The 65,615-nt window shown below is 47.3% G+C and overlaps 2 protein-coding genes across 2 annotated transcripts in view; both read right to left on the bottom strand.

The window, feature by feature from the left end:
• Positions 1-5,814: 5,814 nt before the first annotated feature.
• On the bottom strand, positions 5,815-39,491 carry CD81 (CD81 molecule). The gene is made up of 8 exons (XM_017809516.1): positions 39,358-39,491; positions 29,230-29,344; positions 17,158-17,255; positions 14,207-14,281; positions 11,413-11,520; positions 10,365-10,460; positions 9,948-10,037; positions 5,815-9,262 (listed from the first exon to the last, which is right to left on the bottom strand). The coding sequence occupies exons 1-8, from the start codon at positions 39,421-39,423 to the stop codon at positions 9,200-9,202; spliced, it is 711 nt and encodes a 236-aa protein (XP_017665005.1). The 5' UTR covers positions 39,424-39,491; the 3' UTR covers positions 5,815-9,199.
• A 9,902-nt stretch (positions 39,492-49,393) lies between these two features.
• Positions 49,394-65,615, bottom strand: part of TSPAN32 (tetraspanin 32) — a 29,174-nt gene continuing 12,952 nt past the window's right edge. Inside the window, exons 5-8 of the mRNA XM_017806612.1 lie at positions 55,538-55,624; positions 53,983-54,075; positions 51,776-51,859; positions 49,394-49,551 (exon numbers count right to left, since the gene is read on the bottom strand). Of these exons, the coding sequence (XP_017662101.1) occupies positions 49,456-49,551; positions 51,776-51,859; positions 53,983-54,075; positions 55,538-55,624 (360 nt within the window). The 3' untranslated portion in view covers positions 49,394-49,455. The remainder of the gene's footprint in view (positions 49,552-51,775; positions 51,860-53,982; positions 54,076-55,537; positions 55,625-65,615) is intronic.

Genomic DNA, 65,615 nt, shown 5'->3' with positions numbered 1-65,615 from the left:
TACCTTCTTACGTGTTTATTTTCAAAACAGAAAACCCCAAGTCACTCGAGGCATAAAACCATTATCCGTAACAAAAAAAAAAAGTTTCCACTGCCTGTCCCAGAAGAACATTTTTTGCGCGTGTGTCAAGAAGCAGAGCTCTGTCTGAAAATGTTTTATTGGTGTTGGCCAAAGAGGCTTGACCTTTTTTTTCCCCTTATTTCAGCAAACAGTTTAAATTTTCAGCACAAATACATTTCCCCTGTGGCTTCAGTATTCAGCTTGTTTTCCCTATGTTTAGGAAAAAGTATTTGGTGTGCCAGGGGGCTTTGCCAGGCAAGGTTGTGGCTGTGGAGGCTTCACTGGCTCCTTTCAAGCTGGGCCTCACTGTGAGTCACCCATAATATAAACTGCAGCCACTTCAAATGCATCCTCAGTTTTTAAATACATACTTTTGCCTGCTGGAGTGTTGCTAATTACAATAATTTATGAGACGAGGGCTGTGTTTGGAATGCATTTGGCAGCAATGATGGGATTAGTGCAAAATGTCTTCCATCTAGCTGGAGTCATGCTGTAGTTTTAAACCAACAGTTTTAGAGGTGTTTCCCCATTTAGTGATCCCATTTTTTTATGTATACACATTTGGCAGTACGGGCACAAGAATTCAAATGGGTTCTCGGAAGGAAGAAAGGAAAACATGAGTCTTCAAGTAGGTGAGCAGAAATGGAAAGGAGGAGGGCAGTAAACAGGCAAAGGCAGCAAAGACTAAACCCCGGGTAAAGGCTACCAGTGCTGTGTAACACTGTCTAGTACGCCAGGGACAGAGCAGGAGTGAGTACTTGAGTGTAGTAAGGAGCAGGCAAGAAAAGGATGTGGAGTAAACAGTGGCATGCCCCGTTTCTGTAAGGCTAGAGACAAGCAGGGTACATCATAGACTGGTGCAAACAATGGCACTGTTTCTTGTTTTGAACACTGGTTCTGTGTTAGATCAGGGGCTCAGAGGGGCAGAAGAGGGCAACACTACCTCGCTGTATCGCATGGGGATGTGTGTGCTTTCAGGGACAGGCCATATTTCTCCATTTCCAGAGGCTACAAGTTCTCATTTTTTGCCTGGATGCTGTGAATATTGATAACCAAGGTCACCTTTGGAAGCTGAATGTATGCTTTTCCTCCTTCCTGTTTTTTTATTCAGAAGATTTAGTATTGCACACTGCAGGGAACTGGGGAAGAGCTGCTCATTCTCTGGTGGCTGAGGACAAGACAGCTTGCAGCAGTGGATATACTGGTGTGTTGGGATTTTCGCTATTGCTTGGCGACAGCTAAAATAAAAATAATGAGTCAGAGTCTGAAGACGAACAGATGGTAAAGTGTTTTCCCCTTCCTGGCCTGAACTGAGGTGGCTTGAAGAGGGTTGGGGGCTGGAAGGTGGATCTGAGCTGCAGCACAGGACATCATCCAAATGAGCGGGTTGTATCCAGTGAGTGGGCTCCAAGGGGCCACTCAGTCACGGAGATGGTCCCATGTGTCTGCAGGAAGCCAGCCCGTCCCTGCGTGTGGGGGTGGCATGTACAAATGCACACCAGCCTCGGCCCCAGTACCGGCGCCTCCCGCTCCTGTCTTGCAAATAAATCTGTTGTTTGGCCCCCATCCGGTGACTGTTTCCGCTGCTCTCTGGCAGTCTCCTACTGCTGCTCCTGTGCTCAGAGCCTGGGGTAGGCGCCTGGCAGGGACTGCTGGCCCCTCTCCTTGCGACTGTAGGAAAGTGGCAGGCGATTCCCCAGCAGCCACACAGATCCTACAAGCCAGACAGAGCAATAAGATGCATTTTCACCATCTCTTGCATCTGGAAGGAGTATGGAGGTTAGTCAGATGTGGCCACATGCAGCTCATGCTGGAGGTCCTAAGGGGAGGTGGGGAGGGAAAGGATTATTTTACTGCAGGCAAAAAGGAAAAGCAGAGTCATGACCACCACATCCTTCTCTGCAGGGAGAAGGCAGTCACATAAGCCAGACTGGTACAGGCTGAAGGAAATAATAGATTTGCCCTCTCCCATTTGCCAGAAGGAAATCCTACAAATGGCCTTGAAATCCCCTGTGGGGCATTTCCAGAATTCAGTGCTTCACAGCACCTCTCTTCTACAACAAGCTCCGCTTACCTGTTTTACTTTGCATGTTCATTTGGTCCTGGCTCACCTGAAAGCACGTTTGATTTATTCCAGTGCTGTTTACCCATGTTGGTGCTATTTCCCCTTAAGGTAACTACATAAAATTAGTTCCTGTGGAGTGAGTTTTAATGCAAGCGGGCTATGAAGGTCTTTATCAACTTGATTCTTCACAATAATAGTAGTATTGTCAGCCTATAGAGGACCTGCAGGGAGACCCTGCAACCCCTTTTTTGTTAGAGACATTGCATGTGTGGGAGGGAACTGAAGTCCTTTACGAGCAAAATTAATACTCTCTGCAATTACTCGAATTTTTAAAAGGAAACAAACAGTTGGGGGTGTCTGTTCATTTTGATTTAGCTAAAGAATATTTGTACTAAAAAAAATCCTTCTGCTAATCTGGCTCCTTTTTTCTTTTTCCTGTCATTGCCCCAGCATGCCTGATACCAACAGCAGTGATGAAGGGCTGAAAGGGGTCGAGGGAACCAGCTGAGGGCCTTGAAGTTTACATTAACAAAAAACTCAGAACCCTAAAGCTCCCCAGATCTCTTGTTTGAACAAGACCTAATGGAGTTTCACTAACCAACACAACTTTGCAGCCAATGCCAAGCCTTGCATTTAACAGCACTAGTCCTTGCTGGAGGAAATCTCAGCAGTTTACTCACAGCCGGCAGACAGGGTGTTGTGTGCATGCTGTCTCACCTGGCCTAACACCACCACCTCTTCAGTACTCAACAAAGCTATGTTCTGACATGAGGGAACACCCTCGCAAAGCAGGGCCAAGAAACATCTTTTTTTAAAAAAAAAAAAAGGAAAAGGTGTGATTAATTAGAAATGTTACTTGCAACCATTGGCACTTGAGATGGGCCATCTAAATCCAGTGAGAAACACCAGGCAGTCCGCAGCATGCCTGGTTGCACAATTTATGTACCCTGTGTCTGCAAGTGTGAAAACAACTTGGGCTTCAGTTATGCAGCAGTTTTAGCAGCTAGGAGGTGTTGTCTGTTTGTTCCAGGTCCCTGGGTACCACAGTGAAAAAAGCATCAGGCTGCCAGAGTCAGACAAGCTGCCAGAAGTTGGCTGAAGAAGTTACACCACCCACTTCTGTGTCCTCCTGCTTGGGTTACGCCTTGTGCAAGGAAATGTGATGCTCTCCAGGCTGAAACTGAGTGGTCAGATAACAATACGCAGCCTCTGTCTGGTTCAGGTGCACAGTGTTGTACATATGGGACTTGAGATTCGTAGTCTGTGTCTTTACCACTTAATCAAGAGCTGGTCAAGTAGTTAATTGTTTTCCTTTCCCCTTCAGCACCCACTGGTGACAGATGTTTCCTCCCTGGGGGCTGTATTTCCACTCTTGCGGACTCTCTGGTGCAGCCACAGTTTGCAGCCCTACCACAGCCCTTACAGTGAAACAGTTTGTTGAAGTTTGCTTTTCAGAACAATCTTGTTTGTTGTCAGCTGCTTTGCCTTAGGGCTGAAACTCCCTCCTCTCCCCTAACTGGAAGGGCCACACTGCCATGCCCAGCACAGGAAAAGGGGTTAAGAGCACGAATGTGAGCACAGCACATCCTTCATCACGGAGCCCAGCAAGCAGAGCTGGCAGGCAGAGGGAGGGTGCAGCCAGATCCAGCAGTGTGGGTGCTTTCTCCTACAGAAACCTCCACCATAAACAGCTCTGGCATGGGAGAGCTAGCTGGTTTTATATCCTCCTGTGAGAATATTGCAAATCTTAGTTAGAGTTTAGACAACCTCTGATTACAGAATGCAATAAGCAATTTATACATGTTAGTTGCAGCTGTCTTAGTAGGAAACCATTAGGCACATTGCTATTTAAAAAAACAAACAGTCCAGAAGAGCCTTACGAAACACAGCTCGCCAAAGCAAAAACTACCTTCAAAACTTCTCGTTAGAAACACTCCAGGAGGTTTTAATAAGAAAAAAAAAAAACAGTTTAGGAGGGAGGAGGAAAAGAATTCCACTGGAAAAAATCCCAGCTTGGTCTAGTTTAGAAAAATTCATGCCTGTCTTTTTATTATCTGAAAATTCTTGTTTCATTTAAAAAAAAAAAAGATTCCCTAGTCATATTCCTAGGCATCGGAATTCCACAGTAAGGTCTCCAGTGACTTTCGAAGTCCCTCAGACCTCTGGAGAAAAATGTTAAAGAGAAGCGTAAGCGAGGGTCGTCCATGCAATATGAGCACAAACAGGCTGGAAGCATTCCACCCGCCCCTGCCCCTCACAGTGGGTTATCTATGTGGCCTCACATGCTCCTACATGGCAGGACTGTTGTTTTCCAAGAATAACCCATATCTTCACTCAACAGCACCTCAAAGGGGCCTGGTTTGCCCGGTTCTCTCCCAGCATCACGTTCAATTCATCTGTTTCAAGCACACCAGTGCAAATACTCAGACTTGAAGTGCAAAGAGGGACTGCATTTAGCCAGGAAGGTTTAAGATCCCAGCTATACTTCCAGGCTGAGGTCCCAAGGCACACACCCTGGATGCTAAATACTGCCATGCTTTGCCAGTTAGCCTGCACTATTGTTTCTCCCCCTCTTGAACACCAGCCCGGTTCTGACAGTGACTCACATCGGCTTAATCCTAGCTCCAGAGGCAGGAATAATTTTATCCCCATCTGGAGCAACAATGCAGTGCCACAATCCAAATGTTTTAAGGCATGAAGCAAAAAGCATCACATTCATGGGAAACCACCTAGAGGGTCAGCTGAGGACGGCATTCCCTGCAGCCTGAATTTTACTTCAATCTGAGAATGAGACAAGCCTGTTCCCTTGGAAGACATGGCAGAAATCTGTACATGACGGAAAGAAACAAGATCTGACAACACATCATTAAAAATCCACTAACAAGGGTGATTGCTTTGTTTCTTTTTTATTGTTTTTAAATATCACTTTTTTTTTTCTTTCCAGAAGTCATTATGTCCGACTCCATTAACATTCAGGTAAACAAGTGAAAGAACAACAGATGGGCATGATCTTGTAGCACAGGCACAGCCGCTGGGAGCAGGACTTGCCTTTCTTTGCGGCAGCTGAACGTTTCTCTCCCTCTCCCGCATTCCCTCCCTCTCTCTACCAGCAAGGGCGATGGCTGGCAACTGCTGCAGGACACTTTTCTTCAAACACGGCAAGAAGTCCAAGACAGGACAGAGAAAGGCAGGCAGTTGTGGGATCACAGCACTTGGGACTCCCACTTTGCTCTCAGCCAGACTTTCCCCTGAGGGTGTGGAGAGGCAGGTGGGAGCAGCAACAGTGGCATTACCAGACCATCCACAAAAACCAGCCCAGCCCCCATCCAGATGGCAGCAGAGGGCATTTGGGGACATTTTCAGTCACTTCAGGAGAAGCCCCTTGAGTGTGTGCAGTACTGCCACCTCCTCCCCCCTGAATTTCAGCACAGTCACTCTATTTTGCAATCCACATTAGCTCCCCCACAGCTGTGCCCCTCTTCCCTTGAGGGTGAGGCACAACTGCAGCAGCCACCACTGCTGGCAAGCAACCTTCTTGCCTTCCCTCGGCACTATTCTGATGCATCCCCAGCCTGCTTGCAGGCCCCCCTCCCAGAGGCTGTAAAAACCCGTGCTGTTGAAGCCTGGTTCACAAAGCATCCTGGTGTTAAGGTTAACTGGTTGTAAAATTGCAGCAGTTCATCACACTATGCACACTATGAGAAATGTTTATTAAATTGATTTTCGTTTCATTTCTTTAAAAAAAAAGGCAGAAAGAAGTTAAACACACTGCTTTGTGGCATGCTCCACAGTATGAAAAAATCCCAAGCATTCAGTTAAGCTGTCAGCGGCTCTGTTTGACCTTTCAGTGTGGTCTTTGAACTCAGACCTGGACAGTTGACACTCCTCCACCAGCCTCTTTCCTCCTCCCTTTTTCAGCTCACAGCCATTTTCTCAGCTGTCACTAGCTCCAGGAGGGATGTTCCCATGGAGAGAGAGGGGTTTGTATTTACAGCTTGCAATTTAATCTCTTTTTTTTTGGGGGGGTTGTGGAGGGGAGCAGTACAGGGCACCATGTTGCACACAAATGCTAAGATATGCAGGAGAGGGGCTGAGGCAGAGCAGGGGTCCTACCTAGTGGTTTCCCCCCTTCACCTCAGCCAGCTTTGGGACTGACCAACTGGCAGAAGAGCCCTGTGGCTTTTGGATCCTGAATGCTTGCAGTGGGGCAAGTCCTTAGCCCTTCACAGCTCCCTCTCTACTTTGTGTTAACTCAGGTCCAGCTTCACAGGAGACCCAAGTGGGTAGTTTTTTCTGGGAGGGTTTCTCAGTTACTTCATCATTCTTAAGCATGACAGTTCCTCTCTGTCCCTGGGCTGACCCCTCCTGCTACAGCTGATGACCATTCCATCAAGTGTGGGGACTCAGCTGGTAACTCTAAAAGCATTGCCCTCTCCTGCAAACATCCTTCTGTCTCTTTTCCCATGACCTTCCCAGCTGCTAGCTGTTCCCCTCCTTCAGCACCTTTCCTGCAGCAGCCACAGGAACGGGAGGCGGCCCAGGAAGCTGCCTCTGGAGCTCTCCTCAGTGACAAGCCACCTCTGAAATGAACCAGAGGGCAAACTGCAGTCCCTGCAGGACAGGGTCTTAGCAAACTTCCTGCTCTTCCTCCTAAAGCTCTCTGATTCTCTCTCCAAGTACCACTTTCTGCCAATTGCTCCTGCCTGGGACAACCCAAACCCCTAAAGGTACACTGTCCAAGGACACACCTGACCTGGATCGAGACCCAGCCTGTCTTCAAACAGAGCTCCAGCTGCATACACAGCATCAACTGAATACTGAACAATATCAAAAATATGGTATAAGGAAAGAAAACAGAACTGAAATGCGTAATGGCATATTTATACACATTTATCAACAGTCAACAAAAAAGGCGGCGAGTTACACATCCATTCTGTATGCTAACAATCTCGATGCACATAGATGTAAACACACATGCTTGGATGATGCGTATACATATAGCCACATAACAGAGTAGATGACCTGAAGGAGCTACGCTGGGGAGCAGGGGAAGGGGTTACCTACTGCAAAACCTCACCTCGTTCTCGATGTGCACAACATGGACATTCAGGGCAGTGTTGCTTTAAGGCTATATCTAAGGCTGAATCTTTTCTTGTCTGACCCCTCAATATAAAGATCTGTTGAAGCACTTCCTCCTCTTACCCAGCACAACTTGAGATATATATATATATATATATTTACCTATATACTTTTTAAAGGCCCTATATACTAAAAGGCAGGAATAGGAAAGGGGAGAGTCAAAGGGAGGAAAATCTTCTCAATGGATCAGTTTGCCCCAGTGCAGGAATTTTCTATGATGTAGCGGCAATGGCCATGGCAGCCATATGCAGCGAACAAGGTACTAGTTTAAAATGATCAATCACAGGTCTCCCTCCCTATCAGATCTGAAGCTCTTTGTTGCAACAAAGGGGGAGAGTGAAATACTTTAAGAAACAGAAATATTCCTGAAGTGGGGAAAGTGATCACTAATTTAAACTCCTCCCCTTACCTGCTTCAAGGTGGCAAAAAGCTGAGAGATACTGTAATTTCCAGCTCAAGTGCCTGTACGGCTAAGGGAAAGGCTTTGCTTAAAAATATATATCTATAGAACTATACATACAGATAATCTTTGTAGTGACATTCTGATTTTATTACATAGCTCCTGGGTCACTCTCCCCCTCTATCTACATGGTAATGGAGTGGCATACAAAAGAAGCCACATACGTCAAATTGATAACCAAAGTTACCAGATCACAAGAATGTGTTTCAACTGGTAAGATCTAAAATCCTGAATTCCCTTGACTTTATAAGCTCATCTATTCTTGATATAACTGGAAGGTCTTAAAAATAAACTTTTTTTTTAAATCAGATTATGACAATTTTCCAGCAATATTACAGTGTGTGACAATGTGCCATAATTAAAGAAAATTTAATTGAACAAGATAGTGATGCAAAGATGAAATTTTAAGGATTATGCATATGGTTGGGAACACCCAAGTGTCATCCTGCAGTACATAAAAGCAGTCTAAAGTCTGCTAAAAGATTTCTAAAATCAGGAACTATTTTTTTAATGTTTTCTTCTTTTTCCAATATAACTTCTGTGTAAGCATTAGCTTAACAGTGGAAAGTTGATATAGAACTAGACTGTCCCCAAAACATATGTCTACAATGAAATATTGAAGGAGGTTAAAAAAGTAACTTAATTTTCAGTTTATATTTGAAAAACTGGGGCTATATTTGAAAAACTGAGACTAAAATTCACTCTCTGACCTTTTAATGTAATGAATCAATGGAAATGAGCAAATTTATAAAGTTATAGCCCCAAGGAAAACAAAAACCCATAAAACCAAAAACCATTTTTACACTTTATAGAGTAAAAAAATTTAAGCATGACCTCTGTTAAGGATTGACCTAACGATGCAAACAGGTCAGAGAGGAACAATGCACCCGAGTTTCCCCTGGGTTACATCGCACCCAGGCAACAGAGGCTGTTTCCTCTCCTCTCCTCTCCTCTCTCCCAGGCTTCAGGCAGTCAGCCAGGCTTCCCTGTGGACAGCCTGGAAATGCCAGGGAGTTGGGGTGATGGTTGGAAAAGATGAGTACAAATTAACAAAACCGCTAAAATCTGCTTCAGCATCCAGTAAAAAAAGTCAGTAAAACCAAGGCAAAATTTTTCTGGTAACAGGCTGCAGCCTTCTCCTCTGCACATATTCCACCAATGTTACTTCTGAGTTACTGGGGGTGGGGAAGGGGGAGGAAGGACTTGATCTCCTGCTACAGCAGCTTTCCCATCACACAAAACTGATGTGTAACTAACTCAGCCACAAAGATACGGGAAAGTTTGATTTATTAAACAAACAAAAAAAAGTACTTCAAAATAAAAATGGTAAGTACTGTATGGTAATATTGGAAGCATTTATATACATAGTTTTCTTTGTCTGTTGTTGAAATGTCTCCTGGTCACTTGGTGGCACTTGGGGTCCCCTCTAGCGCCGTCTTCCCTGCTCCCCCCTTCCCCTCCCCGGCTCTCACGGCTCAGTAGACGGAGCTGTTCCTTATGCCACAGCACAGCACCATGCTCAGGATCATCTCGAAGATCTGTTGAGAGACACGGGGGCACCAGTGAGGCGCCAACCAGTATGATGCACGTCCCCCACTCCATCCTAAGGTCCCCCAATCCACTCTCATGCCAGAGGTAAGGGCAGAGATGCTACATCTTTGCTGCTGTTTTCATTAGGAGTTGGCCAATTTGAGATAAGATGATGTTCTCCTGTTTCTCTCTGGCAGCAGTGGTGTTACATTACAAGCTTCCTGGCTGCCAACTGCACAGCAAATGCCTCGAGATCGCTCCAGCATTACAGCCCAGCCTTTGTACAGGCGCCGGGTTACCAGCCCATGCCACCCACCCCTCACTAGGGAGCAAACCCAACATGGCAAAACAAGCAAATCCTTTCCCACTGCAGACCCCTGCAACAGAACACGGCACCCTGTGAAACAAGTGGTTTTGGAGGCAGCGAGCAGGTTTCAATGGTGCTCTGCCCTTCTGGACGGGCTTGCAGGTCCACTGAGCTTGTCACGTGCCTCCCCTAACAACTCGACTCCATGGAGGGATAACAAAGCCCTCAGTCTTGCCATGTTCCAAAGCAGCTGAGGTGCACAGGGCTGGTGCTGCATGCTGAGCTGCAGGGGCATCTGGAGGAGAGGGATGGATCCAGCCCAGCTGGAAAAGGACCACGGCACCCCGAGGTGGCTTTTCCCTGTCCCACCATGCCGTCATGCTTACCATGATCACAGCGACCACGACAGCAGCGATACCGATCAGGTACAGCTTCCCAGAGAACAGGTCATCGATTTTTCTGTGGCAGTTTGAGTTCTGAAGCAGAGAACACACTGGTCAGATATCCTGCTTTCCCCTCACCTCCCCCCCACCACCCAGAAAGGCAGGTCAGCTTTCTCACTGTCCTGCTTATGTTCCTAGGTCCTGACTCCAGGACTTTCGACCAGACTTCAACCCTCCACACCTGCCAGCCCCCTCAGCCAGGAACAGCAAATGACAAACCAATGGGAACCTTCAACATCCTTCTGCATCATCCCCAAATAAATCTCTACTCTTTATCTAATTCCCAATAAGTCCCCAAATTTTCTTGGCAGCTGAGGTTTCTTGCAGCAGCTGTGCTGACTGAAGAGCAGCTGTGCCTACCTCAAAAAAGCTTTTCAGGGAGTCCTTTGGGCAGAGGTCATCCCTCCACACGGGAGTGAAAGTTGCTGTTAGAGTATCGGAACCACAGCAGTCCAGCTACATGGAGAGAGGAAAAAAAAACACCAACAAAACCCAGCATTAGCAGACAGCAAACACTCATGCAGTGCTCTCCCTACCCTTACACTTCCTTGAAGCCACCCAAGACTGAGGAGGCATCTTGGAAGGAGAAACAAGGGAGGGTAATAAGTCACTAAATTAATCCTTTTTTCTTTCCATGCAATGCAGCTGCTTCCTACAATAGTCCCAGACAGATCTGGCATGGCTATCCCTGGAGGAGAGTGAATCCAACTCTCTCCAAAAATTTTGTTTCCTGCTGAATGGAGCAAGTATCAGGATTAGTTACTAAGAGATTACATCCTTTGTCCACTGAATTTTTATTTAAATCAGGGGTGCTGAGGTAAATGAAAATCAACTTAATTAGAGCCTGAGACAGACTTCCCAGCACAGTGTGAAGGCCAGAATATTGAAGAGAGTGCAACTCTGCTTCTTGAAATGTAAGAACAGCAAACTTGACAGGCTAAGACCTGCATGTAGCATCATTTGCTTTAGACTCTGCTTTTCCCATTCATTTTCCTGACCGCCATTATTAATTCTCCTTCCTCCCATGTTCTCATTTACTCTGGCAGCAGGAAACTTCTACAGAGAAGAGATTTCTACATGGAACTCAGAAAGCAGGCAGCAAAATCCCAGTGCTGTGAACGTATTTGATCCAGTTCACTCAGTTCACTCCAGTTCTCTCATAAGCATTAAAATCCCAGCGTTGCCTTCGTTCCCTGCCCAAGACTTGTAGTTCCACTTATTGCCTCTGCCTCGGTGGGGAGGATCAGTCCACATACACGGACAGTTGCTCCTCACCACCTACCCACGGACAAACCACCCGCAGAAGTTCACCAGCTGTGATCCACAGCACACCCTATCCATCAGTGCCAGCTCTGGCTGACTCCACGCAGCCTAAGCAGGACGTGCAGCAAGAGCAGCAACATCTTACCGTTTCATGGAAGGTCTTCACTACAGCTTTCGCGTTGTTCGCATCCGATTCTCCCATGAGCGCCTGTTGAAGTGCTTGATCGTAGAACTGCTTCACATCTTTGGCTATCTGGGAAAGACATAGGAAAAACTCTCAGCCAGAGAAAGAGGAGGAAACCCATCCAGCAGATGTGCCTGAAGGGGACAGATTCCCTCTAATGAGACTCGCAGTAAGATGAGCACTTTTAAAATAGATTAGGACGCCACTTGTTTGCACAGACATGTGAAAAAAGGCCTCTCTTTCATAGGGCTCAAGCCCCTCCAGCTGTAGCATGTTAAGAACAGCAAATATTAAGAACCTCATCCACCAGCCAGCAGATTCCAGCCAACACTGTCCAAGGGCTCCACAAGCTCTCTCTAGCAGATTAAAGACAGCCAAGGCCTGGAGGGTGAACCACAAGATCTGAGATACCCTTCACCCCATGTGAATGTGCTTCTGGGCTCAGGAATGCAGAAGAGGCTTATTCTGAACCACACAACACATGGAGACAAAGCAGGCAGGCAACATGTTTGCCACTGAGGCTGCAGAGGCAGGACATGCTGGAAAAGTCATGAGAAGGTGGGGTGCGCAAGCAAGGCCATCTGTAGGTATCGGCACCTCAGCGTGCTGGTTTGGAGGGGATGGCAGGGATTTGGGAGAGATTGCACACTAAAACCTAATGAGGCAGCTCACTTGGGTCAGGCAGCTTAGGTGCATTTAGGTGGATGTCAAACTCTGGCTGTGTCCCTACCTGGAGCTGGGCATCCCTGTCCTATAAGTGGTTATGTGGAAAGTTTCATCCACACTCTAACCCTGCCACTGGCTGGTGAACTGTAGCCACCCATGGGGGTCTGCTCCACAGTGCAAGAACCTCCTAATTATCAGGGATACTGGCCTTGTGATTTCTCCTTTAACGCCTTCCCATAATTTGGAAGAGATAGATGAAAGGAGGATGTGCAAGAGAAGGAAAAAAACCCCTATATGAGCAAGAAAGGGAAAACACTTTCTAGAACATCTGCTCTTGGCAGCACAGACTGGATTAGCACATGAAAAAAGAAACTGCAGCAAGAAGGAGCACGATTTCAATCAATTATCCCAGAATTCCTTTGTCACTGCTCAAAAAAGTTTGCTTTGGAGGGCAGTGTTCTCCAATGAAACCATTTGATTCTGGTACATGAAAAAAATATAAAAATAATCCTACTGCTTCTAAAGCATCTCCAAGAAGGCAGGCTAAGGGAGACACTGCCTCCAGCTTTGTGACAGAGTGTCCCTGCTGGAAGCAGCTCTTGATGTCTGGGATCATTCTACACTTGCCTCCCAGCTTGCATTGCTCGCAGCCAAGGCAGGGAGAAGCAAGCCACCTGCCTTGTGAGCAGGGACTTCAAAACAGCCCATTCATCATCAAGGCTGTAAAACCAGCTGATGCCAACAGGCTGCCACCCTTCATTTTAAACTGTAAAATTAATTTCAGGATCTGAGGTCATCGCTCTTGTATTAGCAAATCCTAAATTTCTCATCTTTATGCTCTAATATCCAAGCGCCTTCTCCCCAGGACGGAACACAAGAGCCATGGGGTCCCTCCTTACTCAGGCTTCACTTTTTTTGCTGTTGGTTGCAGTTGCACATCTTGGACTCTTCAGGATTCACGAACTAACATCTGCAGGAGGCACAGCCCTTCTGCAGAGGTTAATTAGTTCATTAAAGTTGCTAGGAAACAGCACCCTGCCTGCATAATAATATGTTTAGCCACAGAAGAGTTTATTCCAGTGAAGTCATGCTCTCTCCCGCTGAATGACTACACGGGTGTTCCCATTCAGGCCAAGCCCATCAGCCATGGACTATATGCATGTGAAAGCTGAGCAGGCCACCACCTACTTACACAGCTGGCTTGCGTCTCTTAGTAAAGTAAACACATTTCCTACTCTGCCAAGAGAGTCTAACCTTGGCTTTGAGTACAAGCAGTCCCCTTCTCTCCTCCAAACCCTCGAGGCCCAGTGATCAACACCCAGCCTGCTGCTTGCTGCAGCACAGCCATAGCTCCCATACACGGACAGTTTTGCACTTCAAGATGAAACTCTGCATGTCTGTGAGCACATGTGACCGTAATGAAAGGAAGGTGAGCAGAAACAGAAGGTGAAAAGCTGCAATTTTCAGTCCTACCCTTTAGTTCACCCCCTCCAACCAGAAAACCTCATCCGAGCAGTCCCTAGAAGGGTGCCTGGTACAGACACAGGGTTTGTACCCCTTGTGCATGCACAACTTATGGATCAGCAGCAACCCCAGTCCTGCCACACAAATGGCCCAAAGCAGGTTATATGATACTGCTGAACAGTAGGAAGCACCAAACAATCCTGTTAATGCAGGCTCTCCCTGTACAGTATTCCCTCCCTTTGGCACTATGCGGCTGGGTTCGCTCTTTGTTCCTTGGCACCTAGGACGTGCAGATGGCTTTCCTTCACGACTTCATGCATGAATCAAATCACTCTGTGACTGACAGTGTGGCAGCACGGAGGAAACCCAAGTGAGACAGGCTATTTTTATCCTAGACATTGCACTACATACCCTAAGAGGCAGCTGCTACTGTCAAGTGCTCACATTTAAAGTTCATCAGCCTGGCCAAGAGGAGTTAGGTGACTTGCCCAGGTCACATCACTAATCCAAGCCCCCATGACTCGGTTTGAGAGCAGCTTGTAAGCAAAACAGCTCATGTCAGGATCTGCTGTGGTTCTGCCCAGGCCTTCCAGTCCCACAAACACAGGTATCAGAGTTGTCTTACCTGGTCTTTGTTGACAAATCCCCAAATTCCAGCCGCAACTTCGCAGGCAAACAGGATCACCAGGCAAGTGAAGAACTGCAAAGGCAAATCAAAAGATGGGTCCTGAACATATCTGGCTACAGGCAAAAGCAGCAACTAGGTGGGTAGAGGTGTGGTTCTACTGACAGAGATCAGAGCAAGGTGTCATCTGACTTCAAACCATTTTATCTCTCATACACACACTTAGCCCAAACACGTTTTCCTGTAACTCATCGGATGCCACCCCATGTCCAGGCTTCCCACTGGGATGGCTGAGCAGGGGTTAGAAAGCCTTCCCCACAAAGGTATGGCAGGGATGAAGATGCCCTGAGCACCATGAGATATATTGTTCCTCTGCATACACCTGCAGGACCCTCCAGACAATGTTCCTGCTCTGCCACAAGTGCTCCAAGGACAGGAATTGCCAGTGAGGGGTTAAAAGCACGTTTCAGCTGCTGAGGAGCTGGGGATGTCAGGGTGTGATTTATGACCAGCTCTCCAGCAGCCACAGCCCTGCAAGGCTACTGCAGTTTTTTGCATAAATACTAACACTGACATTTTCCCACAGTCCCACCCTGTTTGTACAATTCCAGCAGTCCTCTCTGCCACCCCCCCAAAGACTCCCTCCATCTTTTTGTTCAGAAAACATTGTGATGGTTGGTCTGCTAGACTGGGAATAGGAAGCTGTAAAGCTCACACATAAGAGTCAGGTGAGAAGGCACAGAGAGGCACGCTTCATATGCAGCCAACATCACCTCTGTGACAGTATCACTTAGTGGCTTCTTCCTGGGAAAAGCCCAAAAGCGGGAAAGGTGCCATGGAATTAAAGAAGCAAAAGCCCCTGGCTCCTGGGCAGTCTCTGTTCCAGACACATTCAGGACGTTTTCTTCAACAACAGAGGAAACGGGAGTTTCCAGAATGATGCCATGACCTGGCTCTCATGTGCAAGAGCAAAGGGTTATCAGCAAAATGGAAACAAGACTATTAACCTGACAACAGGAAAGGACTTCTAACATCCTTGTCCAGTTCCTGAACAACCAACACCTATCTATCCCTGATTCCATAGGAATATCTTTGGAGGACTGGGTCCTACATCCCCCCAAGGACTCACATCACCCTAAATTGTGGGCGTGATGCCTCTGTAAGTCTCTGGTTAAGCACTGGGGCTCATTCTTGCAGTGGTTACCCTCCAGTGAAGGATAGCTTGTTTATCCCAGATTTGCAGCCACAACTTCCTGCAGACTCAGTTTTTCTGCAAGTTGGCTGCAGAACACCAAGAGATGCAGCTTGATGCTATGGGAACACAGTGATGTTCCTGGCCAGGCAGCTGGATGTGTCCCAGCCCCTTCCCAGGGAGCAGAGCCTGCTCCATGTCAAGCTCCTGCCTTCCTTGGGTCTTGTCGCTCAGCATCCATGATGCCTTTGACACAGGATTTTGATAGTGTGGAGCTTCCTGGTTCTTTTCCCTTCTGCAGTAAGTCACTCCATCAGCGAGCTGAAGGAGCAGGGAGTGTGGCTGCTTCCCTGCAACACCCTGAGGACGCTGCCTGGAAACGTCCTTGGAGCACGGTGGGAGCCTTGGCCAGCAGAAAGTGTCCTTACAAGGCATCTCCAGCCTTCTCTTAGCAAGCCAAGGTGTGAGCAAACACGGGCAGCTCACAGCAGCTAGAGCTACTAATTTCAGCCAAAGCAGACGGTTTCCCTGTTGGGCCTCAGGTACGTTGTACCATCTGCCCTTCTAATCCTCTTTCCAACTTCAAGAGGGAGTGAGGGGTAATTCAGGGTCTCTAATCGCTTGCATTAACAAAAAAAATTAAAATCCAAAGCTGCCAGACCTTGCTACAACAAACCCTGTCGGATTTGTGTCCAGGCTCCTCCTATTCCCAGCAGCAGGGATAATGCCTACAAACTCCTACAGCAGCTCCCATCCACTGACGTTCAGAAGCGCTTTATAAACACTGGGGAGAAGCACCCCCTTCTAACTGGAAATCAGCAGCAACCAGAGGTGAAGTCATCTGCAAGAGCAAGGGAAAGCAGCTCCATTTCCCTCTGTCCCAGCTGAGTCCACACCCATGAGTCACTACACCACCACAAAGAATCCTCCAGCTCAATAAAGCCAAGCGATAGAAAGTCATTCCAATTTAAAAAAAAAAAAATAAAAAAAAAAATGTTTTACCCCTCCAGTTTTATTTTTTATGCATTGAGTTTAAAGCTGAACCACATGTGAGAACTTGCTTTAAATAAATGGGTCTCCCTTGCCCTCAAGGCAAAGGCTTTTGGTGTGTCTATAGTTTATACAATTAAGTTCATCCCGTGCCAGGAATCTCGAGCTGCTGCCTCAAATCAAGGACACCTGTAGCACTTTAGTAATGGATTTTCCAGGATGTACCTAGTTGTTCTTACTAACATATTGTGGGAAGCCTTTGCTGTTTCCTTGTCCAAGCAAATAAAAATAGTAGATGATTCCCTAAAAGAACTGGAATTGCCACAGGCAGCCTTGAGAAGGAGTGAGAGGGGAAGCTGTAGAGGACACTAGGTAAGAAAGAGGGTTTAATGGGTGCTTGGTAAGACAGTCAGACCATGGGGGGGATAGAAGCAAGGGGAGAGTTCACATATAACAGAGGAAATGAGTCTCTAAGAGTCCTGCTGATCTCACCCCTTCTGCTATGCCGCTGGCTTCAGCCTCTTCCCTGCAGCCAGGCACAAGCAGGAGCCTGCCAGCTCAGCTGGAGCTCATTGGGCTGGACAGAGATGCCCTTGGCCAAACAGCGCTGCCTCGCTCCTTGCAGAGGTCACCTAATTCCCACCTCCATGCTCACGCATCCTCCCAGTCCCATTTGTTGGAAAAGCCCCCAGCAAGGAAGGCACAGCCTTGTGCTGCCTGGCAGGGAGATTGTGGTGCCAAGTAGCTTCCAAAGCTTTGTGCCTCTTACCGTTCCCAGAAGACACTGAGACTCCTGAATAGCGCCGTAGCATCCCAGGAACCCCACAAACATCATAACAGCTCCAACTGCGATCAGGATGTAGATTCCTGCAAGGGAGAGTGAGATGTGTTACTGCAGAGCTCTGTACAGCAGCATCTTAGTGCCTGGCCAGACCTTCTGGCTGCCCAGGGCGGATAACTACAGGTGTGCAGGATTAAGGCCGAAGAGGTATGAGTAGAGGTGGCAGCAGACACAGTAGAACACAACGTACATGAGTTGGGTCTCAAAGTGTTTGAAGCTACTAACACCAAAACTTTAATAACTCCATCACCTCCCAAATCAGAGGAAACAGAGAGCTCAAGCAGTACTAGACAGAGGATGTATCAGGAAAGACAAGGGCTTTACAGCATCCTCAAAGCTGTAGCAGGGAGTTCCCCTGGCATGCTGTTTTAAATATTTAAGCAGAGATGAAAATGATTAGTTAGCATATCTTTTAAAATAAACAGTAAGGCATATGGTTTATTTATATTTAACATCACACAAATATTGATTTGGCTAACATTTTAAAGGCATATGAACCACAAAACTAAGGGAACAGCACTGCTTAAGCATCTCATGTAACAAAATTTGGCTTTTTTGTTATAGGTTCTACAGCAAATATGACATTTTTTACTTGAACTTACTGAATTTGCATAGCCAACTTGCACTATAACTAGTTCAAAGCTTGAAATGAGGCATCGGGAGTGGTTCAAAAAACAGAGGAATGAAAGTTTATTCATTCAGGAAACAAGAGCTTAGCTCAAGGCTCAAGTCTGCTGCCATGAGTAATCACCATGGTCTCAGCAACCACGAGACTGGTGAAGCCATAGTGACTACTCAGCCAAACACTACCAGCTCAGTTAAATTTGACACGGCTTTCTCCTGGTGTATCCCTTATATTTAGTGCATTTTTGGTTAACTAATATTCTTAAGTATTGTCGTTCTACTACTCTCTAAGTGAATCTTACTTCTCATCCAAAAGCAATTTGATACATGTAAAAAAATAACCAAATAATTACAAATGAGGCAAGACTGCAGTCATTTTTACAGGACGGTGAGGAAAAAAAGAAGGTATCATGATGAGAATAAAAGAACATGGGGCAGCCCACTGGTAACAGCAACACAGTGAATCTTATTAGTGCTTGGGAGACACATCCCTTCAGTGAAATGTTTTCTTCTGCTATGAGTCAAAATGTTTAATAGTTATTAATCAGTCTGTCAGCATTCCTTTAGGAACAGCCCTAACATATAAACAGAGCTCAAGATTAAAATTGCTTGTACATGCTCGTCATGTTTAAGATTTTTCTTATCTCTGTAGCTTTTAAACAATCTTCTAATAATTAAAATGCAAAGTCTAAAGGGCATGCACTGAGAGCAGAGTCAAGTCAAGTAAACCATTCTCTAAAACACCAGATACATAATAAGTCTCGACTTGTTTAAAATTCCCTTACGGATAGGTCAAACTTGGGGGAGGGTAAACTTTGGCTCCCACTTCTTCCCTCTTTAAAACAAAAATCACCAGCACCCAAACAATGCAAGCACTGATGCAAGGGCCGACTCAGTGAGAGGCAGTGACGGATATGCCACCCCAGCACGTCTGGCGCTGGGACTCTCCGGACGGTGTTTCTCACCGCACTCATGCTATATTTAGGTGCCACAGGGAGGAAACCAGCTGCAGGGGAAGCACCGGCACAATGGAGCGTGCTGACCCCGCAGGAAGCCCCTCTTCACAAAACTTGACGGCAGCTGTGGCCGGAGACACCAACATCCTTGCAGCAACGCTGCCAGCAAAAGGAGAAGGAGGCGCAAGTTGCATCTCCTGATGTGAACTGAAGGGGTTTCAACAGCACCCAGTAGCCACAAAACCCAACAGGCAACTGGGTTGTTGAAGCTTCCCGAGTGGGGGCGAGACACTTCCTCACGTGAGGGTGCAAAAAGAAGGGAAAAGCAAGCAAAAGAAACCTCTCAGGAGAGTTTCTTGGAAAGGACAGGCCAGCAGATAAAGTTTTGTGGTTTTATCGCAACGGCTGGAGATGACATGAGGTGGAGCAGCAGTGGCAGCTGGGCTGAGCTGTATGTGGAGTAGAGGGGCCCCAGAGGGGTTGAGGAGGCACGAAGGAATTCTGTAAAATGAAGGCTGTCTTCTGGACACCTGCCAAGGCCAAGAGAGACTGATGGAGATTGTCAGATGCTACATAACTGCTGTCTCACAAAGAACGAATCAGTAGTGGTATCTCAAAAAACAGTCTGCTTATTGTCACCAGAATCTGCCAATGCCCAAGAACCTGCCCTCACCACACCAGCTTGTACCAGCGAAGCTGCTGGTTTGGGTTTTCAACCCAAACCATGTCTGGTTTTTCTATTTTACAGCACTGGGTGGCTCAACTGGAGAGTCTTCATCACAAGTTGCTTTGGGAAAATGAACTTTGCTCACCCCTGAGTGCAGCAGTTTCTGACTTCTTCTCCCATTAGGATGGCAGAGAGAAAACAAAGCTGAGTTGGGGGCAAGTTATTTCCATGTCTGAGAAGTCACTACTCATGATAACCAGCCCAGTAGATGGGTAGCAAGCAGATGCAGCACATCTGGAGACCAAGCAGCATGATGCTGGGACCCCACCAACCAGGTCACTCCCCTGGATGGACAGAAGATTTTATTCTCAAATTCTTCAAAATAATCACTGAATGCAACTTCCAGGTTGAACAAATATAGTCAGGAGATCATAGAGTCATAAAGTAGCCCAGGTTGTAAGGGACCTCAAAAGATCACCTGGTCCACCTTTTGTGCGAACGGGAACCTATTGAGACTATCCAGCACCCTGCCCACTTAGATCTTGAAAACCTCTAGTGATAGGGACTTGACCACAGCTCTGGGGAGGTTGTTCTGGGGAATGATTGTTCTCACTGTAAAAAATATTTTTCTGATATAGAGATCACATAGGAGCCACTGGTGGCTAAGAAAGTCCTGCTCTGAAAACTAGGAAATGAAGGCCCAGTGAGAACCTCCACTGATGGAGGAGACCAAGAGGAAACACAGATATTTGCTGTTTTGGGAAAGTCTTCCAGTGACCTCTGTACTTGCTTCTTGCTGGGATTTTTGGCAGCTTCAAAAAACCAAAACCGACCTGCTGAACTCCAACCCCAGACAGGCCATGCAGACCTTGAACTGTCCTGGCTTCCCGCTTCTCTCCCCGCTCACGCTTCACCAGCTCCTCGTCAGAGCCAGTTCTGCTGTCAAGCAAGGAAACAGCAAGAAGGAAAGCAGGGAAGGGAAGAAGATGTGCACCATGTGCAGCTTCCTGACCGGAGCCCAGCGGATGTGACTGGTGGGGTGGGAGCAGTAGGAATGTGCAGCCAGGCGGGGGAGAGGGCAGTGATGACTGGCCTGATCTCAGAAAACCACAAAAGAACCCTGGAAGGCTTTTGGAATAAAGGCCAGCTTCATTCCCAGGCACAAACAAGCAGCCGTTATGGAGTTGCCTTTTGTTACTGAGCACTACAGCCTCCTGGGATGCAGCAGAACAAGACTCTGCTCCAGAGTTTATTTAAAAACAAGCACAAAATATTTAATGCAACAACAGCATCTTGTACGATGAATGCTGGCGGTGTTTCTCCACAGAAATGCTAGGCTGAAGGCTGAGAAAGCAAATGAAAGCAACCGAAGTGCCCAACCACATGCTTTGAATGGTGTTTGTTTTCCCACACCCATCCTTCCCCTCAAGGGATGGGGCTAATGGGGGAGTCTCTGCCTCCAGACTGGGTGCCAGGAAGCTGGGGGGCTGTTTCAGGGCAATCACAGCCCAGACTGGAACGACCAAGCCCTTTTCCCAGAAAGCAGCCTGACACATCTTAGCTTTCATTCCTGGCACACAGGGCTGATGACGCATAGTGTGGTTTTGGGCTCCATGTCTGTGAGCAAGGCACCTGTCATCCCCATCATAAATGGCACATTATCCTCCTTAAAGTCAGAGGAGATTCCCCCCAACTCCACAAGCCTCCTCACTATGTAAGCACCAGAGACTGGTTAATTCCTGCTAGCCTGTCATGGATGAGGAACTCTTCACTAAAGTGGTATTTGCTCCTTCAGGGCTCCATCCGAACTGGCACAATTTGGCACGAGCAAGGCTCCATCTGCCTTTCACATGCCACTTCCCAGCTCATTTTTATCACAACTTTCTCAGGGGTTTCAAAACAAGAAGCACTGTTTGCCATAAACAAAAAGTAAAATGAGAGTGGTATAAAATGCAAACTGCACTGCTTACAGCCATACTGCTCCCTCACACATCAGCAGTACATAACCCTGGGAACAGCTGGAGCTGCAGGAACAGGTACAGTGAGCAAATCATGTACAGGTATTCATGGTACAAATGCATTTCCACATCCTTAAGCAATGCTACAGTGAGATTTCTAGCCCTTTGGCACGGTTCTCTGATAAGGCAGCAGCAGGTAAAATTGCTAAAGATGCCACATGTAATCAGGCACCCACCAAAATAAACTGTGAGCCTCAGGACCTGTATCTCAGAGTTTGGGAAGTCAGAGGAGCATTCGCAGAGATGGGTGGGGTCAATACTGCCTGGAGTCCTCCTACTTCCTTTTGAGATGGAGCCTTAAAGCAGAAAGCTTTAGGAAAGAGGCCAACCACTCTTAACTTCATCTCCTCATCTGCATTCAGAGGAGGAGCACAAAAGCTCTTCGCTCAAGAGCATCAGGATGATGATCAGAAAAAGTAGCAGCAGTGGACCAAACATCATGCCCCTCTTCCCCAGTACAACCAGGGCATGTGTTGCTTTGGGCTGCAGAGATCTCCTAAAGCATTAGCCACATGGAAAGCCCCCAAACATCAGAGCTGGGGAACTGATAGTAATTGAGCGCTTCTCTTGGTATGGTGCCAGGTGGGAAATGGAAAAAAAGCAGCAAGAGGCCAGCTTAGCTCCCAGCTCAAGCAGATGATACCTCCATGGCCCTTTACCTGCAGACCAAGTAGGAAGCAGAATGCTCAGCTCTGGGAGCAGGGAAGGGAGAGAAAAAGGCAGTATTCAGTGTCAGTACTAGCTCTGGCATTAAAGCAGCATAGCTGGTGCTGGCAGGGTTGTAAAACCCATGTCCTGTCCCTGCTGAGAACTAAAGAAAACAAGAAAAAATAAACAGTCTTAAAAACAGGACACGATGAAAAACAAATAAAAGGAGGAACAAGCACAGGAGAGTCCCTCTAAAACAAGCAGGGAGCAGGCCAGCCCTGGTCAGCCCTCCTCCCGTGCCCCACCATCCCCATCAGAGATGCTGTGCAGCTCCAGGCATGGGCAGTCTTGAACAGTGCCCTACCTCTCCCCCCATTTCAATCCTCTCCCAGCAGCTTTAAGTTGTTAGGCTAATGGAAGCCAGTCACTTCCCCCAGGTCACCATGGCAATGTTTCCAAAAGACAAAAAAAACCCCAAAAAAACCCCCCCCCCAGCATCAACACCATGCTTCCTGGGAAGGCAGGGCAGCTCTCCAAGCTGTGTCTGCCCTCCCCATGGGATGGGCTTTAAAAAGGGGCTGAGAGCAAAGGGGAAGAGAGATTTTAGTGTTTATTCTCCCAACAGGCTCCCGGGAGGAGACTCTGCACATCCAAGAGTTTTGCAAGCCTCCAAGGAAAGGAGGGAGGTTTCAGTGCTGTTGCTCCTGGCCTGGAGATGCTGAACATCACTGGTCTCACCACCATGGTTGCTGCAGGGAAGGGTGGGACCATCATACAATGGTAGGAGGGAGATTCCATCATGGAAGAATGCCCTCTCTGTAGCCAAAAAAATGACCATGATGTTTTTCCTTGCAACTTGGGGACAAGATACAGGCAGGGAATGGAAAGTCTCTCCAGGACAGGGTTGAGATGAGAAAAGGATAACTGCATAAGCCGGCCAGCAAGGGAGGGTCTCCCAGACATTTTTGTCCTGTTGGCTGATAGAATTGGCCCAGCAGAGCTGACAGTGGTTTCTTGAAAGTGGGGTGAGAGAGAGAGGGGCTGGAAAAAAAGAGGATTTGCTGGAAATGGACAAGTGGGAAGCCCCTCCATTCCCCTCCGCCCCTTTTCCCAAGGAAAACATTGCTGCTCTGTGGCTGCTAATGACTTCCAGATGGAGCAACAGGGTCACAAAATGTGGAGGGCTCTCCTGGGGCTCTGTGGTTCACACGGGGAGATGAAAGGCTGTACACGCTGCCCTCATCTGCAAGAACAAGGCAAGGAGGAAGCAACAGGCACCTCCCTGTCAGAAAAGCAAAGGGGTGGTGGAAAAAGCCCCAAAGAACATCCTCACATGCACACACTTGTGCCCAAAACAACTGCACAGAGATGCCACAGTCAGACTTTTTCTCTTCTGCCTGTTCCACTGGAAAGGGATTTGAGTTTTGCAAAGTCAGCATACCTGTGAAAGCTGGGAGGAGGCCTATGGCACATCTCCAATACTAGGGTGGACAATAGTGGCACAGCACAGGAGACCCAGGTTGAAATATGCTGGCTCATCCTCTGCCCCAGCTACAGTACTTCTGAACACCTCTATGTGACCTGGGGTCTCACCCACAAACAGCACAAATCCCACTGGAGGATTCCTTGCAGGCTTTGCATGCCTTAAACACATTGCAGTTTTCAAAGGAAAACTGTCAAAGCTACAGGTTTGAACAGCTCTGAAGAGCAAGAAGCCACTCTGGCACAGGTCTGGGGCAGCAAAGCCAAAGGGAGGGAACAAAGGAAAAGGACAAGTACATTATTTGTAGTTCGGTAGATCTGAAGCCAAAATAACCCGATGGTACCAATTATTTAAAGTCATAATCAGTTTTAGTCTGCAGAGTAAATGAATCTCAGGGGTTGGTCATGATGAAGGTAGATCGAACTGCAATTAAATAGAAATGCAATTAAATAACATGTTGATTTTTTAACAGAAATTGAATTCTGTGATAAGAATACAAACAAAATGATTGTACTGTCAAATACACGGTATAAGCCAGATACTTAAAGAAAAGTATTGACAAAGTGTTTTGCCTTAAAACTGCTATTTTAAAGAGAATCCAGTATTATTGAAGAAGTTGATCTGACAGTGATTAGAGAAAAATCTAGAACAAGTAAAAAAACCACCTTTTTTTCCTTTAAGAGACTAAATAATTATATTGTCCTTAACTGTAAATAATTTTATTTCCAAGACAGAAAAATGCATGTACTTATATTTTTAAAAACACATGTATTATTTTTTAAATAATCCATTTTCAGTGTAGTCCAAGGCCAAATGTAAACCTTGGTTTCGAATGCCAAGCACGCAAGCCTGGCCACAGCTCATATGTCTGCTGGCAAATCTCCGACACAGGGAGCCTTGGCAAAGAAGAGCACAAATGGGTGAGAGAAGAACCCTGTCCTGAACCAGCCGTGTGCATCTGCAGAGATCACTGCAGCACCTCATGCCAGGTGGTTTTTCACTAGTGTTCATTACAGGACCTAGAGACCAGGACTCTCAGGCTCTTCTCTGGCCCTTTCACAACAAGTTAAGTAAAAGATTTGCTGTTGAGTCTAACCCCATGCTATACAGAAGTTGGCACTATCTCTTAAAGATGCCTAAGATTTCCAGAGGGATGGGGACAAGGATGTGAGCACCTTCTCACTGCTCATGGTGGGTCCACGCTCACTGTAGCACTGCTGACTTCCAGAGCCTTTGTAACACACCAGAGCTCTGCACAACCCCCTCTGCAATGAAAACTGCCCTGGAACCCCAGAAATCACTGCTTTTTGTCCAAGGCAGTCCTGAAAGACTAATTAAGCTGCTGTTATGGATAGAAGGCAGAGCTCCTCCATGATCACTTAGCCAACACAGGTCTATTTGGATGATGGGCTGGGATGCTCTGTGCTGATGGCCCCATCTAGGACCCTTGGCAAGAGCAGCCAAAGCACCCTCACATGCTGTAAGGACAATGGGCAAACCTTGGGGAAGCTGAGACAGATGTCCTGATGCCTACCCACCTATGCACCGCTGCTTGGCAGGCCCTCCTCTCTGCAAGGGTCACATCCCCCTGACCCAGCAAAACCTCACGACAGGACTTCCAAAAATCCAGAAGACACCTATGAAAGCTTGCCAGCAGCTGCAGTTCAACTCAGATGTGCACTCATTTGTGAGAAAGACTTCAAAGCCTCCCTGTGCTTTCTGGCCCATTTATTCTAGCCCAGTCTGCGTGAAAAGCAGCTTGAACTCATTTCCAGGCCAGAAATCATTATCCTGGACTGTGTGTGTACAGAGGAGGATGGTGAAGATGGTCTGTGATTCACCTTGTTAGAGAGCCTGCATTCCCGTTAGCTGGTCTCCCTGGCCTCTCCTCAGCACTCGGCCTTGCAGGCACACTCAACCACCTCACCATTAGTCTGAAGCCACTGCTGCCCTCAGCTGTCCTCTGCCTTGTCTTTCTCAGGTTTTGCTGTCTGACCAGCTTGGGAGCCAGTCATCAACCTGGTATCCAGGGAACTCCCCCCACCAAAAAACCCAAAACCTCTTCTTGCCTTTCTGTTGGGCCAGTGATACCCAGCAGGACAGCAGGAAAGGGGAGCAGTGGCAGCAGCCTCAGTGGCCAAGTTTAACCTGTATGCCTGCCCAAAACCTCACACCCCTCCCCAGGGCTGTTGGTGCCGCCATGCTTCAGGGAGGAGACACTGCCCTGCAGTGCAGATTTACTAATAAAACACAAAAAATATAAATGGGAGCAAAATGAACCACTTCTTCACCCTGAAAGCTGCAGGGAAACCGCACCCCAGCTCTGGAAAACCCTCCCTCAGTCACTCTTCATCGTGGCTGGCCCCACTCCCAGGGCCGAGCTAATTAGAGGCACTGGTCGTATCACCCTGTCACTTGCTGTGAGCTGTTGGAGGCAGATTTCCTATTTTGGATCTGGTAGGACAGAGTGAAGCCGAGACCATCCAGCTGCCATGCTCAATTCCTTGCCAGGCAGCTTGAGGGAAAGCACAGGAAGGGCAGGAAGCAGGGGCGAGCACCCAGTGATGCTCCCAGCACATGGGCAGTCCAGCAAGGGCAAAATGTGAAATCCTGGCATGGGGATTTAAGGGAAATAAGAGCCAAGGCTTTTGTCCCCAACCTCCTCAAAGCATTTCACCCACGGCAGCCATCTCCAGGCATCACATAACCAAATCCTTGAAGGATGGGGAACCTGGCTTTTTCCTCCCATATTATCTTCACTGTCATCCCACCGAGAAAGGACAAAAGCAGTAAGTCCAGTGTCATTTGCCTCTTTAAGAACCCCAGGGGCTCATAAAACTGGTGATACCACAGCACTAACTTGTTGTAGAGAGATCAGACTGTTCCAGTTTGTACTGGTATCTGCAGAGAGAGACCAGCTCAGCCTTTTGCTATGGGCTCTCATAACACATTGATTCACAGTTTTGTTGTTTATTTGTGATTTTTTAATGGCACTTTATGTGTAGGGTCAATAAGTACCTGAGAAGTGATTAACCAGTTGTTAGCAACTTATCAATACCTCTAGCTATCCTGAAGGATGTTTTCTGCCTTGTGACCAACACCTTCCCAACCTCCAGAGAGACAGAGCTTTCCAGGTGTAGTATTACGCAAAGGCAAGAAGGATTTTAGTTTTTCAACTACAAATAAAGCAAATAAATGCCTATCAGACCATAAGCCTGGCTCAGATGAAGAGCAAGTAGTTTCCTTTATAGTCACAAAAGCATGAAACTACTGTGCTCCAGCTATCCCCATCCCTGGTCCCACTTAATCTTTACAGCACTGAAGCAGTTAACTTCCCATTTGCTGGAGCATTGGGTCCACAGCCAAAATGGAAGTGCCAAAAGCCAAGACTGCAACAAGTGGTTAGGGGGTCAGATGGTTTGCACGCCGTGCTGAGGAAAAGCCCACGAACAAGGGTTTGTTTAATAACCTCCCAAGCCAACCCACAAGACAACTCGTTGGATGCAGTGCCAAAGTGCTGGGGAGGAGGGGTAGCGCTTGTGGGAAACTCCAGCCCCCAGAAGCCCCCTCCCTGTGGGCTGGATAGGCGAGTTGGGGAACAGCTGCCTGCACCCGGGGGGGACTGCAGGGATGGCTGCTGCTACAGTCCGGTATGGAAGCTGAGAGCAAGGATTGCTCCTCTCCTCCTGCTCCTGCAGCAGCCTGAAGGCAAATAAGAATCACACCTGGTACCCTGTAGCTGCCCTGCTCGCCACATCCTCTTTCTTCTACTTCCCCATTGCCCTCAAATCCCACATGCCAACCAGCTGCATTCGTTATTTTTCCTGTCCGGTAACACACAGATGCCTTGGGAAAAGAGTCTGTAACAAACAGCTGCACCTTTGAGGCAGGGAAAAGGACACAGAGAGAAACAAGGAGACACCAAACCGCTGCTTTCCTACTTCCCCTTCTCGCTCAGTACCAAGCCCATAATGGAAGTTTTCCTCCTCTAACAGTGTTTATTGCTTCCCCCTGTCCTGCAGTGCCGTGGCAGAGCCTGGCTAGCCTTTAAAAGCCTCCTGACAGATCCCAGGACCAGCGCCCTGTGCCAGACACCAAAAAGTGGTTTGCAAGGGGCGGGGGTGGGGAAATCAGCTCTGGAGGCCAAGCTCAGAGATGTTCCCATTCCCAAAGCTGGAACATTGTGTACATGTGTACATTGGATGCCAGACGAGAAAAACGAGGGAGTATCAGTTGTAGGAGGGAGGAAAAATAGGGGTTGAAAAAAAAAAGCAAAAAGAAATCCCAGCCTTCAGATTTGAGAGGTCTGGCTGGGAGAGGCAGCAACTGAAAGAAATGCTCTTCTGTTATTACTGCATGGAAATTACAGCTGCCAGAAGGAATCCAGGCCAATCTGTTGCTGAATATAACTTTTAAAAGACAGCCAGCCTCAAATCATGGGCCATTCACGGGTGTCGGAAAGCCAGTGTGGTGGTGGGACCCATGGTTCATTCCCCACTGTCTTCTAAATAGCAAAGGCCAAGGACAAAGACAAAATAAAAAAGGGTGGAAGAGTAAAAGATGCCCAACAGGCAGGAGAGAAGGACTCTGCCCCATGCTCCAGGTCCCCTAAGTTTGGGGAGAAAGTGTTAACTAAGGAGACATCTGTTGTTGGCCTCCCAAAAAAAGGAGATGTTTGGGCTGGTTCCTGGAAAGGGGAGAGTTTAACTTCATACAAGTTCTGAAGTTCTGTTTTCTCTCTTTAAAATTGAGATCTACAAAGGGGAAATGCTGGGTGTGAGGCATCAGAGTAGAGACAGCAGGAGAGGGAAACCCACCAGTATTTACAGCAAGAGCATCTTCTGTAATCAGGCACAGCCAGGGAGAGGGCTCAGGCATGCCATTTCATGGGCAAGCAGGGAAACACAATGGAAAACCTTTCCAGAAAGTAATTTTAGCTACAGGTGAGAACAGGACATCAGATGAGACGATGTTCCCAGCCCCGCTGGCTTGCGCTCCAAGCCAGCCCCTGCCTGGCAGCCAGCCCCTCCTGCAAGCTGCTCCCCCTTGTCTGCGAGGGATCATTGGAGAACAGGGCAAAAATAGGGGCTTTCATCTTCCAGCAAGCCAGCATGCTGTCAAATTAACAAAAATCATGCTAAGCTTAACTGTAACACACAGAGGCTCCACCTGCCCTTCCTGGAGAACATGAGTCACGCACTCACCAAGCTTCACTTTCGACTGCCAGGCACTCCGTCAGCTACTTTTACACCCCTTTAGGAAACAAGACAAGCTTCCAAGAAGTCCCCCCTTTCCCAAATGTGCTCTGGGAGAGACTGCAGTGGAGAACAGCAGCGAAGAAAACCCACTGCATGCAACATGTCATTTTACACTTTTAGCTGATGTGACTTTGGATTCTGCGCTTGGGCCACAGCCAACATTTATTGAAGATTTTGGCTGGCGTGGCAGGGGATATTTTGGAGAGTATGAGGGCAGCAGGAGGCATTTTTATTTTGACCTCCTTGTTGCTCACCTGGAGCTTTCTGCCCTGCTTTTGGGTACACTGCAGGTCACCCTGAGGTGTAACACCCACACAGCAATGCCAGCATTCCCAGACCTACTCACCGACGTAGAAGGTGTTGGGGGCCTGCTTTTCCCCCAGCTGCAGGTAGAGGATGTTCGTTGTCTGCGAGTCATGCCGGAGCCACAGGGCCACTCCCAGGATGATGCCTCCAGCCAGCTGGGAAGAAAGCAGAGGGAAGCAAGGGTTACCCACTGTTCTAGCCACATGGGATCCAGAATGGCAGTTTTCAGGCAGGAGCAGAAGGCTCGCTTTTCATCTTCCTGCAAATGTACAAGAACATCCTTCCTAAACATCATTCCACCCCTATAACATGTTTTGTGCCCCATACACATAAGCCACATGATCCTCCCTACTGTATGAGAAGACCCCTCATTCTGGGGATGTGCAAAGCCCTTTCCAGTTCCTGCAGCTGATTTCTTTCCCAAGAGTTATTTTATTATGCTATTAAAATGGAAGGCGCAGCCTCACCCAAGCAGCACGAGATGTGCCACTGACATTTTTAGGAGAGCTTTTCAACAGAAGTTAGGATCAACCCCAATTACTCCCTTTTTCCAATGGGCTGTTATCACTCCATTTCATTTCAGTGTGGGGGAACCATACATTTTTCCTCTATCCCCAAGTCTTGAATGCACACTACTTCCCATCCAGGGGCAGTCTTCCAGTCTAACAGACCTAGTGTTCCTCTAGTACATACGGCTTTCCCCAATGTCGTAATACAGGGACTGAAGTGGAGCAAGGCTTCACTTCAGGCCAAGGCACAACCACACTGCTTTTGGAGGCCTCCAGGCTGATACTGATGCCTTGCCCACGCTGTTGAACAGCAGAAGAGCAGCACAGTTGCATATACACGTGTGCACACCAACACGCAAGACTGACCCTCAGGGCAAGGGTGAAAACACACTTCAAAGATGGGAGATGTTCTGCACATGGAGCATCAGCTTGCCACTGGGATATTTATGCACAAACAATGGGAAGTTTTATGACTGAGCTCCTCACTGTTTTCTCTTTCAGGAAGGGGCTGGGAATGGCAGTGGAAGATGGGAGGAGAATGGGGGCACTCTAGCAGGGATGGTGTCATGAAAGGAACTCAAACTAGAGCATTTCCAGCAGGACTTGCTGTGTTCTCCAAGACACCCCTCCTCCATTTAAAAGCACAAGAGAGAGGGGGAAAAAAATAAGCATATGTTGAAAAAAACCCAAACCCTTAAGAATTCAATATCACTGCTGTGAAAGGCTGGAAGCACCTGTTCAAATGCCAGTTTGAGTGTCCTAAATCCTTGGAAGCCATTCATCTTAAAAAAGGGAAGAAAACTACCAAAGAGTACAGAAGTGGAAACATGTTTTTTCTAAAAGGGTCTGAGTCAGGTCCGCTACAGGCATGACAGGCACCATAAAGGTCACATGAAAAACAAAAAAAGTTTTTTCAGTATAAGTGTAGACTCCAGCTGTGCAAGCACAGCAGAGCCTCAGTGAACACAGGAGGACTCGAATCTGCAAGTCAGGCTGTTGATGGGAGCCTGGCTCTGCCCCTTGGGAGGTCAGGTGGTGGTTTCCTCCTTGCTCATTTTTACAAATCCCAGTCACGAGATTTTTACAGGGGTACCATTGAAGCTGGGGCAAAACCACACCATTTGTGCCAAACTCACAGGGCAAGCTGACCTTGGGGCTTTTCCACTTACTGGAGGGAGAAAATCCCCACAATCTCCTGGAGAGGGAGGGAAGATTTTTGCAAGCCTTTCCCCAATTTGCCACCAAAGTAATCCGCTGGCACAGTCCTTCATCCCTCCTGCACTTGGGACAGCCTGAGGTTTTCCAAACACTGGCAATGGAGAAAAGTCACGAAAGCCAGTCTGTGCTCAAGTCCAGCTCCAAATAAGGCAGGTTGTAGCTTTGCAGAAAGTTACTCAAATCCAGCCTGGTGTGGCTCGTTCATTGTCTGAGGGTGTAACAAAGTTCGTGTTTATCATCCCAGAAGGAAGAGTATGTCCCCAAATTAATCAGTGCCACTCTTAAAGTAAAGGTCTCTTGGTGGCTGCTAGCAAGAAGAGATCCTGAGGAAGATCTGTGTTTCTGTGCTGGCTGGGAGATGGAAAGAAAAAGGCTGCAGCCCTTTTTGTTTTGGTTTTCCCCCTGCAAGGACACATTGCTCCGCCCTGGTATGCTGCCTTCTGCACCCAGCAGTACCCACCCCAGCACACCCTGACACCCATGGTGAGGTTGAGGTGACACAAGCAGCTCCTTTCCAATCAAATTTGCCCTAAAATGCCCAACAGAACCAAAAGCAGGCTGCAAGCTATCCTCGAGATATTTTTTAATCATTGGGAACATCAGCTGAAGGGACGGAAACTATTCTAATGCATCAAACCAACCCCAGCAGTGAGGTCTGCCTAACACAGCCAGCTGAACCGACTCCAGATGTTCCCAGTTTCATCCTGAATGCACCCCAGGAACACCCCAAGTCTCTCTCGCATCGCCCAACACCATTTGCTTTTTTAACAGAGCATGGAGGACTTCTGAATGGAAGCTTTTATCCAATAGCAGCTGGATTTCTTAAGAGAAAATGACATTCACTTACTAATGAAAACAAGGTTTAGGCTATGATGAATAACTTTTTCCATGAAAGCCATACATCCTTCCACCACCAAGAAGCGCGGAACATAATTAAGGCATCTTTCTTCCCAAAGGAAAGAAAATGAGGGAGAAAACCTTGTTGGCTTGCCACAGTAACCCTGCCTTCCACTGTACCTTGCTTGAGATAATGTAATTTTTAATCAAACAACTTTTTCCAGATAAAGGCTTGGTGTTTTCTTCCCCCTCCATCCTACAACTGCTGCTGTTTGCCAATATGAGAGCCAGAAGAGCTCCAGCCACTGATGAGTGTCATGCTCATCTCTAGGCTGCACGTTCTCATACATATACTATCCCTGTTTTTTTCTGCTGTAGATATCTGTGATCTCGTGCCGATTATCCCCCTGCTCTTTGTGTGCCCAGCTTGTCAGACAGCAACATCGCAGAGGCTTCGGGCCATCACTTGTCACGATACACTGCAAGTGCTCAGCTCAGCTCTCCATTTAAGTTTTTGGGGGCTGCCTTAACGAAACCAATCATCTAAAAGCTGCAACTTGAGCCAACGCCAGCAGCATGTCGGTCTTTGATCTGCTTTCCACAAGCCGCCTTCCCCAGTCAGCCCTTCCCCTGCCAGCACCGCAGCACTTGCAGAGGCACATCACCAGTGCTCCCCAGGACAGGGCTGGCCCTGGACCTCACGCCCTGGACAGCCTGCCGGCACAGCAGAGGTGGCGCAGCAGGCTCCAGTGTTTCCTCTTTACAGCTATTTTCCAGCTTCCAGAGATTTATTGCTTCTTCCACAGACAGCTAGACTTTTCCAGCTGGATCCTGCCGGCCCAAGGCTTCCTTTTCAGGAATGCCATTCCTGCTTGATGCAGTGGGGGGAAGTCCCCATCGAATGCTGCCTAAGGGAGGGAAAAGGCAGCCTGTCCTTGAGAGGTGATGGGACGGTACCCCGAACGATGAGGTGTCACTATATGAGTACCCTTATGATGGCATGTGTGCAGTCCTGGTTTGCTGCTCCATCCACAGTGCATGTAGTGAGGCTCCCTCCTGGACTGAGCCTCACCAACTGACATGCTGTCCACCCTAAAATTTCCCAGGTCCAGCTGTGGGGCAAAGGAACAGACCCATTTTTCACAGCTTAGTCACTCCTCCCCTTCACAAGAAATTCTTACAAATTAGGGGTGCAAGGAATGGCCCCGTTCTTCCTTTTCATGTGGTGTACCCCATTTCTGAGCTGCCCCCACCTTTGCCTGTTGCTTCCCAGAACTCACATATGCCAGGATGTGCCTCACCTCCCTGGTCCCTTCCGCTGCCTCCAGCTCTTTTCCTCCTGCTCCCTTCCCTCCACCCTTCTCTGAAATAGGTTTCCTGGCAGGGAGGACGAAAAGGAAGAAGTCCTGGCTTGCCAGTCATGCCAAAGCAAAGCAGACATTCTGTGGCTCAAGTCACTGAATGAGGGAAGTGGAGGTGCCAGCAGTTTCACAGTGCCGTATTTTTAGCAGCCAGTCCTGCCACCAGGCCATGCTTCCCAACCTGCGTGAGCCTAAGGGCTGGGAGAGGCTCTCTTCCTGCAAAAATGCTGCTGGCAGAGCCTGTGCTGCAATGCCTGTGAAATACCACTGCTACTATCAAGAAGCAGGATGCTGCCAAGAAAGCTTAACGAATTTTAGCTGGTTTATGATTAATGATGGATATTTTTAACAGGTTTTCAGACTGCACAGGTTTGCAGCTTCCCTTACACCACCCGGAAGCAGAGCCCTTCATGGGGGCAGTACCAACTGATAACTTGGGGTTGAATGCTTTGCTCCCATGTCATTTGGGGTTCTCTAGCTGGAGCAGCAGGTATCATACTTTCCAATATGTGCAGCGTAAATAATCAAACAGCATCTTGTTGCTGCACCCAGCGTGAGAGGGGAAAAAGCAAGGAGATAAGAGACTCATAACTTGATGGAAATTACCTTTGGAAGGGCAGTACATGCCCTTGCAAGGTCTGTGCTAGGACCTTACAGGTTCTGCTCTACCAGCTTGAGGACAGAGACGGGCAAGAGAGGAACCCGTGGAATGTGTGCAGGTAGCACCAAGCCTGCCTGCATCCTGCACCTCATCTCCTGGAAAGCAGAAGATGAATTTCTTTTCTATTGAAAATAGCTGAGCCTCATGTAAGTGCTGAAAGGGTTTGGGGTGCAGCAAGGGGCTGGTGGCTGAATGGTGGCCCATGAACCTGGAAACTTCAGCTTGCTGCTGTGAGAGTCTCCACGTTATGATGGCACATCTTCACGCCAAAAAGGCATTTGAAATTTTAAGGTGAGAAGCACTAGAGATCACCCCTGTGCTGCTTGTTGGGATGCCCTGAAGTCCCTTGGGAGGGCGTAAACAAGGGAAGTGACTTAAATCAGACAGGCAGTTTCAGTTTGACAGCCACACAATCTAGAAGCTTATCTGCCGAGCTCGGCACAGGCGCTCGCAAGCAGCAGCGGCAGATAGCACTCTGAAAAGCGAGGTCTCTCTGCTGCCTTCCACAGTGCAACGGCCTCCAAATGTCAGGCTGAAAGCTTGCAGGCAAGGCCTGCCCAGAAATTGCCAAAAGGGCATTTGGGAAGAGCCCTGTGCTCTGGAGGCAGGAGAAGGAAGGCAGCCTGCAGCCCATGCTCTGCTCCCAGCAGCACACCTTCCAGCAGCGGCTATTAATAGAGCTGCCGGCTGGAGCGAAATTCTCTGCTGGTGCCTATAGTTACCAGCCCCACAACAGTGGAGAGCTTTTCAAAACAAGCTCCAGAGGAACACTCCCGGAGGAGCAGCATGCCAGAGGCCAAATAAAGCTTGATGAATGAGAGTGGGAATCCAGCACCAAAATCCAGAAGCTGGGCCCTAAGATGGAGAGCACTGAGCCCGCAGGCTGCCCGCCTGGCACAGCCTGATCCTTACTGCAGACAGAAGTAGCACTTCACAGGGTTTAAACGCCCTCAGCAGAGAGGAAAACAATTTCAGATATTACTTTAAAAATCTGGCCCAATACGTAAGCATTTAACTACAATGGTAATACAACTGCTTTCCCTTCTTAATCGTACAGTGAAAGGCACTTGCACAGTGCAGGATCAAAGTGTTTCTCTAGGCATCGCACGTTAATGCTCTTGCAGGAGATAAGCATTACTGTGGCCGATAGAAGAATTACCTCAGAAAAACTGAGCAATCCCCCCTCCAGCCACTAGCGCTCCCTCCTCACAGCTGCAGCTCAGCCCATTTAACTAAAACTGGGTACGGGCAGGGCACCTATCTCTTCAAAAACCTTCTGTATGCAGACTTCAGAAGAGGTTTTGTAGGTGATGTTAGGACTGTGTTCACTGGACAGAGTCCAGAAACACATCCCAGAGACCCATCAACAGGAAAACCTGAGTCCAGTTACTGACCCTGCTAAGGAAACCTCTCCCTTGCCCTTCAAACACAGGTATCATATAGCTGAAGGGTCAAACACATGTGGAAACATGCTTGCCTGTACATCATCCCAGGATAGCAAACCCAACTGGTAGAAGAAGATGCTGCGTCAGCATCAAATTTTTGCTGCTCACAAGGCTCTCTGCGATTCCCAACGGAGACCAATAACCAAACCAGCCAGGCACTACCACTAACAGCACTGCAGCAGAGCTCAGCACAAGTCTGCACCCAGAACAAGATGCAAACTACTTTGTTAGTCCACAGAGTTATTTCAAGCTCGTGTTTCAGAGCTGCATGCTGCATGAACCACGAGACCCTCTATTCTTCATTTAAACCTGTGAGCACTGGTACGTGGCCACCTTTCTCATCTTGCTGGGAGGGTCGTGAGCCGCTCAGCAGAACTGTCACCATGGGACCACCACCACAGATAGCTGCCACCTCCTCACACCATAACCTCTCATCACCAACACCAGGTATCTTTGTGCACGTTTTGCAAGCTCCAAGGTACGGTTCACAGATTTTCCAGTGTTGCATAAGAAAATATTCAATTCTTCTACCCCTTCTTTTTCAGTCAACACTGTCGAAACAGATTTTCACTTCCACCTTCCCTCTGCTCTTGCCCTTTCTCCCCTTTGCACCCAGACTGTACTACACCCTCTCAACACACGCAAGAGAAAAAAGTTACACAGTGCCTAGAAAATGGCACTAGGAGCAAGCTCTTCCTTTTAATTAGACACCTCTCTGGTAGGGCAGCCAGCAGTGGTCTAGACCTGGAAGACTGCCATGGGCTGTATTAGCTAATAAGCTGGGCGATCCTTCTCCGAGCAAGTCGATTTCTCCTTGGTTATGTTTAATTACATTTTAAAATAGCTCACTGGCTTCCTTTGGCCTCCCCAGGGACTCTTTGCAGCGGTGGTCAGTTCAGCCCCATGCTCTGAGCTCTGCTATCGGATTTGGATAATTCAGGAGAGCAGTCAAACTCCAGTTATCTACTAAGAATGGGATGGAGAAGCAGTTTCACCTGCCACGTGCCCAGCCCAGTCCCACTCAGGGCTGTGCATTGCCCAGTAACAGATACAGCCACTGCTCCTTCTCAGGGCAGACCATTCCCTTGCTGCCAGCCACCTGAAGGTTTTAGGAAAAGTTTGCAGCACAAAAAAGCTTTTGTCTCTCCAGCTCTGTGTTTTGCTAACCAGGTGAAGTCCCCAGATGCTGACTATGGCCTCCTCCACCACTTTGGCAGGTGGATGTCACTGTGAAACACGTGGGGACCCTTTCTTTCCTGGGACAGGCACCTTTTTGTACATGTGGTCCATGCAGCAGTCACTGCTCCTTTGAGAGCCATCTTGGACCAAGCACGTAACCTTGGCATCCTCTTCTCAAAAATATGTCCACAAAGGAAAAACAATCCCAAAAAATCAAATAAATATCCCAGGAACAGAGGGCAAGGAGCTGACAGCAGGGCCACCTTTTTGCACTGGTGTTCAACACAGCAGCTTTGTGAAATTCCCCCTGCACTGCCAGGGGAAGGAAGAGGGAGGAAGCCAGGGGGGTGTCAGTTTATTTACAGGCCAGCAGGATAGCAGGACTACTTAAAAAAGTTATCTAAGTATCTTTCTTATTAACACCGTTAAGGCTGAGAATTGCCTTTCATCCTCTCGGGTGCTGGAGCAAGCTCCTGTGCAGCATAGCATGGTGCCTGCCGAACTTTGGGCTCTGCCTCTCACTTGTTTTAATCAAAAGGGCCGGTCAGCTGGGCACAAGGCAAATGACAAGCAAATAAGCACGAGGAGCCTGCCAGCTGTTGCATGCTAACTAGCTGGCAGGGCCACAGGGCTGCAGGTGCTCCATTTCACACCTCCCTGGGGTCAAAGGCAGTGCCATGACACAGACAGCCTGCAGCAAGGGTGCTCAGCACCACATTCTGTCTTTAAATGCCACCCTGTGAAAAGGACCATCACACTTTGTTGGCAAACCAAGGCATCCCTCCCCAGCTAGGGATGCAAGTCTGGCTGCTAACTGCCTTTGCTGCATGGTAAACCTAATATTCCCTAGTTTAAAAGACAACACAGAAGGGCGTGAAAACTCTAAGATCTGGTATTCAACCACCCTTCAGCTGGCCAGCCTCACAGAAAGCATTGTTAATTCTAATGAAGTCCAGGCTACCAATCCATACAGGAGATGGTCCAAGGGGAATGGCCACTGGCAAGTCCAGCGCTGGGAAGTGTTTTGGGGAGCCAGTGGGTCCCAGCCCACAGGCACCTCTCCCTGGGAGAAGCTGAAGCATCTCCCCCCAGCACTTCCACAGAGCACTGTCCAAAGGGTAGGGCAAGGCACCAGAAGTCCTACAGAGAAATGGTACAGACTGGCTATTCCTCTTGGAAGCAAAATGCCCATTTATAAAAGATCAGCTGTTTTGCAAAAGATTGAGGTGAGTGGGTGAGCTTGTCGAGGAGCAGTGGCTGTGCAGACCCCCCAGCATCCTTCTTCCCACCCAGGGGACCCTTCCTCCCTCACATGCACAGCCGGCAGCTTCTTCAACAAGAATGGCAGGAAATCAGAACCAGAAGGGAAGAAAAAGCCCTGGGATAAACATGATAACTCGGAAGGAACAACTCGGAACACTTCACAGACAACCCTACCCGCCTCTATCCTGTCATTTTAAGGGTGGAGGAAAAGGTTAAAAAAACCCCCAACCCAGAACTGTCCCACATTCGTGCAGCTGCAAACACTTCAGGTACCAATTAACACCACTATCATCAGAGCTCATCATCTTGCCCTTGGTCAGCCTTATACCCAGAAATAAGGCAAAGAGGCCTGAAACAAGGCCAGTTTTGACGTGGTTAAGCCTTACACCTCCCAGAGGTGGGAACCCCCCCCCCCAAGAGCTTCCCCATGCAGCCCCATGGAGGAGTCAGCAGGCAGCACAGCTCCAGGTGCCAAGGCAGGGTTTGCTCTCTCTGGAAGACATCCCTCCCCTTCCCACCTCCCCAGCCCTCCTTGCTGCATTTTCTGCTGTGAGAAAACATTAAGAAAAAAACCCAACTAATCCTTGACAACAGAGTCGGGTGTCAGAAAAGGGTGTTGGACAAGGGCCACATTCTGGCCATGCAGCCAGTGCCCAGCAATCGGTGCCTTGCCTGGTAGGGTGGGGCTGGGATCACTTTAGAGAAAAAAAAGCATTTTGGAGAATGAAAACCAGCCTATTAAAAACTGAAACCAGCAGCCTGCTCGGGCACATCTCGTTGCCCCGGGGCGCAGGAGCAGGGAGAGACAGTCTCTTGCCAGCCAGCCCCGCGCTGCCGGAGGCTGTTTGTAACCGGGACAAACCTGGTTTGCTGGGAAACGCCGCTTTTTACTAAATTAGCTGCATGTCTGGATGGATTATTTCAGGAGAAACTTTCTCAGGAAAGGCAGCCTCTCCAGCTTGGATAGAATTTGCATCCTAAAATAACTTCCCAGGCTGCGGGGGCAGCGGTCCCCGCTTGAGCGGCGAGGCCGGGTCTCGGCAACTCCGGGGCGGGGGGCGCAAAGCCAGCCCCGATCCCCCGTGTTTTTTGAACACCCCCCTCCTCTGCGGCGGGCGGCAGGGCCGGCGCCTCCCATCCCTCCGCCTGGCAGCATCCCTGCATCTCTCCCTCCTTCCCTCCATGGCTGGGGAGCGCCGCTTTCCCCGGCGCAGACCCACAGCAACAGGGGCTGCGGGAGCGGCGGCCCCCTCGCCCACCCTCTCCCCCACGGGTCTCCCCCCCCTCCTTCCGCTCCGAAAGGGCGCGTATAAACATCTGTAACGGCTGGACGCGAGCATCTTAAAGGGCTTTTCCAACCTCAAACCATCCTACGATTCTACCTCCCTCTCTCCGTACCTATATAAAAACCATACATAAATAGATATAAATGTACAATAAATAAATATATATATATATATGCATGCGTTAAAAAAAAAAGCAAAGGATAAGCAGCCCTTCCTCCCTCCCCGAAAAAAAACCCAACAAAACCAAGCAGCAGCTCCTAAGGCACATCCCAGGCAGCAAGTCTCAATGCTGGGGGGCAAGAAAAAGGTTAAACCCAGGCGCGGGCAGACGAGCCATATTGCAGCCCCGTTATTTAAAGGCTGGGGGGGCTCAGCCCTCCCCCCCCCTCCCCGCCGCCCCGGTGCTCACCCAGAAGATGAAGTTGAAGACGAAGAGGAGGTATTTGATACACTTGGTGCAGCCTTCCACCCCCATGGCGACGGATCTCCCAAATCTCTGCTGCTGTGCTGGGCTGGGGCGGCGGCGCGGGCGGAGATAACCCACCCCGCCCCGCGCCCCCCAACCCCGCCCCGGACACGCCCCCGGACACGCCCCCCGCTCCATGAACGGGGGGTCGGTACACGCCCCCCCCCGCCCCTTCCCGACACCCGGGGTTGGCTGCTGCTTTCCTCTTTTTTTTTTTCCTCTTTTTTTCCCCCCTTTTTTCTTTTCCCCTTTTCCCTTTTCTTTCCCCCCCTTACCTCATTTTTCCTTTTTTGCCCCTTTTTTTACTTTCTTTTTTTTTTTTCCTTTTTCTATTATTTCCCCCCTTTTTCATTTTTCCTTTCTTTCCTCTCTGGAATTTTCTCTTCCTTTATTTTCCTTTTTTTTCCTTTTATATTTTTCTCCCCCCCCCCCTTTTTCCTTATTTCCTTTTTTCTCTTCTCCCTTTTTGCTTTTCTCTTCCCCCATTTTCCCCTTTTTCCTTATTTCCTTTTTCTTTTCTCTTCACCCTTTTTTACTTCTTTTGACTTCCCCCCCCTTATTTCCTATTTTCTCTCCCCTTTTTTTCCTTTTCTTCCTCTTGCCCAGTTTCCTTTTCTCTTTTCTCTTCCTCCCTTTTGCTTTTTTCTTTCTTTCCTTTATCTTCCCCCATTTTTTGTCACCTCTTCCCTCCATTTTTCTTTTTTTTCCCCCTTTTTTAATGTGTGTTCTTATTTGTTTGTTTCTTCGTTTTCCCCTTTTTCTCCTCTTTTTCTTACCCATCTGGGGCAGCTCACAGCAAAGGTGCCTACACACGAGTGGCAGCCACAGGGGCAGAGAAACATTTCCTCATTCTTTTCACCCTCTAGTTTTATCTTAAGCTCTGATCGCCACACACTTTTTGCCTAAGCTTGTCGCTTTAGTACTGCAAGCGATTGCATCAAGTCCGTTAGAACCACTCGGGATGCTTTCCCTCAGTTACTGGGTCACAAGAGCATCTGGGGGGCTGCCCACCAAAGAGATTTGGGTCACACATGTCCACAGTTCAAGTAAGGCTCCAACTACGACTTAAAAATTTTAGTTAACTCACCCCCAAAGTTATGCAGTAGAAGCACAATGAAATTTCCCAAGCTTTTGGCTGAGACCCACTTTGGTCCACTTGCTCATCCCTAGAAATATAAATTGCTCTCCCCCATGTTATGCTTGGAGCAGGCTCATTTGCTTCTCTAGGGGCAGGGTAGTAAGTCACACAACCAGAGTGTAAGAGGATGCCCGGAAAAGGCAGCAGCGAGCAGCTCCAGCCAAGGTCGGCACCTTACCATGCTAAATATGAACCTGGCACCCGCCTGCAGTCTCATCTGTGGAAACCTGCCCTCTTTCTGCCTGGGCACTTTCCTCGAGCAAAGTATTTCAGGGAGCGGCTTCTGAGCCAAAGATTTTCACACTCCATCTGATAGAGTCTTCCCTGCCATGCATCCCATAGGCAGGAATGTGCTGTTAGCTAAGCACACATTTCCTACACACGTACATTGAAAATGAGTCAACTTTTTCCGAAATCATTCTGTTGCCCTCACGAATGAGTTAGTCCAGGGCTCTGTCACATTCATCAAAACCTTCCTTACCCCTCAGTAACAACCCACAGCGCTCCATGGCAGTGGGGACCAGGAATGAATGGAAGTTGGCCCTGTTCCCTAATTACTTATGCTGAGTATGTCCTCGATTGTGGGCTTGCCATGGATTCATAACCCCTTTGTCTCTAAGCCACATTCACTCATCCAGACTTACCAACAAAGCCTGAGTTTTCAGGAGGCTATTTATGCATGTAACTGCTATCCCAAATTATCAGCACGACCCATCTGGTTGCAGCAATAGCTGTAATTCTGTGTGGCTCCTGCTCATCAATCCAAAGGAAAACAGCAGGATCCCGAAGCTGCTCACTTGCTACATCACAGCACACCACATTTTTTTTTCTACACCTCCATCCTTTCCAGCTATAAATATTGAAACGAAAATACACCCACCCCCACCACCGCAGAAAAAAAAAAAAAAAAGTAGAGGTTGGAGACAGAAGACTATATGAACCAAAGGAGCCTCTCATGCACTTAGGCAGCTGTTTCCAGAAAAACTCTCAGAGGTGCTGCTTGGAGAGTCTGTGCGAGGGATAGAAGGGAACCAGCTGCAAAGCAATAAGGCCTTCAGCAGCAGCAGCCCCACCAGCTATGATGAAAAACGACTCTCAAACCAACTTTTGTGCACTGGAGAGCAGGAAACCCCAGCTGCAATCACTGCCACAACGTTGGCATTGAAACTGCTTCCAGGGAGCTTGGGATAGCTTTTTTTTCTTGTGGTTTTTTTTTTTTTTTTTCCCCTCTGTTGCTTTTCTTTTCTTGTTTTCTGCCTTTTTTCCTCCTATGTTGAGGAGTGAATGAATATGGAAAACAAGAAATAGACCTTTTCCTATCCTCTGAAAATTGTATTAGCAAACAATTTCATTTGGAGCTAGTATAGTCCTGTTTCTGGGACCTCTCTTCAGCTTCTGTTGGAGCACATGTTGCTCAGGGACAAATGTGGACCTGGCAGGGAGAGCAGGGGCACAGCCTCACCATCTCCTCTATCAGGAAGCTCCCGGTTACAGGCTAAAGCCTACTGGGTTTAAACTGTTCATACCAACAAAGTCCTCTCCAAAAGCTGGAGGTGGAAAAGGATTTTGAGCTTTGTCCATTTTTCTTGTTGGTGTTATTTTAAGCAGCTCAGCTGGGTACATTTGAAAACTTTGACCTTAAGGTACAGGAAGAAAAAAGCCACCACCATAGCACAGTGACAAGATAACATATACTGTTTCCCAGTACTGTGCATAATTTCAGGCGTTGTATACTCATTTCTCATGTTGAGTACTCATTTTTCACACTGTGCTACTTGCTGTACAGCCCATAAAGTACCACCACTGTGTTCCCAAGGCTCTCAGTGGCTTTATCAGCTCTTTATAAAATGCTGCTTTATAAATAAGTAAAACTAATTTGCAAAAATTCAGTTCATCTCTCAGTGTCACGTGCTGGTATCATGTGTGAGTGCTATGAATAGGGCTGATGACTTCCCTTTTTAAGGAGGGTGGGCTGGTTGCAATGCTCATAGTGCACCATGATAACACGGTTGTTCACAGAGCAACCAGCTGCAGGCAGAGCTGTGAAGAAGCTACCTACCTCCCAAACCTTGCATCACTAAAATAAAAAGGTAAACTCTAAAATAAAAAAAAAAAATATCCCCAAAATGCCAAATTAAAAAATTCCCAAGCCGACATTTAAATGTGCTTTCGCAAGTGGGTTTGCAGGCAGAGCGAAGCAGCAGAGAGTGGGGGTGCTTGCAGTATTTTTCCTCTGTCTGTTGGGCTTGGGTCGTTGGGTTTTTTTGTGAACCTGTTTATAAAAGTCAGTGTCACGATTGTGGGTTTTGGCCTCTATGGGTATGACTCACCAGGGTCTGTTAGAGCAGAAGCAGCTTGAGCTGCCTCCCAGTCTGGGTTTAGCAGGACGACCCTTGCCAGCGGGACTCGGCAAACTCAATCCCCAGGACTCTGAGCCTGCTTATACTAGTGAGATGCCCACCAGCCTTCCAGCAGCTCTACATTAATAGCCCTGTTGCTTCATAGAAAGCAATGAAAGGGAATGAAAGGAGAGGACAGACACACATCCTCCCCACCTCTTACACCTGTAACTGGAGGGCTGCCGGCCAGGGTGTGAAAAGATTAGCATCAAGGCAGGCTCTATTGACCAGGGTCTCTGGGAGATTTGGGATGAGCAGATGGGAGTCCCTCATCCACTGAGGACCACAGCATGGCTGCTGCTGTGATATTCTGGCTGCATGGCTTAGGCTTGCGTGGCAATCCACCTACTCTCCTCAATGAGCACAGAAATGGTGGACAAACCATGGGAATAAAACACACATCATCTTGTGGGTGAGGTACTAGTTAGCTTTTAACCACTACTTACTTATTTTTAGTGGAAGATATGACAGAAATAGCTTGGATTTCCAGTTTACCTGTGGTGGTAAAAAAACAAACAGCAGCATTACCAAAGATCTTTAAATAGGACATTTTGGACTTGCATGAAAAGAAGCTCAGAAATTTATCCTGTGGGAGGCTAATAGTCCCAGAGCTCATAGGAGTAACTTACTAGACAGCCAACAAACAATACTGTTTTTCAAGGCAGGGACCAAGCAAGGGCAACCTGCAGTGTCTGTACTGGCCTATGGCAATGGGAAGGTGGAGCTCCATCACCTCAGAAGAGACCTGTCTACACGCCTGTGGAGCCAGCCAACACTTTCGAGTAGAAAAAAAATAATATTAGAAATCTCATCCCCATAACTAAGGGGATATTTTCAGAATACCTTTTCTGTGCCCCAGCAGGAGCGGCTGGTACCTGTTCATTCCAAAAATCACCATGCCCATATCTGCAAGTTCAGCCAAAGCACTGTGATAGCCCAGGGGGTCACACTTGCCTTGCAGCCTCTGGAGAGGGAGATGCAGCAAGCAGAGACCTGTAGCTGCGCCTGAAATTTCTGTTTCTAATAAACTTAACAAATGGTTCCCATCTGTGTGGTCTGTCTCTCTGCCATCTTTAAATATTTATATCAACATATCTATGGTGATAGGTTAGGTTATATAAGGGGGGGGGAGTATGGGGAGCAGTGGGGAAGGACAGCATCAGCTCCTGCTGGAGCTAAGGCCAAGGGAGAGCAAACCTGAGTGGGTTTCCCATCCACACAGACACTCTCTCTTCTCAGATCATGAGCCCAGAAAGTGAACATTCATTTTTCTCAGGGCATCAGGGAGGGCCGGGCCACAGCTGGGCTGAGCTTCGCTTTGCGAGGTGCCATGTGGAAGAGCAAGAGCCCAGCCCATCAATGCAGAGAGCTCTTATTGTATAATCAATGTATAATTCATTAGTAGGTGAATAAAGAATGGAATAGCCTATTGCTGATGCAATGGGACTAAAAAGAAAGCAAGCACGTCCATGAGCAAGCTGCTACACACGGGGGTTAAACAATACCACTTAGTGACGCTGACAGGCAAGAGCGGAGATTTTGTCTTGGGATAATATAAACAACCCAGCTAGCAGGCTTCCAGTAACTCCAGGGAGAGCAATGCAGGGATATGCATCTTTCTGCAAAAATGCTGGGAAGGACCTTTCCTTTTTTCTTGCTGGGTTTTAAGGGAACAGCATCTAGAAAACAGCAAGGCAGCAGCTGTTGGTTGGGACCTCCAGGCTTGTCTGAAATTATTTCTCCCAAGATGCGCCAATTCCTCACGAACTGAGAAACCACCATGTATTTCTTCCAGATAAAGAGATGGCTTTTTCTCCTTGACCCTCCTGGCAGGGGTAGAGGTAGATATGCAGTTTGCCTCCAGGCATAAATTTGTTTGATGGACCCCCAGAATGCCAGGTGACTTAAGGTAGCAATTACTATGTGCTGGGGGTGAGAGGGCCAGCACAGCAGGGAGCAGAGCAGCTTCACCAGGAGGCCTGCAATTGGTCATGGGTTTGGCAGCTACAGCCGAAAGCTGCATAACGCACACAGCCTGTGTTTTTCCAAAACAGCCTTCGAGACTGCTCTGGAGCTCCTCCTGCTCAATCCTGTGCTCTCTCCCACTGTCCCACATGGTCTTACATCTCTCAGTGGACAGGGTTGATGTTTGCTGCCAGTTGCTCAGTCTCCCAGAAGACGAACTACACAGTTCAGAAAAAAATCACTTTTCAGCCCAAGACTGTGTTTTACTAACAGAGAAAGCTGCAGTGACCCTCCATGTGAAAGCTGCAGGCCATGTGTGATCCAAACGTGTATTCACAGCAGCTTCTGACCTTACCTCCTTTCAGCTGTGCTGGCAGAGATCTATGTGGGGCATCTTCCACCTCTGGCTGCATTTCTAGAGGAGAATTATAGCCAGATGCTTTTGCAAATGCATTGCTTCTGCTCCTGGTTAGAAAAACATATGTCTATCAACTATTACCTCCAAAAATATTTAGTGTGTCTTCAGCTCATAAACACAGCTTTCTTTACCTTGGCAGGAGGTGGCTTCCTTACCACCCCAGCATGCAAAGGTCCACCCACATTTGCCAGCTCTAAGGCTTTGGAAGGACTTGCTCAGCAGTGTCTCCTCTAGGAGCTTGCTGCAGGCATGAATCCAAGCTGCACAGCAAAGGGGCTGTTGCATGAGGAAGTTGTGTTTCGAGGGCAGTGGGAACTGGCAGACACAGTCAATAGAGCAGGAAATAGCAAACCATTTTGTAGTTGAGACATCACACCACGAGACTGAAAGATTCTCACACTCACCAGCAAATCCCTCTAGAGACTCAGTATATTACTTAACCTGTGCTTTTCACAAGTGCTCTGAGTTCCTTGTTTTTTTTAATGAGTACTGAAAAACTTGATTTGCAGAAGCCCTGATCATCCTTGGCTGTTGTGCAAAGCTGCACACTGCCCACCTGCAGCTCTGCCTGAGCAATACATTGAAAAACCATCATCCACTGCTGTTGGAGCAGATGCTGGGAAAGCTCATCTAGCTCATAAACAAGCTATGGTCAGGCTACCCAGGAGCATGTGGCAAGCCCCACAGAAGGCCTCAGGGGAATTTGATGTTCATGTTAGCAGAGCAGGACCCGAGCAGTGCATGGGCAGCGAAGGGTGGAGAGCAGCACAGAAGGCTTCTTGCTGCTGCCACGGGCTGATGTTCCCTGGTCCCATAGGTTTATAGGTAGCGCCTCAGGTTTACAGGTACCTCCACAGGCCAGAGCAACCTGGCCTTAGGTTGCTCCCTCTTCCCATGTCCTCAGATAGAGCTGGAGGGTTGTCTAAAGCAAAAGGAAAAGGGTAACTCATGACCCCAAGCTAACACATACTCATAGAGAGGCCAAGCCGCGATTGCCCAGATGACCTTAGTGGAAATAACTAATAATTGCTGCAGCTTAACTGACAATTAGCTGAAGCCAATTCACAATTAATATTTAACTTTGCACCTTTGTTTTGTACTTTTCTTTTTCTCCTGCATATGCCTACATAAATAGGATTTCTTTCCCATCAAAGTGTATGTTGACATGCTTTATGACAAGCAGCTTCCGCCAGAGCAAGCCCCAGGAAGGCTCACTGCTCTGCAGGTGTTTCCTAACCTGTCTGCCAGCTTGCATCCCCAGTGCTCAGCTCCATGCTCTTCTCCCAACAAAATCTCTCTCTTGCTCTTCTCAACACTGTGTAAATCTTGGCACTGCTTACCAATAAGTTCCTGGGATTTTGCTCTGGTTGCACAAGAGCTGTATTTCGCCCCCAGCGAGCAGCAAATTAAGGACATTGTAGGACAGGGACTTTTTGTGGGCAGAGGTGAAAAAATACTGTTTAATGCTCACCCACCTCGCAGGCTCCACCAGCCATCTCTGCATGCTGCCACTTCTACAACTGTGAAACAAATGTTAATGCTGCACATTTCTGTAATGGGTTTCTAAAATTCAAGGAGTTGAACATATCTGCTTTTCTGCTCCTGAAAATTACAGCAGGATGCCATTGCAGGGTGGCAGGAACCCCCGCTGCTACACAAAACATAAGCTCTGGGAGAAGAGCGTGTCCAGCTGGGCATGGCTCTGTCACCTGCTCATTGAAGGTGCTCCTCCTTGCAGGGGAACTCCAGTGAAATGGGAATAAAGCTCATGAGATGGCCACTGGCCATCATATATATGCTACTCCTGTCCTATCCCTTTACATTAGAAACTGATCTGGGAAAGTGGAGCATCTCAAGCTTTAGCAATACTGGTGCTGAAGCTTTAACAGAGATCTTTTCTATCAGATAAGGCTTGAGCAGGTAACCCACACCAATAACACTGACTCCACCAATTTGTTCATCTACAATGTTTTTTGATATGGCAGAATATCAGCAGTTAAATGGCCAACGCAGAGCAGTGGGCAAGACCTGACTACCTAGTCTTTAAAAAAGTGAAACCATAGAGATTTCTTCCATATAAATACTCTGATCTTTATAGCTTAAACATGTCCTTAAGCTTTTTTCCTCCCTCTGGTTGCATTACTCCCTGAGAGGTACCTGCCTGCTGCCCCATCATCCGGCCAAGAGTAGGATGAGGCTGATGAGCTGCTGCTTTTCCTCCAAAGGACCAACACCATCCTCTCCTCCACCTCCAGCATGCTGCTGGGACAGGTGAGCACCAGCTCCCTGGGGAATATTTCTTCCCAGCACTGAAAAAATTACTGAGTGCCCTCCATGATGCAAACCACCGAGCAATGCAGACAGCCTCATACACAGCAGAAAAAGAGAAGGAATGAAGGCCTTTCCCAAGAAATTCATCTTTATTTAAGCAACCATGGGTCACATGAGCTGCCAGCTGGCCTGAGGAATAACAGTAGCAGTGGGTGGACAGTAGCAGTTGGAGCTCACAAGGGAGATTGTCTCATTCCAGAGATGAAGATACATGATAGTGCATATACAAGTGAATATTTTCTCATCACTAGAAAGTGAGTATGCTGTCAAGTGCATATCACCCCTAAATCCCTGCCAGACTCAGGTGTGTTGGTGACTGCCAGGAGGCAGCTTGAGTACTACACTGCAGCAGTTTGAACTGGATCCTGCTTCCAGTGAAGTCAATGGTGAAGCTCCACTGGTCCCAAGGGAGTGGGATGAGAAGTGATAGCCCTCCCTTACCCCTTCACAATGCAATTCTTTCTAACACAAGGCATTTGCAGCCATGTTAAAATGCCAGCCAAGTGCTGTAGGCTGTACTGCTGTTCTTGCCTGTGTAGCAGCCCCTGCCTGAGGGACAGGACCTGTCCTGAACATCAGCATGGGGGTTTCCATGCTTATCTCAGTTGCTACTTATCATTTTTCACAGCTAAAATCCACTGCATAGGAGAGGAGTGAAAGGCGTTGTTGGTTCAACAGACATTTCACGCATCCATATAACTTACAGCAGGTGCTACATCCATTGCAATGATGGGTTTCAGCTCAGAAGCAGCTCTGCCTCCTCAGAAGGGCAAAGCATGCCAGGGAGCCGTTTTTTTCAGCTAGACTGACAGCCTTTTTTAAGTTCTGTTTATTTTTGATAAGGTGGTGCAAAGGGGATGTGGAGTTGGACTTTGTAGCTTTTGACCTGGCTGGAGATCAGTCCTGTTCTCTTATAGATTTAAACTTCTGTGTGTATGTGTAATATCAAAGTCCTTTGGCACACAGCAGCACTGTGGGTTAGTGAAGCCAAATAAAACAGAGCTGGGGCTGGAAGTTGAACAAGCCCCTGTGAACTCACTGTGTCATCAAGCTCGAGGAGGTTGACTAAATCCTAAGAATTAAAAAACAATGTTATACTGGATTAGTAAGGAAGAATAACAGAGGAATGTGTCCTTGTGCTGGTCAGTTGTTTCAAAGCTCATGCACTACTTTCTGATTTTTCTCCTGATCTCTGGCAATGTTTGAAAACAGAGGAAAAACAGCTGACGGTCATTGGATACCTACGTTCTCCAGTGTGATCAGAAATGTGTCCAAAGTCAATCCTTGTGAGTGACCAGTCTGGGAGAGCACATTTCCCATCAGTGATGACACACTTTGTGTCCATTTATTTACTGATTGCACAAGATCGATCCTGGGCTGCGATCCAAAACCATCCTCCTAGAAACATTGCATCTTTGGGGGTCACAAGAACTGCTCAGATGACTGTGATTTTTCCTGGTCTTCTCCCTCCATTTTTGTCCTAGGGGTCTCTTCGTATCCTACTTGTGGAGCTATGGCCCGTACATCTCCCGGTAAGGGAATCTGCATCTCCGAGCCCAGGTGCCTTGTTTGTTTGAGGCGAAGATGTGAGACTTCTCCTCAGAGCATCATCCCCTCTGACCAGCTTGGAAATGCAGGACAGCTAGTAGTGCAAGAAAGGGAAACGTGTGACACATGTCCCACCATCTGACCCCTGCAATACCTCCCCAGGGGATTTTGTGAGTGAATTCAGACGTTTTCCTGTGTTAAGAGCTGGCTCTACCTGGTAGGGATGCCCAAGCATCGGGTTTCTACCTCTCTCGCAGGATGTATTTGCCTTTCCGGTCCAGATTGCTGCTGAAGTGGATGGAGAACCAGAGGAATGAAGTTAGGATCATTCCATAAACCTAAAAGGAAATAAATGAGACAGGCATACAACTAAATGGATAACTGATTATGATCCTCCATCTATGCAAATAAGCAATCATAGATGTTGCATTTGGCCATTTGGCACTTCTGAATTATGTATCAGGGTGTCACATTTTTCTTAAGAGAGCTGTTTTTCAGTGATGTGGTGAACACCAATTCTGACATGGGAGAAAAAAAAAAAAGACAACATGTAGTTAAAACATCTGATTGGAATTAGCACAGCACAGCTCAAACCCAGCCCTAAAAATACCAAGAAATAAGATGAAACCAGGAAATTCATATTTCAAATTCCTGCCACAAAACATTCCTCTTTGCAAACAAACATGTCTCTCTCATAATAATAGCCTTTTGTAAAGATATCATGGGGGAAAAAAGCCCCACCCATGTATTGTTTGGAGTAAAAAACTAACAAAACAAACAAACAAACACCTAAACCAACTCCAAACCCCACCTCACAAACCTGCGTAGTTACGAATACAGAGGAGAGCGTACTTCCTCTATATTGTGATATTCTGCCTGATATATCACACACCAGGATTTACACAGGCAACATATCAAAGGTAAGGCTTCTGTGGGAAGGATAACAAGGGCTTTAACAACATACTCTTTCCTAAAGTATGCCCTAATGTTCAAGTGCCTTTGCTTGCAGCTTGATCTGGGGACATGTGTGCATTGTTGGATGAGGGACAGTGACATCAGAGCAGCTATAGCCCTCTTCACATGCTTCCTTTGCATCCTGCCATCACAATAGTGAACTGTGCAGTGAAGTTTCCTCTAGCACAAGCTTCAAAGACAGCCGCCTTATCTGGTTATGGCATCAAGCTGCGAAAAAAGGATACATATAACAAAAATGCTCCAGCTTTTATCTGAATATAGCTGCAGTGAAATTTTCCCTATAGCTGAGAAAAATTGGAAAGTGACATCAAATATTCACACGTGACTTTATATTTATAGCTCCATAGCAATGCCTGATGGTTTGCTTAATTTACTGCTAGCAGTATAAAATTAAAAAGTGTTTGTTACTCTGGGTTTTTTTAAGATGGACAGGAATCTTCTAACCCATAATTGCGCCAAGGTGGACACAAGATGTAAAACAATCTTCAAGTACACTTTCAGTCAGGAAAGGTCATCCCAGCTGGGGATCAGCATGGAGATATCATAGCAGACCAAACCTCCCTTCGCGGTGAAGAAATGAGTCTCCTGGCACATTCTCTTTTCTGTTGTGCAACACCACACGTGCAGAGTGCTTGTGTAGAGGTAATTACAGTGATCCACCTCTGCCAAGCAGTGGGTGGGCATATAAGCAGGCTGTCTTTAATTAGTGACCCTCTCCAGCTCCAAAGAGACAACCTCCATGCAGCCACTGAGCTCCCCCATCACTGAAAGACGTGCTCCTCTTACAGCATTTCATTTTTCATTTGTCCTCCTCCAAATAATATCTCACAAATTCAGTGCACATCCTTTACACACAAGCCATCCTCTGAAGATTATTTAACCCCTCCTCTGCAAGATTCTCCTTCAAAGACAGAACCTGGGAGCCCAGACAACATGCTCTGCTCCTTTCCTTTGCAGCCTGCTCCTTTCAAGCCCATGATTTACCCACTCACTGCCTGAGATGAACCTTACTGGGTTTGTTAGCTGTCATTATTAGAATGAGACCTTCCCTTTCTGCACAGCTCTCCAACTCCACTGCTGGTGCTCAGTAGCTTTCAGGACCTTCCAGCTCTAGCTGCACCAGCGACTTCCCAGGCTGAGCTAGGAAGCAGCAAGTTTCCTAAAATATGGAGCTTTCACTGCATCTCCTTTTCTACCACTGCTGCTGGCTTCCTACCTGGTCTGCAAGCCCCAAGCCAGGTGACATGACCTCTCGCTCGGAGGTGAAGATACACAGGCAAGCCTGAGTGGATGAAATGCAACTGCTGCTGCATCCTGCTCCCCAGTGCCAGCTGTTGTGCCTCATTTGGGCAGAAGAACTGCGCAATAAGCCTATTCCTGCAGGAAAACCACTCCATCAATTAGCCTGGCCAAGACAGGTCCTGGCCCTTTCCTAATTTCCATAGTGGAGTCCACAACTTCTTGTTTCTCTGCTGCTGGTCTCCAGAATCACCCAAAATCTTAGCTTTTGGGGGCTAAATTAGGACATCTTTCTCCACTGGGGCCTGCCTTTCAGGGACCAAAATGCAAAAGGACAGACAGTGTTACCGTGAAGCCAATGGTGATGCCCAGGAGTGAGAAGACGAAGTCCATGTGCTTCTTCAGAAAGTCCTGGATCTCTTGCAGGCAGTCCTGGGAAGAGAGAGACACCCCTTGCAGCACATCAGCAGCTTGGTGGGTAACTTCGGACCAACACCACTTGCCACAACCCCAGACAGGGAGGCAAGAGAGGGGCACAGCATTGCACAGCTGGGAATCTCTCCCTTTTTCTACTGCTGCTGCTGCAGCTTGGCAAGACAAACACCTGTGGTACATTTTCTATGACTACAACATGCCTATGATTTTCTTGGTGGGATGCATTTTGGACTGTGGAGGATGTGTGTGTAAGTGTGGTCATGAAAAAGCTTTTTTCTTTTCATTGACTGGAAAATGGAAAGAGGGAAATGGAAAGATGGAAAAGCAGAGCACACCATGATGCTAAATGCATCCCCCAAGGTTACTAATGAATAGTTCAATTTTGCAAGGTGCTGCAAGCATTAGTATACATTAGTCTTAAGCATGCCAGTGACCCTACAAAAATCCAGGAGGTGTTAGCCAAGAGAGCCATTTCAGAAATGCAAAAGTCTGCCCTCGATGAAGCGATTTGCAGAGTGACGTAAGAGTGCCCAAAGCCAGTAGTGCAGCCACCAAACTCTGTGGTTTCCTGTGTTACAAAGCACATCCTCCCACCCACTTCCCCAGCTCTGAGGCAAGGGAAACACAAACAACTAGGTGGGAGGGATGGAGTCACCCATACGGTGCCCAGCTTTGTTCTGCTCTCCCTTCCTGCTCTTTGAGCTGAGATCGACCCTGCCTGGAGATGTGACGTTCCCAGAAGCAATGCTTTGAAACACTGCCCTGTGGGCTGATGTGCCTGCACATCACAGTGTCCTGTTAGAGCTTGACATCTTCATCTGACAACAATGTGTTTGTATTGCTGTAGCGACACGGTTTTATTTTTCCTAGAGACGGCATATACTGATGCTGGTGGCGTTAGATACTTCAGCTACTAGTATTTGGCTACTCCAGCGGAAGAAAAATAATTGTAAAATAGGTTCACTCAGACAGTAGGAAGTCTAGATTGTGGCTTCAGTGCAGAACAATCTATTACTGGTGGCTTCTCCTTCAGCCTCACCGAGATACTGCAAAAGAGGACGAATGAAGTGCGCTTGATGAAGCTACTGCTGGATATCATCATCCTGCTTCATGAGTTTCTCATTTTATTAACTATTTAATGCTCCAGGAAAAAAGAATAACATAAAATTCCACATTGGCTGTTAGTAGAACACATTTTAAGCCTCAGAAACTACTGTCACATAGAAAAGCCAAAGAGGTTTTTTGCGCTCAGACACACGCCCATGATATCTCACACTATCTGTGTGCACAGCAGATGAAGAGGAGGCTGGAGGGAAGTGACAGGCTGCAAACACAAGCATTTTGGAGGCTTTCTAGGACTGCAAAGGAAACTGCATCTGCGAGTGTATGACTCGCCCTGCCGGGGCTCCTCCTCCTAATTCACAGAATTGTACAATCATAGAGTAGTTTGGGTTGGAAGGGACACTAAAGATCATCTAGTTTCAACCTTCCTGCTATGGTCAGGAACACCTTTCACTAGACCAGGTTTCTCAGAACTTCATCTAGCCTAGCCTTGAACACCTCCAGGGACAGGGTATCCACAGTCTCTCTGAGCAACCTTTTCCAGTGCCTCATCACCCCTCGCAGTAAACAATTTTTTCCTAATATTTAATCTAAACCTAGTCTCAGTTTGAAGCCATTCCCTCTTGTCCTATCACTACATGCTCTTCTAAAAAGTCTCTCTCAATCCTTCTTGTAGGCTCTCTTCAGAGAGAGCCTACCACAATTTGGCAACCTCTAAGCCACCTCTTTTCCAGGGCCGAACAAACACAATTCTCTCAGCCTTTCCTTGTAGGAGAGGTGTTTCATCCCTCTAATCATCTTAGTGGCCTGCTCTGGACTCGACTCAAGAGGCTGATGTCCTTCCTGTGCTGGGGACCCCAGAGCTGGAGCAGCACTCCAGTACTGCATCCAGTGTTGTTATTGATACAGCAAAATCCCAACAAAACAAACCTCAACCCATTTCAATCCCAAACCACAAAAAAGCCACAATTCTCATTAACACTAACTCCAGAGAGGTTTTGACAGGTAACAAGTAGTGGCACAACCTCACTGTGGGGTGGGAGAAACTTTTACCTTACCTGTCCTGCATTGTGTGCTTGGCCGGGTGGGCATGTCTGGTGCTCAACGTTGTTTGTGTCCCCAAAAGGAGAGTGCTTCCCACAGCACAGGAACTGGAAGAGAGGGAGAAGTCTGCCGGTCACCTGCCGGGGCTCTCCCCTCGCCATCAGCTGCTGCAGCAATCAGGAGGTGTCAGCAATGGGCCACTTTTCCTCCCTGTTGCCCCAGGCAGGGCAACCCAGCGAGGGCAGCAAGGAACAAAGCAGGTATGGAATCAACAGTTGCAGCTAAATTCAGAGGAGGTGAGTGGATTTGGCCCCAAACTTGCTCATGCTCCTCCAGGACTGCTGCCTGGGACTGAGGCCAAGGCCTCTCTCCACAGTCATAACCAATGCTCACAGTGGCTGCTCTGGAAAACCCAGGGAGGCACAGTCATGTTTCCAGTGATTGTTATGGGCTGGGGGGAACTCCAGCAACACCCACTGTGGAGCTGGTTTCCTGTAGCCATGGTGCACTGTCCAGTTTGGAGCTCTGGCAGAAGGAAAAAAATAACAGGAGGAGAAGGACTGTTTCTCCATCAATTAAAGTATCTAAAATAAACAACTGGTGAAGCCTGTTTCTCCCTGGTTCTCTTTGTCAAGTGAGACTCTGGGCGTGCTGCTCCACAACCCTGAGAGCAAGCACCTCCATGCCTGGTCATGGCTCTGAGGGCCACCACCATCACCGCAATGAGAAGTGGCTTTGGAAAGCACTTGTTATGATGATTTAAGAAAACACAGAAGGATAAAGGGAGTTGCGTGGGAGGTGTCTGGAAACAGGCAAGCAGAGCTGACCTTCCCACCCAGACTTGCTGCGTACCATGAACTCACTACCCAAACAGGCCCTGCTGTGCAAGGGGGGCGGCATCTCCAGTACTCAGCAGGGACTCATGAATTTCTCACCATGGGGGACATCCTCACTCATCTCCTTTGGCTTCAAGGGCAAGCATCCTCCCTGTGCTCTGGGTAACCACCCCTGCCCACCTACTGAGCTACAGAGAAGTCTCCTGTGCCAACAGCATCCTAGGCAGTGTTTTTTGGGAGCTTGATATCAGTTTCCAGCTCTGTAAAAGGCCATGTAGCCTCCAGTACTCCTCAGCCATATACTCAGTGGTAAATAGAAATAACCAGCTCCAAATACTACTGCTAGACTATGTGGGATTCCTGCCCCTCCTCTCTACTTGAGCAGGTATGCATCCACATTTTTGTACCACAGATAGGGAGCAGGGCAGAGGGCAGGCTGAGACAGACAATACATGTATCAGCTGCAGTGTGGAAGTTTTGTAGATCTTGCACCACAGTGATGCTCTGATAGGTGACCCTTTCTTCCTGTTGATAATTTGGTTGGTCAGACCTGGGAAAGGAAGAATAGGAAGGGAGGAGCAGACTCCACAGCACGCTGGAGGACTTGGTTCCTGAGGGAAAATGGCATTGCAGCACCCACAAGGCAAAACACAGGTGTCAGTCCCAACCTGCTGAAACTATCGGGAAGATATCCTAGGGCAAGGTTTTCTGCTGTGGCCGAAAGACAACTTACTGCTTTGTGGATGGCAGTCAGCTCGTGCCTCCTGAAGCTGGAGGTGTTCCTCCTCACCTCCTCGTACACAAAATCATACACATCTACCTGCAATGAAAGCAGAGATCTGTACATGCAAAACACTGATCACAGTCATCTCTTCTTGAATTCCCCCAGAAGCTCTCCCAGGTATAGCAATACAAGCAGTGTAGCTATTAAATGACCCCCACACAGCAGCAGGAGCTGGTGTATGACCCACTATGCACCAAGGGAGCTAGGACACGGTAAGTCCCATGAGAGAGTTGGTGGCACTGCAGGTGTATGACCTGCCATGCACGGACCCTTCAGCATCATGCTGGGGCCTCACTAGCTGTTTGATGGAGCTTTTGGCTAGTTTTGGATTTAGTGTCAGAGAAGAACTCAGGTACCTGTGACCAATGTTCCTCTGAGTTCCTCTGCCAGGCAAGGATGATGCCATCTCCCTGTCCTGATGTGGGGACTGTGAGGACAGGCACACAAAACCATGAGATGCTAAAATACAAAGGCGAGAGGACCTCAGGGGGCTGGTGTTATCCCAGTGACAGACCAGTTTTTCCGAACAGAGCCAAAAAAATAACAGGAGTGATTCAGTGGTGAGTCAGACCCTAAATATTTACCAAACGTGTAAGAACTTGCAGCTTGACAGATCCCAGCCAACTCCTGCTCGGGTGTCAAAGGAAAAAAAAATATGACAATTGCTTTCACTGCCTGCAGTCAAAACCTTATTTCTTCCTTTCCTTTTCCCTTGCTTCTTCAGGAACACTGAGCCGAGTGGGCCTACAGGCAGTGCTTGGCTTTCAGGAGGGAAAATCAATGGGTGAAACAGGCATAGCAGGTGGCTGCATGGGGAAGGATGGGCACTCCAGGAACAGAGCCACCCCTCAGTAAGGCTTTGCACCTCAGACTTCTGAGCCAAGGAAAATATCCTCTGTAGAAAAATGTGGGACACTGAGCTGTTCCACACAGGTAAGGAGGGAAGATCTTCATTTTGTTCCCTCTGTGTATCAGAGCGCATCAAGTGGGATGGGTGCAGCAGTAAGACAAGATCTCTAGCACACTTATGCATCAACCTTCCCCCGAGAAAACCTTAAAACCCAATACAAAAGAAAACATCCAAGCTTTTCTAACTTCTTGTGGCCATGAAATAGCTTTCCAGCAGCTGCAATTAGATAAATGGATTCAATAAAAAGAATGTCCATTTCCACTGAAGAATTGGATTAAGAAAAATGAAAAAAGAATAATCTTTTGACCTCCTCTTGTGGAGGAAGGAAGAACAAAGCAGCTGGCTTCTTAACCCAAGAGATTATTACCTTTTGAATATCACAACTCCAGACTGAGATTCAGGAATAAAACCTATTTTGTGCTGTGATAACATACATATGGGTTTTGGCAAAGTAACAATGCTGCATGTGCAATTTCTGCCTTTTAATATTTATCATTAGACTCAGGATGCTGAGCTTTCCTCCAAAAGACCTAGATTTGGATGACTTAAAAGAAAAAAAAAAGTTAAAAAAGGGTTCAAGCAAATTAGTTTCTAGGTTCAAGCAAGAGTTCAAGGGTTAAAAGCTATCCAGAAGTTTAACTGCTTCTAAAGGTCTCTTGAAGTCTGGGACAGGAAAAGTTTGACAGGTAGTTTTAAGTCCTCTGCCTTGGCTGGGCACATTCCCCAAAACCTCATGAAAAATGCCAAAAAAAGTTGCATTCACTACAGTGAGCTTTGGGCTGCGTCTTGCTGCTGACTTTACAATTATATTCAACTTAAAACAAGGTAAGATGAGACTTTGTCCAGTGATGTTTCAACTACAAAGACCATCACAGGCTCTCTGTAGGAGTAGGCTCTGACCATGCCACCAGAACAAATTCAATGTTCATTAGTACTTTGTGCCGATAATAAACCTCAGAAACCAACTGAGGCTGATGTCCTCCTCAGCAGCCCCTCTGGTGGTCACGCTGCACTGAGTAACCTGTGAGGAGGGCAGGAGTTCTGCCCAGATGCTGACAGCTGCTGGCTGCTGCCTGTGGCAGCTGCTAAACTGGTGAGCTGCTGCCAGCTTCATGAAACCCTGAGAGGATCAATTTGATCAGGAGAGGTGCTGCCTAATACAGTGGTGCACGTTTGCACCTTCCTTATTATTTCAGTACCATACAATGATGTCAAACGTTGAGACTGAGACTGTTTGAAGGATGAGAGTGGATAGGAAAGAACTGAAGGAACAAGATGCCCATAATAAAATCATGGCAGAAAATTAATTCAATTGTTGGAAACAATAATGGAAGAAACCACAAGCAGTGTCAACATTTCACAGCCTGTTCAACTACTGTGATGGTGATGATGATGGTAATCTCCAAGTACATAATGACTGCTAAAGACTTCAATTGCACCATTTCTGAGCTCACTTGTGAACTGACTTCTCAGTTATCTAATTTTTTTTTTTATTTTCATTTTGTCAAGCAGCCTCCAAAACTTGAAACACAAGGGATTAAATGAAAAATATATAATAGCAATAACTTCCTCTTAGAATGTGTGTCTGGGCAAGCCTAAGAGTACAATTTGCTGATTAGTCATTCTCAGCATTTTTATCTAGCAATTATATCTAGCATTTATATCCAGAGATTATCTGAATTTGCTATTCAGATCCTAGTAAGGAAATATCAAATTATAAACCCATTTTTTAAAGAGCAAATTGCTTGTAGCTCCTCCACATCATCTTTTTGATTTTTGCTAGGATCATTTGATTTTGGAGGGGAAAACTGCTGTTTTTATACAACGCAATGGTTTGTTTTCTTGTGTAAATATTTCAGAGGTAGGTGTATAGTACTAAATCTCAGTATTCATCATTGGCTGCTTCCTTCTCTGCAGAAAACAGCATAGAGAGGTCTGGTTTAATAAGAGAAGACTTACAAGTTCAAAACATTGCACTTTGCTGCCTAGGATGGGGTTATGTTTATACTCAGAGCTGCAGCCAAGGTCTGAAACACTGGTAGTGCATGGCAGCATCTATCCAGCCCAAAATGTTGTGCTAACTCAAGCATGCCTGATGATGTAAAAAATAAAACCTGAAAGCGTAAGACAGTCACCAGGTGGTTTCATGACCTATCCTTATTTGCAACATTGATTCATCCAGCAGATGCAAGTTCATCCCTATATTTTCCTTTGATCCAGGACCCAACACAGTGAAGATCTAGACTGCAGCACTGCTTTGTATCCTCAACTGCCGTCCTCAACAGATTCCACCGCACACTCCATTGATGGGCAACTTTGAGTCCATTGCCTCAAGATAATTTTCTTTTTCTGTAGCTTACACCAGGTGTTGGACAAAAAAAGAATAGTAAAAATAATCAGGATGCTTTTTCTCATGGTTAAGCAACAGGATGCCTTTTAAGTTCGAGTGCTTACTCTGATACTGTTAATAACATGCTTTAAGACAAACAGCTGTGCCCCATCCCTTAAACAGTACTTAGCATGTAATGGACCAATACAGCTGGAGAAGAGAAAGTCCATTTAGGCTTCCTTTTGAATGGTCTTACACTTGTCTCACACATAAGTATCATTATGGTCAAGCGGATTTTCCTGTTCCTAGTGACATGCTGTGACCCACTGCTGGAAGAGTTCTGCTGGACAAGCTCTCCCTTGGAAGGAGACTGCACCTGCAACACTGAAACGCCAAGAGCTGAAGATAAAGCATCAGCTGGGCTTAAGAAAAATCTCCAGGTTAAGTGATATAGAGGTCACACCTCACAGTAATTCTTTTCCTGGAAGAAGCTGTGTGAATGTTCCAGCTCTAAATTAGTTAAATAATCTCTGCCTCCCATTTCTGTCTGCATTCCTTAATGAAATATTCATTTAGGGATGATATCGATGGGTTGCTGGATACAACAAATGGAAAATCACCACTGAGATTGATGCAGCTGACTCCAACTGACTCAATAAGTAGCATTTTTCACTTAAAGTAAAAGGAAAAAGGAATTTTGACATCGTCTATCATCCTTTAAATCCTTTATCCCCCAAGAAGCAGAATTTATGATTGCAGGAAGACATGTACTCTAAGCCATTAATGTTCTTGTCCTTGTCTGTTTAAAACTAAAGCAAACTTCAGTCTTACCTCCTTTAAGAGGAAAACTGACATTTTTGACTTAGGTTATTTATCAAGGATAATTTTTACCTATAACTGGATTTGGAACAGAAACATGAGACAAGGTCCACCTTCAGTTCTCAATGACTTTGCAAGCCAAAGGTGCTAATGAATCCCCATCCTGCTGCCAGTGAATACCCATGCCTAGGCAACCTGAGAATGTTGCTTTGATGGAAACTAATGCAGACTTGTACCAAGAACAATGACCTGAATCTCAGTGAACCATCTTTGCAATTGCTGTTGGCCAAAAATCCCTCTACAAAGCAGAAGCTCGAGGAGAATATAGTGAAAGGAGATCTCAGGATTGTCTCAAAGATAAGCCCACCTTCCTCCCTTCTGATAAACAGGAACAGTCCTGACATGGCTGAGAAGGAAGGCAGCTCAAGAACAATAATAGCAAAAGGAGCTGTCAGAATTATCTCAAAGACAAGCCCACCTTCCTCCCCTCTGATAAACAGGAACACTCATGATGTAGCAGAGGAGGAAGACAAGCACAGGAAGAAGGAGGAGGATCCTCCGCTCCTGTGGGTCTTTGTGCCTTTGAGGTATCAAACCAATCACACGCAGTGCAGCCTCAGAAGAATCTGCAACCTCAGCACTTCGTGTTCTTTCAGCACCACCAACAAGGATGTACTCACTGGCATCACTCAGAAGTGTTCCTTTAGTGGTGGCTGCCACAGACTCCTCCACTTAGCTATGAACTGCAAGTTAGTCAGTTAAGACGTGAAACTGGAATAAAGTGGTTAACTCACTCAAAATTCTTCCTTGTTCCAGTAAGAAAAACACTTCTGCATTTTGTTGTCTCTGCCTTTCCTTTCCTCCCTGGTGTGCAGAACTGCACGTGTTCACAGCGTGTCAGAAACAGGGGGGAGGCAGATACAACAGCTTGGGTTTGGGCAAAGCAATGCTGCAACTTCAATGAAACAGAGGAGAGAAAGCCAGGCTGGGTTCTTTAGCCAGATTACAGAGCAACTCCCATCACATGGATCGAGCACATGGTAAGACGAGCTCCCCCATCCATGCTCAACCAAGCCCTCATTGCCTGTCTACACACTGTCATTACAGCTTGCTGCAAGTTTTTATTTCCTTTATTGCTTATTAGCTCCCCTCCTCTCCAGCCTTCTTCCAGCCAGTCATTCCCAGATGCAGAAATCCGGCCAGCACTGCAAACCAGAGGAGCCTTTGAGGGCCCCTATATCTGTATATAGATACAGATTTTATATCTATCTACACACATATGGGGGGGGGGAAAGACATATGCACTCCCACCCACCTTCTGGTATTGCCAGAGGATCAGGCAAACCCTGACCATCCTTTGGACAATCACTGAGGAAATACACAGAAGAAGAGAGACCAAAAACCATTGTGAACAAAAAACTCAGGAAAAGCAAAGCCTTACAAAGCTACTTCTCTCCAGTCCCAGTGCTTCCATCAGGTCCTTGCACAAAACACTTAAAACATGCGAAAGTGCTGAGCTGTTACCCTGCTCACCTCCTCCTCATTTCCTATCTCTACATCCCAAAAAGAACAGGAAAATTCTAACCGTATGGGTGCTATACAACCCCTTTTGGCCAGTGGGCAGGGGGACATCAGAGCCTCATGCCCAACTAAGCCATAAACCGCCAAGGCCACCTCTGTGCTACTCTGGATGCAGCCAGGAGCATTGCTCTGTGCCTGTGGCAGAGCACCAATAAGGAAGCACAGAAAACCTGGATGGGCAGCTAATCAACATCAACACATTTTTTTCCCCTAAATCCTTTAGATCTGGGCCTGCACTCCTTGTGCGTGTCACCAGCCCCAGTGTATCAAAGTCTCCTTGGTTTTTTTAATTAGGTTTTTAGGTTGTATCAGCAACAGAGCCAGCTCCAGGGCAGCCCTGTTAGCCCTCTGAGCTGGTGGTGCCTGTCCTGCTGCGGTGAGCATCCCACAGGTGCATGAAGGTGGGATGGCAACTATCCAAGCAGCCTCAGGTACCACGGCTGGTGCTGCTGTGGGCGGGAGCTCCAGCTAAGCTCTGCCACGGAAAGCGGCAGAAATGGGGCCGTGTGGGTTCAGCATCAGGGCAGCAATAAATTACAGAACCCATGAGTGCAAATGCTTGTGTGGAGGCTCAGACAAAGGAGAACAGTGTCTCGGTGGGGGGAGTGGGCCATTACTGTGTGATGAGAACATAAACACTGGGAAAGAGTCAAAATATTTTAAAACGTTAAGGAAGAGGGAGGGGTTTCCCTCCTCTTTTGTTTTTCCCATGGAGTTCAGAGAATGGGAAAAGCTTGGTCCTTACCTTAAAGTGATTGTGCCTGGCAGATAAACAGCAAGAGCAAGGAGCACATCAGATTATTCAGTGTTCTCACAGCCAAACCGCTAATTTTTGTAAGTGCTCTTGAAAGACCCCTGTGAGCGGCTACAATCCTGATCCAGCCCCACTGAACCAAAAACCAAAAGGAAACTATCTGTATGCTTCAGGTCTGGTTTCAGAAAGCACATGAACACAACTTCAGCTTGTGTTTAAGTCTCATTAAAATCTCTAGGACTTCAGCCTGCATTTAATTATTGTCCACAGATGAGATAGACCAGGCCCTGCAAGACTTCACCCCAACATACACCAGAGGCAGCGATGATAGGCACAAACACACCCTGGAAAACCTGCAGACTTGGTTTGCTGCTAGAAGGACCTCTACAGCCCCACTTAAGAAATTAACTGGGAAGTTCTCGGTCATTCCTTGCATACCTGCAGAAATAAGAAATGCATGTGCTGATTTTTTGCATGAAAAGAGAGTATTTGCCTCTTGGAGACCCAGGCAAATGCTGTGTATGGCTTTGCAAAAGTACTGGCTGGGACAGAGACAGAAAGACCAGCACTGGTCCCACATGCAGGAAAGGGACAAGGGAAGCTGCTCTGTTCAAGAGCGAGCCCCCGGTGTGGCAATGTTTGTTATTTAACAGCTGCAACTGTTAATTCCAGCTGCACATCCCGGGGCCTGTTAGAAAATCACCATCCTAAAAGGTACCACTTTGCTTTCTAACAAAGCATAGAAGACTCTGTTTCCACTTCCCAGACCCAGGAGGGGAGAGTAAACAGGTTCCTTTGGAGGAAGCAGAGCAACACTGCAGGAAAATAAGGGTGTATATGGATGGCTTATGTTCCCTGCCCATAAAAAGCTAAATCCTTACGTTTATTCTCTGAGTACAAGCAGTGCAACACAGAGGGGCTAATGTCTTCCCACTCACATGGAGCCAAAAGCCACAGGCTTTTGAAATCACCCAGAAACATGAGAAACCACTTGATAACTAAGAGATCACCATATCATCGCAGTCAGTGCAAATCCAAGCAACCTCTTCATTCAAGGGACATGGGGAATCAGGCCCTCTGCCAGGAATATGGGCAACTAATTGCACCAGGTTCAAAATTTCCCCTGAGTTGGGAAGTCATAATTTAATCCGTTTTACGCTTTTACCTGTGAACAAATCTCTGTAATTAAAACACTCATTCTTGTTGCAAAACTTCTTGCATGTTACAGTGACTTTACTGTCACCGACCCACCCTGTCATCCTGTCTGGCTTACAGGGCTGGCACTGCAAAGCTGCTGGAACCGCAAGGCTGCTGGAAGGATGGTTCAGCTGCTGCAGGGAACGGGAACAGCAGAAGATGACATGGCATAAAAACTCCTCTGGCCTCTTTCACAGTGGGGCCCAGAACAAAACCCCAAACCTCAGGTTCAACAAGGCAATGTGCTGGTTCCTGCACTTTGGTCAAGTGAGGTCAACAACCACATGAAGCACGCTATAGGCTTGGGGAATAGTGGTTGGAAGGAACCCCAGGGGAAAAAAGACCTGGGGGTGCTGGTTGAGAGCTGAACATGAGCGAGCAGTGTGCCCATGTGGACAAGAAGGTAAATGGCATCCTGCCCTGTATCAAAAATAGTGTGGCCACTGGAACAAGGGAAGTGATTGCCTCTTTGTACATGGCATTGGTGAGGCCACGCCTCGAGTCCTGTATCCAGTTCTGGGCCCCTCACTACAAGAAAGACATTGAGGTGCTGGAGCGAATCCAGAGAAGGGCAAAGAAGCTGGTGAAGGGTCTGGAGAGTAAGTCCAGTGAGGAGCAGCTGAGGGAGCTGGGATTGTTTAGCCTGCAGAAAAGGAGGCTCAGAGGCAACCTTATCACTCTCTACAACTACCTGAAAGGAGGTTGTAGCCAGGTGGGGATCATCGGTCTCTTCTCTCAGGCAACTAGTGACAGGACAAGAGGACATAATCTCAAGGTGTTCCAGGGAAGGTTCAGGCTAGACGTGAGGAAGAATTTCTTCATTGAAATGGTGGTCAGGCATTTGAACAGGCTGCCCAGGAAGGTGGTGGAGTCACTGTCCCTCAAGGTGTTCAAGAAATGACTGGACGTGGCACTTAGAGCCTCTAGTTGATTGGTCAAAGGTTGGACTCAATGATCTTGGAGGCCTTTTCCAACCTTAATGATTCTGTGATTCTATTTTTGTGTTGGTTAGTAAGGGTACCAAGTCTTCTATATGGCAGCTGCAAGTACATCTTTGCTCCAGCCTCTGCAGACATGTTTGTAAAGCAGCAGTTAATGGGCGAGGAGAAAAGCGAAGCTGGGGAGGAGGAAGCAGCAGCCCTCCCCACCAGCTGTGCCAGATGTGGCATGTCTCTCCTATGTCCCTCTCTGCATCCTAGGTCCTAGCTGCTTTCAGCCACACTGTGAATGACTGAAAGACCTCACTTAGACAGCGGTTTGTGGGAAAGGAACTGCCATAAAAATAACTTTGGAAAACAAGACTCAGCTCTTCAGCTTCAGGAACCAGGACTTCCTAATGTGGCTGAAAACCATCTGAAAACCTCATAATTTCTGTGGTTACCACAGCTATTCCGTCAAAGACACTTGCATAGAGGTCATTCTCCCTGCCCTCCCATGTACATTGATCTCTAGTTTGCTTTGATTGCACCATCACTGTCCTTCCTCAGGCAGGTTTGCAACACTTTCCTGCCTAGATCTCCTACTGAGAGGAAGAACAATTGCAATGCAGCCTTTTAGGATAAAGCATGATAAACCTCAGGTTCATGACTGCTGCATGCCTGGCATACATTATTTCAAGAATAAGGGTTATAGTGACATCGAGTCTATCCGAACACAGATAACTTGAAATTAAAACATTTGGCATCTGTATGAAAGAATATGTTCAGAAGCTACAGAAGGTCGCAAAAGCAGAAAAGAATGGGAAATTAAAAGACTCACATTTTGTTTACAGTGCCAGGTCTGAGAATATCAAATATTTACAAATAACTTTTCCTTTTTCCCTGTCCAGCTTCTCTGTAAGTACTGTAAACAGGGCTCTGAAAGAGCCACACAGGCAGAAAGGGCATCTCACTTTCATCATGTTCAAGCAATGTTTCTATCTATTTTCTCTTGATAATAACCATCAAAATTATTTTTCAATATTGGGATTTTATGTTTCAGATTATTTTCTATAAGAGGGGTCTGCTTTACAAAGAAAATGTAGATTTTCTTTTTTCCTCTCTTTTTTTTCCCATCAAAAGGAGTAAACCACTGAAGCATATGCCATGGATTGTAGGGGAGACCTCCCATCCCCCAGCTTGCAGGGGGAAAGGAGGGCTCTTCTTTCAGTGCTGCCTGTGTTTGTCACCTTGCCCATGGGGAAGAAGAGGATGGGATCTACCACCAACAGCTCCCAGCTGGCATTTCCAAACTGAACAGGCTAATTTTCTGTCTGGTTATTCACTGGAAAGTCAATGTATTTTGCATGGAAAAAATTCAAATTTTTGTTTTAGATATGAATGGGGGGCAGTAACCCCCTGGTGCTCTCAGGGTCAGTGATTCAGGCACATGTAATGGGCATATTCATCCATATTTAGTTTTACATCCCTCAATTCTGTTCCTTACTTGATAGCTGTCT

This window comes from Lepidothrix coronata, unplaced genomic scaffold (assembly GCF_001604755.1).
Source record: "Lepidothrix coronata isolate B3197 unplaced genomic scaffold, Lepidothrix_coronata-1.0 Scaffold1, whole genome shotgun sequence".
NCBI classification, from domain to species: domain Eukaryota; kingdom Metazoa; phylum Chordata; class Aves; order Passeriformes; family Pipridae; genus Lepidothrix; species Lepidothrix coronata.
The sequence above is the reverse complement of the archived record's forward strand: the minus strand, read 5'-3'. Positions and strand labels throughout refer to the sequence as shown.

Coding starts and splice junctions, on each gene's coding strand:
- CD81 (XM_017809516.1), bottom strand. CDS start 39,423: ATGGGGGTGGAAGGCTGCACCAAGTGTATCAAATACCTCCTCTTCGTC. Junction 14,282..17,157: donor CTCAGTGTCTTCTGGGAACG/GTAAGAGGCACA, acceptor TTGCCTTTGCAG/TTCTTCACTTGCCTGGTGAT. Junction 10,038..10,364: donor CCCTGAAAAGCTTTTTTGAG/GTAGGCACAGCT, acceptor TCTCTGCTTCAG/AACTCAAACTGCCACAGAAA.